Source organism: Triticum urartu, chromosome 1A, assembly GCF_056163025.1.
Source record: "Triticum urartu cultivar PI428250 chromosome 1A, HENAU_Tu73, whole genome shotgun sequence".
Taxonomy (NCBI): Eukaryota; Viridiplantae; Streptophyta; class Magnoliopsida; order Poales; family Poaceae; genus Triticum; species Triticum urartu.
Genome location: NC_141873.1, coordinates 558,362,584 through 558,432,293, shown reverse-complemented (window position 1 = coordinate 558,432,293; position 69,710 = coordinate 558,362,584). Strand labels below are relative to the sequence as shown.

Genomic DNA, 69,710 nt, shown 5'->3' with positions numbered 1-69,710 from the left:
AGGTAGTTATATTACTACATCTACTAGTTAGGAAAATTTGAAAACTTAAATTTGGATATGTTTTGCAAAAAGTGTAGGGAAAATATAAAAACGGCTATAACTTTTGCATACGATGTCGGGAAAAAACGTATAATATATCAAAAAATTCAGCACGAAAATCCGCATCCGATTTTGACGGCCTACGGCCTATTTGCAATTTTTTAGAATTCTCAACTTCCAAAAGGAAAAAAAATATATGCCCAAATTTCAGTTTTTTTTAAATTTTGGTTAAATCTGGTCAAACTATGGTCAAACTACTTATTCAAGAAGTATTAATGTTACTACATAATTAGTCAAGAATATTAGTGTTACTAAATAATTATTTCAATTTTTTGAATTTTGGTCAAATCTGGTCAAACTGTGGTCAAACTTATTTAAGAAATATTAGTGTTACTAAATAATTACTGTTTTTTAGAATAATAGTTTCAAACTCAAACGGTGAAACGTATGACCTAATGTTCAAGCTAAACTGCTGAGGGTTAATAGGTTTAACAGCTTACGTTTGTCAGGAAAACAATAAGTGCAGACTTGGAAAGTAGGGGGAACAGAACTCCGAAGTTAAGCGTGCTCAGGCTGGGGGAGTGAGAGGATGGATGACCGGTCAGGAAGTTAGACGATTTGAAATGAGTGATCCATACTTTGAGCAGTTAAGAGGGGTGGTTCGAGACTAAATCATCAAATAATTCAGAAAATCAAAAATTGAAAAAAAATCAATTTTTTTCTTCAAAAATTTCAAAAAAAAAAACCTTTAGTACCGGTTGGTAACACCAACCGGTACTAAAGGTCCCCCATACCACGACGCGAGCTCACGCCACGTGGTGGGCCTTTAGTAGCGGTTCGTGCTGAACCGGTACTAGAGGGGGGGGCCTTTAGTGCCCACACTTTAGTGCCGGTTACAGAACCGGCACTAAAGGCCCTTATAAACCGGTTTTAAAGCTCCGTTTTCTACTAGTGTGCTGCTCCCTTGATCAAGGTGCCACCATCTAACATAAGCGACCATCTCAACAATCTCTTAGTGACAAAGGTGGGCACCGACGTGACGTTCGAGGTCGGCCACGAGACATTCGCCGCCCACCGGTGTGTGCTCGCGTCCCGTTCTTCCATCTTCATGGCAGAGCTCTTTGGCCCCATGAAGGAAGGAACCACTTCAGGTGCCATACAGATACAAGACATGGAACCGAACGTGTTCAAGGCCTTGCTCAGTTTCGTCTACACCGATCTGATGCCCGAGATGGAGGTGGAAGGGGAAGCAGAAGTAGGAGAAGGTGGAGCCGATGAGGTTATGTGGCTGCACCACCTGCTTGCAGCGGCGGACAGATATGATCTCCAGCGCCTCAAGTCGATGTGCGAGGAGAGGCTATGGGGGCACATAGATATGAGCTCGGTGACGTCTATCCTTGGTCTAGCTGCTCGGCACCGTTGCCACGCGCTGAAGGAGACCTGCCTGGAGTTCCTCAAAGTTCAGTCTGCTGCAGACTTGGGACAGGTCATGGCGACAAGTGAATGGAAGCACATAGCTGCGACCGATCTCTCCATTGTGAACGAGCTCATCACCAAGCTCGCTCTGAAAGCGTAGTTGGTTGGTTGTAATGGTGTGCTTTCACCTAGAGTAAAATGCATTAGTAGCTGATCCTGTGCAAGGAATTCACTTTGGTCCGGTTGTGTGATGGTGTGTTTTCACTTAGACTAAAATGCATCGGTTGCTGAACTTGTGCGAGGAATTATGCACTTTGGTCATTATATTTTGGAAAGTGCAAACTATCATTATTGTGGTTCCTGAATATGTCTCACTGCACACTACAGTCATTGTGGTTGCTGAAATGTCTCCACTTTACGGGTACTGCATGCAAACTACACCCCTTGTTGTACTCTCGAAAAGCTGCCAAATCTCACTGCACAGATCGGTGTTGCATTTGCCTAAGCGAGCTCCTGTCGCAAAGCATGTTATGCAGCATCACAGCCACCTAGTTGTGGTTGTTGGTCCATGTTCATGCTGATTTCCTGGGAGCTTTTGCAAGAGCCAGACGAGGCCACTGTCAGAAACAAACACCCAGCATCAGGAAGCATCATCAGCGCCATCCGAAGAAGCCTGGAGCAATCGAGGCTGGCGGGTGCGCTGCATTTACAGAGCCCCCTAGGGGATTTCCGGGAAATTGTAACCTAAAGTAGTGTCTCGCCATCTCTGGCGAGTTTTTCCTCCTTTAGTTTTTTTGCCTCTGACCACCCACTGATCGCTTGATCAACACTGTTTCCCGCCTTCTTCCTCCTAAATCAATGATAAGCCAACATCATGCTGGATCTTTCAAAAAAAATTGTGGTTGTCGGCCGAGTACGACGGCTCCTCCTCCGTCTCTGTCTTGGACCATCGCCAGCAATGCATGAAGTGGTTCCTGGCGCCAGCGTCAGCAGCCAAGGTACCACAGGCTCATCTCCTTGACGCCCCTGAAGAAATTATTCAGACAACATGTTCAAGTGCCATAAGATCACGATATGGAGACGTCAGGATATATGTCCCTCAAAACCGGAAGTTTTCGACGAAATCTAACTGTCCCCATGGGGCATGATGGGCTGGTGCGGTTTATGTCATATTGTCATGTGTGGTCTATGTTAACCCCTGATATATTGTCATGATGGGCATGATGGGCTGGTGCTGCAGATATTGTGCAGTCAAGCTTGACAAGCTGAAAGCATACGATAAGGTGAGCGACATGATTTGGTAACAATGTTGTACAAGCTAGGTTCATTGATAGCTTTACGAGGCTGCTCATCAAGTGTGTCACGCCCGTCGGCTTCTTGGTAAAAGTGAATGGCAATCTACTATACAGTACCATTTTTTTACTAGTTTCTGGAACCAAAGATGCTTGATTGGCATGCTCCGAAGAGCTGGCACAAAACCTTGTTGGCTATGGCTTGATCTAAGAATCTCACGGTGAAAATGATATCCACAATGGATATCGGACGAGTGGTTTAGGTAATATCTGCTCTGCAGATGTGCTGGACATGTTTTCCACTGTTGAGCCAAAACGTGATGAGATATCCTGGAAGATTGACTCGGCCAACGGACCCAAATTAGCTTGAGAAGGTTTGGAACATGAAAGCGAAGAGATGAAAATCAAATTCTTCATCTGGACTCACCTCTAGAAGACTAGAACAGTCTTTGGAAGGCAGATAGACTGAGAATAAAGAACTTGGAGCACCATGATGTTTACTCTAACTATGACCAAACGATCGAGTCCGCCAAGCACCTTTCTCTTGATTGTCCTTTTGAGAAGGAAACTTGGTTCCTGGCCGGTGCTGTTTTCCGGCTGCTGCTCAGGCGCCCTGGCTGCCGTTTCAATCAATGATTGCTTGTGCAAGACTAGACGCCTGAGGAAAAGATGGGCATAAGTGGATGAATGCTCAGCGGCGGTTAATTTACATCACTTGAAGCATAAGGCCGCGGTGAACTCCAGTGCGATGGTCCTGTCTTTGGCTAGAGAAGCTATTGGCCTCCTCAAGGAGGCATGGGAGTGAGTGTGTTATACCTGTATGGTCGAACTGTTTGCACAGATTCAGATTTAGTTTCTGACTTCTTTTTTCTATTGTTTGTTCGGCTGTTTTGATTCAGTCTTGTACAATTTCTCCCCTACGTACTGAAATGAAAATGCAGAGCTCATGCTGTTCTGGTAAAAAGAAACAGAGGGAGATATGACAAGGGGATCCCATGTCACCATATTTACTTCTCATATGTGCTGAAGGCTCTACTTCCTTGTTAAACAACTTTAGAGGCGCGTATGTGGACAGATGTACCTGGGTAAGTATACGCTTACAATTTGAATTTTATAAATTCCAAAGTGCATGAGATTCTTCAGATATAGACGTGTTTGACCAATTCCAACTTACGTAAATGACAATTTGGATTTTATCAATTCCAACTTTAGAGCTCGGTGTTTTTAGTCCTGCCTCACAACCCTACGTAGTTGTTTGAATATCACGCACGGTCACACACGTGAAATGCCACGAATGCTCTCGGCGGGGCAGCGAAATTTCAAGCGGGGCCACTCGTCTTTGACCGCGGAAGGACAACACCGGGCACCCCTACAGCCAAGGTCGCTGACATGCACGGCCCATGAATGCCAGGCCCCACGGTTCAGTCAGATAAGACCAAAATCCCGAAGTGTATTTGTTTTTTACTATTCATTGCTTCGAACCCCATTTTTATCTGACGGCCAGGAATCACTGGAGGCCAAATCGAACGGTTAGAATCGCATCAAGCTCGAGATCTGACGTCCCACAGTTGCTGAGCTCTGAGAGAGCCCAATTTCATATGGGAATCTAACTATGGGATGTTGAACAGTTTTCGAGAAATGTCTAAAAAATCATGTTCTTTTTCCGACACTAGTTGTATTTTCCCCGGCATATGGATGTATGCCCAGATTCTCCAGCTCCAGTTTTCGGTTGATAAAGGTTGGATAACCATTGACCTCGTCGAAGTAGCGTGTGAGATTTGTGTTCCCTGACTCGGTCTGACTGGAATTGGGACATTCTGCAGGCCCTCTCTGGCATTTTCTTCTCCGAAGCGGCGACTAGTTTCGTAGATTGCGGTCACCGGCTTCTTCTAGTATACTTCGATAATTTTTCGGCCGCTGCTTCTACGAACTACTGGATTTAAGTTAGTTTGTTCCATTTAGACGGAAGCCTAGAGGTGGCAACGAGCTTTGCTCATGGCACGACGCTGCGGAACGAACAAGACTTCGAGACTCTAGATATTTAGATATTTTTTTTCAAATAGTGTAGTGGTCTTTTTTAAGGATTTCTTGCTACTTAATGTACGGCCTTCAGTCCTTTTCATCAAAAGAAAAAAAATACACGCAGCACCTATTTTGAGCGTAACAAACGCATTGCTTAAATCTGGGCCAATCCAATCCTAGTCTCAAGCCTCCTACACCGCCGCCGATCCCAATGCCTCCTCGCCGTCGATCACTTCCGAGCGCCGCCTCGCCGTAGACCACTCCCCTACGCAGCTCTCCCCAGGGCCGCCTGGCCGTCGACCATTCCCCTGCCCCGCTCTCCGCAGCGCCGACTCACCTGCCGAAACCGCTCCCCCAAGCCGCCTCTCCCGCCGCCCACTCTCTCCCTTACCGCCGGCTCGCCGCTCGCCCAGCGGCATCGCCAAAGTGCTAGTCCACATCACAAGATCGAAGGAATCATGTCGTTCGCCGGCGTATCCGTCGTTGCTGACGGCAGGCTGCTCCAGCCGTCGTCCACGGCGTCGGCCATCTACTCAAGCACGACCTGCTGCGGCAGCTGGTATCATCATCTGCTTGTGGTGGAGGGTTACTCCCGCATCAAAGATACACTCAACGGAGTGGTCATAAGGAGTCGCCCCTTCAAAGCTGGAGGCTATCAATGGGCTCTCAAGTTTTATCCCAATGGTGACCTCCTGGATGATGCTGGTTACATTTCTGTCTTTCTTACCCTTGATCAGAATGTTGCACAGCCCGTGAAGGCGCACCATCAGTTTACTTTCATTGGCGAGGTTCACAAACATGAACCTGCACGCGTCCGTGCAATCAAAGCATCCTCTTTCCATAAAAAAGGCTATGGTTTTGGTCTCCACCATTTCATAAAAAGAGAGACCCTTGAGAAGTCCAAGCGTCTCAAGGATGACTGCTTCACCATCCGGTGTGACTTCATCATCGCTGAAGCCGCTGCTGCCGTCACGGAGGTGCCCCCATCTAACATAAGCAAGCATCTGAACCACCTCTTTGTGACGAAGGTGGGCGCCGACGTGACGTTTGAGATCGGCCACGAGACGTTCGCCGCACACCGTTGTGTGCTCGCGTCCCGTTCAGCTGTCTTCATGGCAGAGCTCTTTGGCCCCATGAAGGAGGGGATTGCTACAGCCGATGCCATACAGATACAAGACATGGAACCGGATGTGTTCAAGGCATTGCTTAGTTTCATCTACACTGACTCGATGCCCAAGATGGAGGTGCAAGGGGAGGCAGGGGAAGCTGTCGCTAGGGTTACGTGGCTGCGACACTTGCTTGCCGCGGCGGATAGGCTTGATCTCCAGCGGCTCAAGTCAAATGTGCGAACACAGGCTGTGGAGGCACATAGATTTGAGCTCGGTGACGGAAATCCTTGGTCTGTCAGCGCAGCACCATTGCCATGGACTCAAGGAGGCCTGCCTGGAGTTTCTCAAAGTCCAGTCCGCTGAAGACTTGCAAGTAGTCATGGCGACCAGTGAGTGGGAGCACATAGCTGTGACCGATCTCTCCATTGTGAAAGAGCTCATTGCCAAGCTCGCTTCCAAAGCTTAGTTTTTCACTTAGACTAAAATGCCTCGACAGCTGAACAAGCTGCGAGGAATTCAGTTTGTTTGCTTGGTAATTGTATTTTGGAAATTGCAAACTATCATTGTGGTTCTTGACTGAATAGTTGTCTACTTGGCACATATAAGAAGTTAGTTTATGAAATAAATCTCTTGTTGATCATGCTCATGCAATCCGCGTGGTGTTGTAGTGTTGTATGTATCTACGCTTGAAAAGCTGTGCAATCTGCAGCTTCAGTCTGATCTTCCTCTTCTAACTATTTTAAGTCCAGCTCATGTTCACAAATAAACAAAGACTTAAATTCAATGTTTGTGACTGGAGATGCTCAAACAGAGGGATCGTTGTATGGTCGGCGCTCGCGGGAACGAAACGCTGGCGGGAAAACTATTCCACGCGCACCCTCTCCTCCCCTCCCGCCGGCGATGACACCTAGCGACCCCTGCTGCTCCACATCGCCAAAGTGCTAGCCCACAAGATCGCCATGCCGTTCGCCGGCGTATCCGTCGTTGCCGACGGCCGACTGGTGCAGCCATCTACCGCAGACTCGGCCACGATTTACTACGGCTCCAGCGCAGCCAGCAGAGGCAGCTGCTACTATCACCATCTGCTTGTGGTGGAAGGTTACTCCCGCATCAAGGACCTGCCCAATGGAGAGACAATCAGGACCGGCTCTTTCAAAGCTGGAGGATATCGATGGGCTCTCGGGCTCCATCCCAATGGTTGTCGCTCGGAGGATGTCGGTTTCATCTCGGTTTATCTAGTGCTTGACCAGGATGTTGCACGGCCTGTGAAGGTGCACCTCCAGTTTAGCTTCACTCATCAGGCTGACCTGCAAGATCATGCAGTCATCCGTGCAATCGAAGCATGTGGCTTCTCTGGAAGTGGCGCTACTTGGGGCCGTCGTCGTTTCACAAAGAAAGAGGACCTTGACACGTCCGAGCATCTCAAGGATGATTGTTTCACCATCCGGTGCGATTTCATCATCGTGGAAGCTGCTGCTGCTCCCTTGATCGAGGTGCCACCATCCAACATAAGCGAGCATCTGAACCATCTCTTTGTGACAAAGGTGGGCGCAGACGTGACGTTCGAGGTCGGACACAAGACGTTCGACGCCCACCGGTGCGTGCTCGCGTCCCGTTCTGCCGTCTTCATGGCAGAGCTCTTTGGTCCCATGAAGGAGGGGGTTGCTACAGCCAGTGCCATACAGATACAAGACATGGAGGCGGATGTGTTCAAGGCCTTGCTCAATTTCGTCTACACTGACTCAATGCCCAAGATGGAGGTGGCAGGGGAAGTCGGTGCTGAGGTTACTTGGCTGCGACACTTGCTTGCCGCCGCAGATAGGTTTGATCTCTAGAGGCTCAAGTTGATGTGTGAAGAGAGGTTGTCGGAGCACATTGGCTTGAGCTCGGTGACGGTCATCCTTGCTCTGGCAGCACAGCACCATTGTCGTGGACTCAAGGAGGTCTGCCTGGAGTTCCTCAAAGTCCAGTCCGCTGAAGACATGGGAGGAGTCATGGCGACTAGCGATTGGCAGCACATGACTGCAACTGACCCCTCTGTTCTGAACGAGCTCATTGCCAAGCTTGCCTCTAAACCATAGTTCGCAGGTTGTAATGGGCGTACTTTCACTTATTAGAGTAAAATGCCTGGGTCGCTGAACTTGTCCGCGGAATTCATTTTGGTCACTGTTGGTCAGTGTATTTGGGGAAGTGCAAACTATATATGGTCATTGTGGTTCCTGGAATGTCTCATCATATTGGTACTGCGTATAAATCTCCTGTTAATTGATCATGCACCAGCGAGAGTTATTTTCTATCTACTCTCACTGAAAAGCTGTTCAATCTGCAGCTTCAGCTAACAAGTTACCAAGACACATGAACTGTACAGAATCGGTGTTGCATTTTGCCCAAGCGAAGCTCCCATATATCTCCATGCTACGGCATCACGGCCACCTCCTTGTGGTCGTTGGCCGGGTACGACGGCTCCTCCGACGTCTCCGTCTCCGACCGCCGCTCCTCGCCAGTGGCCGCCTCTTCTTGCCGGACGATGTGGTTCCACCTGTCCTGGAGGAGGTAGGCGAGCGCCACGGCGGAGACCTCGGCGGTGAGGAGCGCCGTCCAGAGCCCGACGCTCCTCCCCGTCCTCTCCCGGTACGTGTGGAGACCGATGTAGACGTTGGCCACCCCGGCGACGCACACCACCACCCCCAGCAGCCAGTGCGCCAGGTACCACACGCTCCGAGCCTTCACGCCCCTGAAGAACAAGACATCACAAACCTTCATTCAGTCGGGAAACACACAAATTTCTGACAGAATCTATGCGTGACAATATGTTCGTACCTGTCGGGCCTGAGGAAGCCGATGAGCGGCTGGAGCCAGACGAGGCCGTAGAGGGCGACCCCGATCCGCTGGTGGGTGTTGTTGAACGCGTTCTCGAAGTTGGTGATCGACAGCGCCGCCGCGGCGGTGGCCAGGGCCACGCCGGCGACCTGCGCGGCGACGTGGCAGTAGAAGAGGACCCTGACGGCCTTGGCGCTCTTCACGTTGCTCGAGAACCTGATCAGCAGCACGCCGATCGGCATCAGGAAGCCGACGGACGACCAGAGGAGGAAGGCGTGGAGCTTGAGCTGCAGCGACAGTTTGGGCGTCAGCTGCAAAAAAACAGCAGTTCATCCCAGTGTAAGTTTTCTGTTAGTCAGTGATAGCAGTTGTGCAATGACACATTCAGATTCTTGCATCAAAAGTTTCATAGGAGCATGGAAAGAGTCTCTGAAACTTATTTACAGGGGAGAGAAAACTTGACAACTTTTTATTTACCTCCAATGGCTGAACGCTCTTGTAGCTTTGGTTCAGACCCTCCAGGCTATCTGAAGCGCCATGGATTGAGCTTGCAAGCAAGAGAATCACACAGCCTGACACTGCAGCAAGCAGACTTTTTCTTCCAAGCAGTAGCATTGATGCTTGTCTCTCAAATCTCCCCTCGGCAGGAACAGAGCAAGCACCTCCAAGAAGATAAAGAGCAAGCAACTGAACTGAACCTCTTGAGCAGCAAAAGATCAAACCGAAGCAAGATTGATCGACGCGCCTACGTATGCCGGCAATGGCAGAAGGAGAAGATGAATGGACAGGGCAAGCTTCTAGTCTCTGCTCTCTCTCCCACTACCACCTCATGCTACTAAACCCATCCAAGCCATTCCTTTCTTGCAAAGCTCCCCCTCACCTTAAATACCAGCATTCGAACAAGAGAAAAAGAAACCTGGCTGAGCTTAAACAATGCGCAGAGACCAATCAGCGCCGGCGAACCGCCAGCCCTCGGCGTGATGCGGCGACCGAAGAAGCTTGCGGAGGAATGCAAGAATCCGGCGAGCAAGTTGAGGAATGCAAGATTTAGCCGGGCCAAGAGGATAACTTGGGAGGGGCGTCCTATGCTAGCTACCACCTATCTCTCCTTTAGCCAGCCGGATGAAATGATTTGGGCATCAGAGGCAGCTTTTGCCGCTTAGCATGGTGCACTTCTGGGGAATGGGATGGAATAAGATGGGGTATGAGAAGGGCTGGGCGTGCTTTTGAGCACATTTTTGGCTCGGCTGTGCTTTTACAGCTCTGAGGGTATGATGGAGTGGAAGGGTGGCTTTTGTGGTGGTGGTGGTGGTGGTGGAGCTGCAGGAAGCACCCAAAATGCAAGATATTGTTGGATGCTGCATCGGCATCTAGCGAGGAATTTTTCTTTGCAGAAAGCAAATTTGGAAAAAGGCTGGGTCTTGTTCAACTGTGCCATTGAGTTTGTTTGGCAAAGTTGATCGTGTCTTTTGATCAGGATCAGCACAACTCGGAGCAAAGGTATCTGCTGCTCTTGTTTGTGTCATGGCATTTTTTTGCTTTAGTTTTGTGTTCATTTTAATTTTTCTGGATGGACGACGTATGGCTTTGCTTCTTGACACCATTCATACACACATGTCCACACATTGTACATCAACGGCTTGACAAAAAAAAACCTGTATCTCCTACTGTTTTGGTTGCTCCTAGAAAAACACAAAGTTCACTGATTGTGTTCAGATATGACCTTGCGGATGTAACCATTTCATCCTTGCGTTGATCGGATTAAGAGCGCACGCAATGAAGGTCGATCACCCTGATTGTATCGGAATTTGAACTAGAAGAGAACAAGTGCATTCAAGATCATTTGCAGCCCATTTGCTTCCGATGTCGCGACAATAAAAGGTTGGATCCCGATCTTGGCAGTGGAGCAGTTCTTCAGGTTGCTTAAACATCGGGCTAATGATCGATATAGACACCACCATCAGCGCCGCAAACCGAACCCTCTCTTTGGCAGGAGCTAGTGAGTTGTAGGTCCAGCCATCCCCTCCCTTTGTCGTGTCAGCTGGTCTCCCAACGACTCCATGCTAGCTAACCTACCTAGCTCCCTCTCCACATCCATCCTTCTGTCCATGGCGATCGATCCATCCATCCATCCGTGCAAGATGCCTGGCTGTCTGATGAAGAGGAGCCATCGTACGTACGTGGATCACCTTTGGCTTTAGGCAGGTCGATCATGTGACTGGTTTTGCATGGAGATTAGATTAAAGAAGGATTAAAGCAAAAGCTCTGATCAGGAGGGGTTGAAAAGGATTTGCTGACAATGGAAGCTGCTGCATGGCCAAAAGGTTCGTAGTAGTTGCTAATGGAAGGATCTGTTAGTGAGTCATTGTCCATGACAGAGGAACATATCTACTGGTCCTACTAAATGAGTGTGGTCAAGACGGAGAATTTCGCCGCGCTAACCGACGTACGTACTCTTGCACGTAGCATCCTATCGGTACCGGATATCAGGTCCACTGATAGCCGAATGATTTGGTTTACGTACACTTTGTGTGAGAGATAACAGGAGCACTCAGTTTTATATGTGCGTGTATGTGGGCATCTGCAATTGTACTGTGTTTAAAAAGGACCGCTCGATGTTTTATTAGTAACATAATGACACTGTGAGCAAATTAGTGGATTAAGATAGAATGATGGCATGTCTTGATCTCTTGTGTACTGATGAATAATGAGCAGCCGACCGACCATGCATCTTGGCCTTCTTTTCAGCCTTTTCTCCAAAGTAGAAGCGCATCATTACATTAGTCCTCTCAAAGCAAATGGTACCTTAGCTACATAGCTTAGGCTGCTAAGAATCCAGCAGGCAACCGACGGTGCACGTAACCTGCCACGGTTCGTTCAGGCTGATGACAAGAAAAATTCAGACAGGACAGGCACATGATGGAGAGGCCATGTACGAGTTCCATGTTTTTTTCTGCAAGTGCACTCATGAGACCATGGGCCAGCGCCCGCACACACACACAGTCCATGCCACACACACTGTTGTTGAAAAAAGCGTGGTGGCTTGGGCCCTGGGGAGCAGCCTTGCATCCTCCATGCCACTGAGCTTGCTAGAATTCTAGTAACAAATACTCGAGCTTCATCAGCTTACCATGCGTGATTTGAAGGCACTGTTCCACAGCCACGAGGCTGGTTATTTGGAAGAATTGGCCCCCACCAAAATGCAAAAAAAATTGCTTAGCTTCTTTTTCAGTATAGAGTTTGGAGGTTGGATCGACTCTAAAGAATTGATTGGCCAAATTGTGGTCATTGTCATCTACTTCCTTCGTCCCATAATGAAAGACAAAAAACATTTTTACATTATGGGATAGAGGGAGTATGTAGGAGGGAGCTAGAGGCCGCGCCCACATTCTCTTCAAGTGTTGCCTCTCCATCGGTCCATCCGTACATGGTCTATGATTTGAGATTGGCTAGGTCTCACAAGCTTGAGCATTCACACTTGGGCAAACCACAACTCTGTCTTGGGATGGTGGTTTTTCGTGACTTACCCCCTCGGCCACCAGGGCAAAGCCCTGGCATATTTAGTCATGCTGGTCTCTTGGAGATTTGGAACCAAAGATACGTCTAGGTGTTCCAGAATAGCTCTACAGATTCACCGCCTACTATTATTTGCCAAGATAAAAAAACAAAGCCAGAGAAACACCCCCCCCCCCCGGCACCCGAGTCATTCCGAGCAAGAGGCCCGGGGCGACCCATCGAGCCCTATTCCTCCCGTCGTCACCTTCCCCTCTACTGTGGCCGGCGGCCGAGCCCTTCCCTCCCAAAGTGTTGGGTGGCTCATTCTTTTCTTTCTCCCTAGGGGATGCGATATTCTAGCATTGGCGACGTGGTGTAGTGGCAGGCGAGCTCCACTCGCTTTTCTCCTACAATGCTCGACAACAAAGTTAGAGGTGACTAGTCGCCGACGCAGGTGGTTGACTATTTGGCATAGGCCGACATGGGTCTCGGCGCCTATTGCAGTGAGAGCTTCTTTGGTCGTCATCGATGGTGGAGTCAGAGTCGCGGACTCACAGAGGAGTGATTACGATGGCACCGAAAGACAATCTCGATGACACTTTTCTCCTACACTACGCGTGTATATTTGTGTGGTAGCTAGGTCAACCTGTCTTTGTGGGCCTGTTGTTACGGTTTTTGATTGGCTTTTCGCTAATTAACCTGACAACTCTCTTCTTCCTTTTTAATTGAATCAAGGCCCGCCATGAGCCCGGGGCCGACTTCATCAAAAGAGAAAATAAGGTCGGAGAGTGGTCCATTGTCGGGGCCAAGCACTTGAGTTACATCACGCCGTGGGAGTAAGCACTTGCTGTTTACACCGCCTTTGGGTGTTGTTACTTTCATTTCTAAACTTCTTTCTTCATCGATGAAAAAGGTGGCAAAGCTTTTGCCCTTGTTTTTTTAACTATCATCTGAATTTTTCATGTTTAAGACAGAGAGAACAAGTACATTTGCAGCCCAATTGCATGCGATGTCGGTTGCGACGAAAACCTACCTGAGATCCAGATCTTGGCAGTGGAGCAGCTCAGATTGCTTAAACAGCGGGCTAATGATGAAAAGACCACAGTCTCCGCCGCAAACCCTCGCCTGACAGCAGCTAGTGAATTCTAGGTCCAGCCTCACCTGAAGTTCTATTGTTGCAAGCAAATTTTGAAATCGAGAACAAGTACGTTTGCTTTCCATGTCGTCGTGACCAAAACCTGCCTGAGATCCAGATCTTGGCAGTGGAGCAGCTTGATCTTCAGGTTGCTTAAACAGCGGGCTAATGATCGATGCAGACACCACCACCATCTCCGTGGCAAACCGAACCGTTGGCTGTCAGGAGCTAGTGAGCTCTAGGTCCAGCCATCCTCTCTCGTCCCGGTCTCCCAACGACTCCATGCAGCCATGCTAGCCACAGGGTGCAGCGTGTCTGTCTGATCCATGGCGCTCACCACCCATGCAAGATGGTGATTGTGCCATCGTGGATCGCCTTTTAGGCAGGCCGATCATGTGACTGATTTTGCATGGAGATTAGATTAGGTCAAAAGAAGAATAAAGCAAAACCTCTCTTCAGCGGGGGTTGAAAGGGATTTGCTGACAGTAGAAGCTGCATGGTCCAAAGGAGGCTCGTAGTAGTTGGTAATGGAAGGATCTGTTAGCGAGTCCCTGTCAGACACAGACAAGCGTATATACGTAGTCCATTGCTGCTTAGTCAGTGTGGTCAAGGCAGAGAACTTCACCGTGCTAACCAAGCAGCGGAAAAGCGATCAGCATCCATGATGATGATGGCGTCTCACCTCACGCACACAGCACACTCTTGTAGCACCCTAGCTATCGTCTCTCGTACGTGCAGAATTATAGTATGCACGTTTGCCTGATATGTTGTCCTGATGTGGTGATGTGGATAGCCGATCCACCGATGGCCGAATGATGGGGTTTACGTACGCTTGAGGGGTAACGGGAGCACTAGATGTTTGATTAACATGACAGTGTATGATCATATGATCAAATTAATGATAGGTTAAAATAGGATGATGGCATCTATCTTGATCTCTTGTACTGATGACTAATGAGCAACCGACCGACCATGCACCTGGGCCTTCTTTTCAGCCTTTTGTCCAAAGTAGCAGCAAATCATTAGCCCTCTCTCAAAGCAATGGTACCTTAGCCAAGTCTAGTAACTAGGCTGCGAAGAATCCAGCAGGCAATGCTACAGTAACCTGCCGCGGTTACATGGGATGCGACGGCCAGCCACTATTCGTCCAGCCAGAGAAGAAGGCAAAAATTATAAAGGACGGGCACATGATGTAGAGGCTATGTACGAGTTGGATGGTTTTTCTGCAAGTGCACTCATGAGACCATGGGCCAGCGCCCGCACACACACAGTCCATGACACACAAACTGTTGCTGCAAAAAAGCGTGGTGGCTTGGGCCCTGGTGAGCAGCCTTGCATCCTCCCTGCATGCCACTATCATCACCATGGCCGCGATTGTACTACTATATTTCAATTAGAACAAACTTCGAATTAGAGAACAAGAGCATTAATCCAAGTAGATTTGCTTGCAATGTCGTCGTAACGAAACCTGGGATCCAGATCTTGACAATGGAGCAGTTCGTCAGCGTTGCTTAAACGGCGGGCTAATGATCGACGCAAAGGCCACCATCACAATCGGGCGCCGCAAACCTTCGTTTGGCAGGAGCTAGTGAGTTGTAAGGTCCAGCCTCATGCATGGTCTCTCAACAACTCAATGCCTGACTCAGATGCTATCTACCCTACCTCCCCCCTCTCTGCACCCATCCATGGCATTCTCCATGCAAGATGCCGGTACGATCAAGGGGAGCCATCGCGGATCATGTGAATTATTTTATTTATTTATTTATTTTTTGCGAGTAAGATCATGTGAATTAACTATGCCCTTTGTGAATAATAGCCATTTGAGAAGGAGGCTAATCCCCCCTTGCTGAATCAGCTGGAGAAGGCTCATGACATTGCGCTGTTGGTACTTCTACTTCGATCGCCGGCCTTTACTTTTAGGATTTAGGAAAGCTCAGCGCAGGGGTTGGAAAGTACTTCATTTGCTGACGCAGCTGCACGCATTGTTGTCAGACAAACAGAAGGTTTGCAGCAGCAGTAGTTGCCGCTAATGGAAGGGTCTGTTAGTGAGTCCCTGTCGATGATGACAGAGGAACATATCCACATGGTCCTGCTTGATCAGTGTGGACGTGTGATCAAGTCAGAGTTGCGAATTTCGCTTCGCTAAACAAGCAGAAAGCGATGAGCTCGATCGATCAGCAACCATGATGACAACTATCACTCTTGTAGCATCCTCCTGCTGTCCGTTTGCTACTGAATAAATTGTTGCTCGTGCAGGATTTTTATACACGTTTGTCTGAAGATACGTTGTCCCGAGTCCTGAGGGGTATCATTATCAAATGGATCCACTGATGGCCGGATGATGGGGGATTAGACCTGCGATATAACAGAAGCACTAGATCGTGTCTGGAATTTGTTATGCGCAGATTAGTTAACTACTCCTTCTGTCCCATAATATAAGAGTGTTTTTGTCACGAGAATAATTTTACAAAATTATCTCCATTGTATACATAATAATTAGCAGCCAACCGACCATGCGTCTGGACCTTCTTTTTACCATTTTCTCCAAAGGGAGAATAATCATTCCTCTCTTCTTTTTTGGCAAATCATTACATTAGTCCTCTCTCAAAGCAACGCTACCTTAGCTAAAAGAAAAAAGTCTATTTTACTACCCTGAACAAAGTTGGTGGTTCACATTACCCCCTGATCTTTATTTCGGTTCCCTTTACCCCCTGAACAATCCCAAACCGGACAAAAGAACCCCTTGGGTGGTTTGTCTCAACATGCAGCTGATGTGGCGCTGGTCAATGGAGGTTTTGACCTGCGGGTGGGGCCACGGGGATTAACTTAAGTGAAACAGGAAATTAGCCCATGGTTAATTAGGAAATGGGACCCGCTTGGCAGTGACTCAGGGGGCGCTCGGTGAGGAAATTAGCCCTCGAGGCGGCGCTTGATGTCGAGCAGGTCGCGGCGGAGGTTGTCGTCAGTGGGGAACCGCACGTCGATGGCCAGGAACTCATGGGCTGCGGTGGCGGCGGCCGCGAGGTCGTTGGCCGCCAGGGCGCGGTGCGCAGCGTCGAGCGCAGCCTCGACACGGGCCAGGGCGGACTCGGCGCGCGAGTGCGCCACATCGAGGTGGCGGATGCGGGAGGAGAGCACCTCGGTGAGCGCGGCGGTGGAGGAGGATGACTCCCTGAGCGCGGTGGCGTTGCAGGCGGCGAGCGGGAGGAACGGCGGGGCAGAGCGGAGCAGGGAGGCGGCCGCACGGTCGAGGTCAGGGCGGTGGGCGAGGAGCGCGTTGAGGCGGGCGTCGAGGACGCGCTGGTAGGCGACGCACTCGTGGAGCAGGCGGGTGGCGGCGCCGGCGTCGATGAGGTCGCGGAGGGCGGCGAGGGAGGCCGGGTCGCCGAAGTCCAGGGACGGGGCGGCGTCGGCGGACGCGTCGGCGGCTGCGGATGAGTCCGGGCGAGGGGAGCGTGGGGTGGGCGCGGCGGACGGCACGGCCATGGATGCCGGGGGGGCAGGGTGGATCTCAGTGAGTTCAGATGTGCGGGAAGGGAGATGGAAGAGAAGGGAGAAAGGAGAAGCAGGGCGTCAGGGCAGCAGCTTGAAACTCTGACGGTCGCCGGCGTCATCCAGATGCGGCAGGGTCGCGCGCGGTGCTCAGGATGGAGGCAGCTGCGATGGGAGGCTCGGGAGGAGCTCCTCTGTCTCAACCCAGCGTGACGAGGGAGACTCGCCTACAGGTCAAAACCGCCCATTGACCATTGCCACGTCAGCAATCAGTCAAGTCAAACCATCCAGGGATTGATTTTGTCCGGTATGAGATTGTTCAGGGGGTAAAAAGAACCGAAACAAAGATCAGGATTTTATGTGAAGCACCAACTTTGTTAAAGGTAGTAAAATGGACTTTTTTCTAGCTAAAAATAGGTAGGCTAGGCTGCGAAGGATCCAGCAGGCAAATGGCGCACCTAATCTGCCGCGGTCACATTCGAGATGCAACGCGATGCGATTGCCAGCCACGGTTCATTGAGGCAGATGAGAAGGAAAAATCAGAAAGGACAGGCACATGAGCTATTAGTTGAATTGTTTTTCTGCCAAAGGACAGGCAGATGACAATGGGGCTGCACTGTTTTTTCTGCCGCGAGCGCACTCATCGCGCCATGGGCCAGCACCGTCCCACGCACCTGCATCTTCCACGCCACTACCATCTGCTTCCCCCGCCCTGTCCTGCCCCTGCTCCTGCAGTGATGTGCGTGTGGTGCTGCTGATGACAAATGTGCAGTCCGCAAGCAAGTCTGGCTTTGGAGCAACTTGGTGTTGGGGAAGGCAAATCTGCACCGACCAGATTTTGTTCCATTCATGTGCGACTCTGGGGGTGCCGAGACCCCCAGCCCAATGCTTCACTGGGTGATGAAAAATCCTCTATGGAAGAAGCTGCGTGCCTGCAATTTTGATGGCGGGTGATGAGTGATTTTGTTGCTGCCCGTTGCTAACCTGTATCGTCGGCACGCAGAGCTTCAGGATACAGATCGATCGGGGCTTGGGGGCGGAAGGTGCACACTAAACTTCAATTCAATTCAATTCTGGTGTGGTAGCCAGGGATGGTCGTGCAGTGCAGAGCTCAAAGCAGCAAAACCATCTGGTGTGCAGATGTTTCTCTCTTCTTCTTTTTTCTAAGAAAACAGAGGCGAAAGATTTGCATCGTTGGTCTATTGTATTACAACACACCCACAGATTAAAAAGAGAGATGATTACTCTTTGGCACCCGTGGTCATCCAAAGGGCCTTCTTCTTCTGGATATTAAGTAGAAGAACCGACGGCGGGGCATGTTTGTGGCGGAAGAAACATGCATTTTTTTTTCACTCCATATATATGGTCCAAGAGGTTAGCATGGTGAACAATGCCATCGTCTCCCTGTTGGGGATGATGGTGTCGGATAGGCCATCGCCTTCTGGTGCTGTGACGGCGAGGCTTTTAGCTTGTCGAGATGGGTTGATGCTCCCATACCTTAACGGATGAAACTAAGGGCCAGTTCTTTTGGACGATTCTATCAGAATCGTCCCCCTCCCCAGCTTCTCCCAGAATCACCATTTCATATATTTTTTACAATCCTAGCTAATTAGACCTTAACTAGATAGGATTGTAAAAAAATATGGAGTGGCGATTCTGGGAGAAGCTGGGGAGGGGGGTGATTCTGGAAGAATCGCCGAAAAGAACTGGCCCTAAGCTTAGATTGAAACCCTAGCAAGTTTTAAAGAAAAACAGAGGCAAAAGCTTTGCCTCATCCATTTAATAAGAGAGAAATAGAGTTTGTTACTAGCAACCCGAATACACGACATGAGATTACTCTCGCAAAATTATGGACCCCAGTTTTTTTATCACTGGCAATGATCCAAAGGTTGGCCTCGATCGCGATGGAGGCAAGCAATATCGTCGGTGGTGCGCTCTTGTGCTTGAAGGCTCTTGCGTTTCACTCGTTCCAAATATTCCACCAAACAAGCATGATGAGGGATGCCTTGGTCTATCGGTTTGGCGTGTTGTTGTCGCAAGTACTTACCCACCAAGCCTCGACCGAGTCGAACAAGGGCCAAACGGTTATGTCAAGCTCGAGAACGTAGTATTTTTCATTGACCAAGGACCAAAGCCTTCGGGTGTAACGGCATTTGTAGAAGAGGTGAGTCCCACATTCTTGCACTCCCTCGCAAAGAGGGCAAAAAATCACAGTTGGGCCACCCATGCTTCGCCAATCTATCAGCGGTCCAGATTCTAACTTGTAGAGCCAACCACGCAAAGAACTTGACTTTTGGAGGAGCCCGAGACTTCCAAACCATTTTGTCCACGGGTGAGAGAATCATCCCTAAGAATCGCGCCTTGTATGCGTAAGCCACCGAGTAGAGCCCACTAGCCGTATGTTTCCATAGGATGTCGTCCTCGGTGAGCTCATAGAGTTAGACCTCATGCAAGAGTGCCCAAAGGGTGAAGAACTGTGTGACAGTGGCGGCGCCAGAAGTTCAAGTATGTGATGTCAATTTAAACTTGTGATGTCAAATACATGTGTATTTACAAATTTTCTACCATCTTCTGCATAATTTTTACTTGTAGTCAAGAGTTTCACCAAAATGTTGTGTGGTCAAGTGACCACACTGCTTGAACGTGGCTTCGCCACTGTTGTGTGATGTGCTCCGCAGAGACGTTGGCGGGAGGTTTGATCTTTAAAATCCAAGCATTGTGCTTGAGGGCCTCCTGAACCTTCCAATTCTTTCTCTTGGATGCTTCGTGAATGAGCGAGTGTAATGTCTTTTGGCTTGCACCCAAGAAGCCAAGGAGAGTCCCAGAAGGGGGTCTTCGCACCGTTACCAACGATGATAGTGGTGGAAGCATAGAAAAATGTAGGCACTCCTCTCACATGGGTTCACCATCCCTATCCACATCTTGGCAGGCTTCTTCCATTCATACCACGGCCATCGCAATTGGAGAGCACGCCTAAACTTGTTTGTGCTGAGAACCCCGAGTCCCCCATATTGGAGTGGCTGGGAGACAATCTCCCGATTTACCTTGCATTTTGCCCCCATCGTCTTGTTCGACCCGAACCATAGGAAAGCTCTCTAAAGCTTGTTTACATTAAGAAGGATGGTTGGCGGGATGACCAACAGTGTGGCGGGGCAGACCATCTGGGAGGTGATCACGGATTTGATAAGAGTCGTTCGTCTGATGGTGGTGATGCATTGGCCCTGATAAGTTGTTAGCTTGCTCACAACCATGTCCACTAAAAACTAAAGATCCAGCAACTTTAGTTGCCAAACTGAGAGAGGGAGCCCCAAGTATCGCAAAGGGAAGGAAGCCCTTGTAGCTGGCAATCGTTAGGTTAGGTGACCCAAATTGACGTGGTTGCAACGAATGGGCACAGACGAGCTCTTGTGAAAATTGGTGCATAGACCCGTGACCTCCCAGGAAGCCCCTCAAAATGTTTGCATGATGGTCCATATCTCTTTTGATCGGGGGCCAAGAAGACGACCGCGTCGTCCGCGTAGAGAGAGGTCCTCATCATGGCTCCCCTTCCCCTAACTTTATGGAGGAGCCCCTCTATCAGGGCAGCCTCAAGAATTCTTTGGAGCTGATCAATGGCAATGATAAAAAGTAAGAACAAGCAGGGGTGGGTCACCGAGCACGAAGCCAAAGAGAAGCTAATCCAAGATCATTTTTTCACTGTCATGAAGAGAGGCCCCAAAAGGCGCAAAGATTTGAACTGGGAGGAGCTAAATTTGGAATCAATCGGCCTACATGGCCCCTTGATTCCCCGATGACCGCGAGAGATGTCCTTGATGCGATCAACGACATTGCCAAGTGACAAGGCCCTGGGGTCGGATGGCTTCAAAGGCCTCTTTTTCAAGAACTGTTCAAACATTGTCAAAGTCGACCTCATGAGGGTCATTAGTCATTTTGACTCACTTCACACTGCAAACCTCCAGTGGCTCAATTCCGCAAATGTGGTACTTCTGTCTAAAAAGCAAGGGGCAGAATAGACCCATCAGCTCTCCTTAAGGCCTGGTCCTCACATGACAAGTCTCGTTTCCAACACCAAAACACTTTCATCAAAACAAGAAGTATTCATGACAACTTGTATGTTGGTCGCTCGGTGACTACACAAGAGCAAGACCCCTTCCCTCCTCTTCAAGCTTGATATCCGCAAGGCCTTCAACACCGTTAAGTGAGGGTATTTGCTCGACCTACTCCAAAGGCAAGGATTCCCAAGGAAACTTAAGGATTGGATAGTGGCCCTCCTTAGCTCCTCTTCCTCGATGATCATACTCAATGGCATTGCCGGCGAGCCAATTAAGCATGGGCAGGGCCTTCAACAGGGTGAACCATGGCGAGTTTCATTTCAATCGATATTTCCCAAATAAAGCAGCGGCATTTTAATCGTGCCGCTGACTTAACAACCAAAACAGGCTAGTATGGTAGGCATGTTCGGCCGTGCCTATTTATTCCTGAAATGAAGAAATTTATGTACCCACACATGGGATTTGGAGCTCTCAATGTCATTTCTTCACCAAACTTCACACGCGAGTAAATCTGGCACCCAGGTTTGATACCTCGAAATTCCAGTTTTTTTTAGCACTTCATTGTATGTTTTGAATTCAATATTCATATGGGGGTGGAGCAGGCAAGAGCTCATGTGTATTTTCCTTATTTCCTAATAACAACTGCTCCCTCTGAGCACAAATAAGATGCGTACACGTTCCTGAAACAGATGTAATGCGTGCGATAACAGATTTCAGTCTACATTCGCTAATAACCAGCCCCAAAAGGGTAGGCGCATGGAATATATTTTTTTCAATAAAGGGCGCACGGAATAATTTCAGGTATCAGACTTGTCGTCTGCATTTGAAAGCAGACCAAACCAAAACATAGCAGCTGAGGGCTAGCAGTTGACGCTACCAGGTGGCGAAACATACTGAAGCAACAATGGATCTGCAGTGCATTACTAATACCAAACAAAGTCAAGAGTTGCATCAAAGCAGCATCATCCTTAGAGACTGAAAACATCATCAAAGTGCTTAACCAAAACTTCCACATGCAAAAATCTTCAAACTCTTACACGCTAAAACACACAGACCAGTAGAGTAGAGTAGGGACCCGCTCACATGAACAGGTTGGGCCTCGTCGCCTTGTAGGTGGTCTTGAGCTTGCGGGTGGGGGGGCGCACCTTCTGGTACACCAGCGGGAACTTGATCTTGGAGTTGTGGAACTGCTTCGTGTTGTCCCTCTTGCACAGCTTGAAGTCCACCGTCGCAGTCTTGATGATCTGGATGCAGGGGGCACGCACGCGGTGCCGCGACGCCATCTCCGTGTACATCTGCTCCACGCCGCCATTCAGGGTCGTGTCGCGGTACTCCTTGTACATGTTGTGGTAACCAGTCCTGCTCTGGTACCTCAGCCAGATGCCGTAGTTCTTGATGGTGGTGGGGTTCTTCTCAAAGATCTGACAGAGATAGACATACACAAACATGTATACTTGTTAGAATAAGCAGACAGGACAATGAAGTACATCCATACATGAAGAATTACATGGATTGGATAATGCAGGTAACAAAACTAGATGAAAACTAAGGAACAAACAAAAATAAGTCAGCACCAGCCAGCTACAAGTTAGAATCAAAGCATAACAAACAACTGACAATCATTTACAATGCTAGAGTAAAATAACAGAAGTTCTGGGGTCCACATTTATATATGCATAGGAGATAACTGCGTAACCTCACTAACTTTAACATGACTCAAGGCAGGAAGACACTAAAGATTTCTCCCACCTATTAACAGTTAGTGAAACATGTAGGATATATGTTTAGGAATTACATCCCGAACCATTTTGATTTGATGCTACTACCAGCTCTATGAAGAAGCTAGATACATCTATTTTCTTTAAGCAAGAACATTAACCAGTCTATTCCTGGCCTTCTTAGCCATCCAAACCTTAATATACCCTAACTATGAGCCAAGCCATCCTGGTGATCTTCCTGACAGTACATACCCATCTTGAATTGTGGTCCACAGCAACTTGGTACCGGAGTTTACAATCTCTGTTGCACTTGACTCCACAAGAAAATATAATCAAATGGCATCAAGCATAACAGCCATTGTCAGCTTTGCTACCAAGTTGTCACAAACCTCAGTTCTCGATGGATAGATACTGCTGCAAAGATGACTGGGACAGCTTGAATTATAGTTACAGATTATATAAGGGTTAGCATGACAAGAAATTGAAAATCCAGAGTTTGTCCTAACTGATGGTTACACTTGCATATTTTCTAACTTTTTACATGTATTCAATGCTAGAAATAACATGTACTAGTATTTTCAAATCAGCATATTTGCACGTTTTGCAGTGCTATTTGTGTGCAATAGACAAAAAACATTTATGGAGTTAATCCAAAAACACTTGCAATAACATAACAAAAGCAGGGTGAATCTCAGAGTACTTGTAACATAACAAGAGCAAACTGAATAGAGCGTCACAAATTTGTTTCAGAGAATGGGCCATTCAATTTATATTTAGACAGAAATGCCCTACTTCAGCAATGTTGCAGAACAAACGAACTAAACCTACAGCATACAAGTGAGCCCGAGACCAATATACATGGACAACTAGATGAGGAACAAAGGACCTAAAGCAGAAACCACTCATCTTCGGCACAACCCACAGAAATGCTGTTAATATCGTTTGGTAAGCTAGAACACTGCAACGCTAGTTACATCTTCCCTATGCAGCAACTAAAATCGAGCAACTTCGCCGCATACAATACCAACATGGTACCAAATCTGATCTGATATATTACGGCAGTTAGCACCAGCCAGCACAGTTATTGAAGTTGCATTCACGGATCATGGTTACTAGAGGAGAGTGATATACCTCGTTGATGGCGAGCATCTGGCCGTTGGCCTTCTTCACCTTCTTGAGCTTCCTCAGGAAGTACCTGCGCGCAAACAAGCAAGCAATCACATAAGCCCCACGAAACCGGCAAAGAAGATCGAGGCCATGGCGCGGCGAGGTCGGTCGGGGAAGGAGACTGACCAGAACTTGGACTTGGCGCGGACCTCGTTGGTGGCCCAGAGCTTCATGCGGTAGATCTTGGGCTGCTCATCGCCGGGGGTCGGCAGCGCGCGACCCACCACCTGGTACTGGTGGAACTGCGCGAAAACAAACACAGAGAGGTCAGACACGAGCCCACGACGAAAAGATCGATTGCGCGGCGGATCGAGAGGCCAGGAGGAGGACGGCGGGGTAGGGAGGGGAAGAGGGGCTTACCCTGTGGGCGACCATTCTGGCGAGCTCTCGAGACCGGAGGCGGAGGAGAACTGAAACCTAAGGAGATGGCGGCCGTCGGGGGAGGGAGAGGAGGCGGACGAGTATTTATGTGTGGGAGGCGTGGAACCCTAGCGGGCCGTGGTTTATGGGCTCCGTGCCCCTCTGATTCAGTGGGCTGCTTTGGGCCGGACGAAATTGGCCGTCCCTGTTAGTTACTGGGCCGTAATTTGCCAACCTCTTTGCTGCTAGTTTCTGTTTTTCCTTTTACTACCTCTGTTTCTTTCCTAAAAACAAAAGCCTCTGTTTTTTTTTAAGAATAACAAAACCCTCTGTTTCTAGGTGACTTTGAGGTTTTTGCTTCACGCTACTGTAACGTCATCTGATAAGTTTCAAAAAAAAAAATCATCTGATAACGACGGTAATAGTTAGCGCTAAATCATGTTTTCTAGATTGATCTGCATTTGAATTTTGATAACCCCGTAACAGATCCCACCCTATTGAAAACAGATTTTGAAGATATTCGGCGTAATCGAAATATGATACGGCGTGTCTCTCTCCCTCGCATTGACCTTGTCGTCTTTTTCCCAACCATGTCACGATCTCCACCTCTGCCCACCACTCCTCCATGGTTCACAGTGGAGTTCAGTTGGAGCTATGTCACCCATGTTGGGGGGGGGGGGGGTATTTTTTCGTACAATTGTGTCACTTGAGGTTGAGGGAGCTTCGACCATGGTATGACAAGCTCGGGCATTACGTACTCCTCTACGCGTTGCACACTTCGCTTCGCTACAACAACTGCTTTACGTGACAGGTGAAGCAGGCCATTGTCAAATCCCTCACCGAAAGCGGTGGCCACTTGCGAACAAGAAGAGGTCCCTACGGATAATGGCGTCCACGATCAACTCTCTTGGGCGTGCTACAATGGCACATGGACTCACAATGTATTGGTCTGTATGTTGCACGGGGAAAGGGAAGTACAACATACAACCAATGGCGGTAGACGCGGCCGCCTAGGTAGCCCCCGACTTGTTGCACTTCTGTGTGTACCTCCTCACCTTCGCACTGAACCTCCTCTTGGCCAGGCCATCGACGAGATGTGCAGGCTCCTCTAAGGTGTCAAGATGACTGAGAGGAAATGTGAGAAGCTCATGAGGATGGTACGTCAGGTTGGGCATTCAGCTCGGGAGGTAGCTGAGCAGGAAATGCACGACCAAGCGTTGTTGTACCGATATAGTTAGTAACCAAACATTTTGATTTTTGTACGATAGTTTTTACAGAAACGGTGTCATTTGCTTTCGTTTACATTTCCTTTCCATTTCCCGAACCAAACACGGCCCGAGTTTTAATATGGAACTTGTTGTTTAAGTAAGTTGAAAAGAATGTTGATAGTATGGTTGTGTTTATCCCTGGCTCGGAGGCAACTACCTTTTCATTCTTAGTGGCAATAACACAATGCAAACCTTTCCACTGACTGCAGTAGATTACTTGCAAGGTTAAATCCAACTAACATACAAAACTCCCCCTTGGAGATCATTAATCTAAGCATGGCCAGTGCAAGACTAATATATCCGAGAGTATATACGTCTAAAGAGTGAACCGGCCTACCAAATCAACTATCACCATCGAGCACCACTGATCGATTCTATCTACATCATTACTTTCAGTTATTATGTAATGTTTTCTGTTTTGTGTTGTTCATCTGCATGGTTGAGTGCAATAGTTTGTGTACTTTGATAGGTTTGTATTTGTATTCCAACTAGTTGTGCTTAAGGTGATTTGTTTCTATGTTCGTCTATTCTATATTTAATGCTACTTAGTTATCCTTCTTAGCAGTGTTGTGTTTGATATCTTGTAGTAGATATGTTGTAGTTTTCCTTCCATAGTTGATTTCTTTCGTAGAATTGCCTATGTTTAGTTTATTTTTCACCTTGTTGTGTTGAGAGTATTCAAAGTTTGAACCTCCCATTTAACCCTCCCCCTCTATATATACTCTCGATCCTACACTTTGTATGGCAATGGTAGCAAGCTACTACAACAAAAAACCAGGAAAAAAACATATGTTAGTGTTGGTAAATTTGTATTTCTTATTAAATATAGGTTAGTGTTGGTCGGACCATCCTGACCAGTCTACAGCTACGCCATTGTGAACATATAGTTGTGAACAAATGGAGTTAGTGATGAGTAACTTAATTTATTTTTTGGCAAATGGGTGGGCGTTTCGGTGACAGTTGTGTGTTGTGGTCACACATTGGAAAGTACTCCACACTTTGTGGTGAATGATAGCTAATCCACCCCGCTGGTGTTGTTTAGCCTTGGGCTTGGATGGAGGGCTATGGCATGTGGTGTGTATTTCGAGCCTGTTTGGCAATCATCCAGCTCCGCAAAATACGGGAGCGCATGGAGCGCCTCTTTGACGACTCCAAAAAAAATAGGCCATGGGCCGCTCTGTTTCGGACGCTCTAGAGCGGAGCTGTGGGGTGGAGAGCAGCCGAACAGGGCCTTCGTCTAGTCAGTGTCATGCATATAGCAGTACTTTTACACGTCACACATGATGTGGGACACTTTTTTTTTCCGTCGGGTGATTGTTTAAAACATACATCACACACGAAATGCAGACGATACACTTCTTTTGTTGGGAAAGAGTTTTGACAAGGACTTATGTACGATGAAAGATGAAAAATATGTTTCTTAATGATGTGATGTGCGTATAATTTGTCATGTAGTGGAAATGTATACGGTGAACCAGGGTAATTGATGCGACGGGTGCACCGGTCCCCCCGTAGCACATCTAAAAACGTTTGAAAAAAATCCGAAAAATATTTGTCAAATTTGTCATTTTTGTATCTCGAGCAATGTTTCAAATTTTGAGTTGAATTTTTATCACAACATACATTGATGTTATGCCAATGCACTAAAAAAATTCCGGATTTTTTCGAACATTTTTTAATGTGCAATTAGGTCCGATGCACCGATGACACCAATTGCATCGATGCAGTAGATATATTCCCTACTGAGTAATGCATAGTGAGATGGCGCAATTTTTTTAAATAAATGCAATGACACGCACCTTTTTTTTTCGAGAAACTAATGACACGCACTTGACGTTCCCTGGATGCTATTGCACGTGGACGGTGGATCTGCCTACATGGCGCACACCTCACTCGTCTTCGTCCCTGCTCCCCGCCCCTCCCTGGCAGCACCTCCACGTGGACATGGCGTCGGCTTCTCGGGCCACGCTGGTGCCCGTTCCGCCGGCGCCGGCAGGCCAAGCCCCCGCCTTTCAGTCACCAACAGCCAGCGCCGTCTTCCACCACCACCATCCCCTGTCGCACCTGCGAAACCGCCACAGGCCGCCGTGCCCAAAGCCAGTCGTGTCAGCGGCCACTGCTCCTCGGCCCGAAAACCCGAGCACCGGTGGCCCTGTGCCAGCGGCCGAAGCACCACGGGCGGTTGCGCCTTTGCCACCGGCAGCCGCCATGGCCCGCCCGCCTGCCCGCCCGCCAGGTGCTCGAGGAAATGTCCACGACGCAATTGTGACTGTAACGGCAAATGCCTTCATCAATAGCCATTAAGCCTGCATGAAGTGCCCGCTGGAGTCGACAACCCCTGTCCCCTGGGCTGCAATTCCCTTCATAAATAGCTGTGCTTCATGGCTGTCCGTTGCCGTTCCAGTTCAACCCCTTGAGTACGTGCAGCACCACAGACGCAGTAAGCTTCCTCATCTTCTTCTTCCAAGCCCCTTCCATCCAGCGTTGATTCTTGCCTCCATTTGTTTACGTGGACGATCTGGCAGATCTTGGTGCAGGGTTGGTTAGTTAGTGACTTTTGTCTGATGCTTTTCTTGTTCCTAGACAAAGAAAATCTAATTGATATGTACGTCCATACCATCAAGAGATCTTAGAGGGTCGCCAGTAACCTTCAGTTTTTTAGGATCACACGGATTAGTTATGCAAGCGAAAATCTGAAGGCATGATCTATATACGGTCCATCTTGCAGGAAGGCTCCGGTCGCGATGAGCAATCCTTGTGAGTGCAGCAGGAGAAGGGCCAAGTTCATCATGCAGATGCGTGGTAACTTTAAAGACAGCATGGTATGTTGACTTTTAATTTCCTTAGTTCTTTGTTCAGGGTGCTGCCTCAGTTCCCTGGATTTTGTATGTTTTGTTTTGACCCTTGGTTCCACTTCCACCACTGCTGCTTGCTGCAGGTCATACCGGCGCGTCTTGTTGACCATTTCGGAGGAAAGATCTCTGGGACCATCCGACTAGAAGCACCTAACGGACAGATGTATGTCGTTGGAGTTGCCAAGAAGATGAACAGATCGGTCCTGCAGTCTGGATGGGAGGCGTTTGTTCGTGCAAATCAGATACAAGACAACTGTTACTTGATGTTTCGTAACCTTGGAATCTCCTGCTTCAAGGTCACCATCTTTGATTCCAATGGCGAGGAGAGGATCTCGTGTCGTGCCGGGGCGAAAATTTCTGCTCATGTTAAAAAAGCGAGCACTTATGGTGCTGATATTTCGAGCAGTTCCTTTGATGGCGCGTCAGATTCAGAAGGTAGAAAATCAGGAAAGACGCCTGCGGTAAATTCTTCTTCAGATGAATCATCAGGTTCGGCTGTGTACAGTGTACTCATATATTTGGTGAGTAGCGTTTAATTACTACATGTTGATCTCTCTTGACTCTCTTTTACAGCAGAAGATAGTCTGTCCGAAGGCGAGTCTATGGAGTCAGATGATCTTCAGGGGCTCTCAAAGGATTATGTCTTAGCAGGGCGATGCCATCTTACAGAAGAACAGGAGGATGAAATCAAGGAGTTTGTCGCGAAAATTCGACCTGAAACCCCTGTGCTTGTGGTGATGATGAAGAAGACCAATGTGAACCACTATCCTAATCTGGTACGTTTGGTTTGAATTCTGTATGTATTGTTAAATGCTTGTAGCTACATACACCTCTCTAAATATCTTTATTTCCGATATTGTTAATTGTAACAAACCTCTGAAGGATATTTATGAAACAATTGAATGGCATTATATTCATATCTCGCTTTACGACTGTCATCATGTTTATATTACTATATTATGAAAATAGTGTCGCTGTCAGTCCAAGGATTACACAACACAGCACCATACCAATCATCCCTTTTTTAATCAGGTAATATCTAAGGATTATGCACATGCATACTTTCCACACAAAACTCAAGTTGTCACACTCAAACTGCCTGGGAAGAGCAAGGCTTGGCCATGCAAATTCCGCATCAGACCTGATGGAAGGGGACGCAACCTTTCTTTGCGTGAATTTGTCCATGACAATCGTGTTAAGAAGGGCGATCTCTGCCTCTTTCAACCAATGACAGAGGTTCAGTCAACAAGGTTCACCTTTATGGTTCATTTGCTTCGCAAAGTTGGAAGAACTGATATATGTTCAAACCAAGGTAAGTTTCACCAGCTCTCTCTCTCTCTCTCTCTCTCTCTCTCTCTCTCTCTCTTTCGATGATACTACATTATTAACTCTCAGCTGCTAAATTTTGCTATTACAAATGCCGCACTGCAATTACTTCTTGGCAATACTATCTTACCATTGAAACTATTGACAGGAGAAGACAGTCCATCTGAATATGAATCTATCCAGTCAGATCATCAGGAAACTTCCTCCGAGGTTCGCTATATATTGTCAAGAAGGTGCCGACTTGATGAAGAAGACGAGGTAGGAATTGATGCTCTTATTGCTGAAATTCAGCCTGAAATTCCGTTGCTAGTGGTTCAAATAATGAAGAGCAATGTCAATGGACCACAACCCGCTCTGGTAATTCCTATTCTGCACTGGGGACTTTACTGTTTGTTTATTCTGGATATGTATGACGCATCACATATTTAATTGTTCCACCAATAATTTTTCTATTCCATTAACAGATTTGAATTAGTCCACTAGCATGTTCGGTTTCTTCAACTTTTTTTAGAAAGCTTTTATTACCTGCGGCCTCTGAAGCAATGATGCATATAGCCAAATCCTTATTGTAACTCTTATCACAGTTCTAAAACTGGAACCAAATCAAAATATTTTTATTTGTCCAACTAAAAGTTTTGATTCGTTCTCCCAAAATAATTTTTATTTGTGGACTAATAAACCGTCAGTTGTTCCACAAAGATTCTTTAGTTTCCTCCAAGAGCATTCTCTATTTGCTCGGTACACTTAATTTTTCCCACCAATTATATACCTTGTTCCATGTACAGTTTGCATCTGGGTTTAAAGATAAGGATGATTCAAACTGATTGTCACTAGCATATAGAAAGAGGTTGTTACGCAATGAAAGTCATGCAACAGTCCTCCAGAAAACATTAGTGGCCTGCACTGTGGCAGTGGCACAATGTGGATGTGGTTTTCGTGTAGCACGTACACAACAGACGAAAATATGCATAGCTATCACCAAAACCTGGACTACGTGGCCGTATGATCAATAATACATGTTTCCCTGCTTTATATCTGAAACCAGGAATAGTTGGCTCAGTTGTTTTAATTCATTGCGATTTTTGTCTTTTATCTCGTCTGCACAACCAGATCATCCCGAAGCGTTATGCAGCTGCGCACTTTCCCACTGAAAGCCAAAACATCATACTTACCCTCCCAGGAGTGAAGAAGAAGTGGCATCCCCTTTTTCACGTCAGGCGGGGCAACATTGGGTACGTCCTCTATGGGCGGTGGTTAGAGTTCGTCCGCGACAACCGTCTACGCGAGGGGGACATCTGCCTGCTCCAGCCGATTAACAGGGGTGAGGGGAGAAGGTTCATGCTGACGGTCCATCTGCTTCCCAAAGCAAGACGCGCCGGCAAATCCAAGGGTGGAGACGTCGTTCGTGGCTCGAAAATTGGCGGAACGAGCATGAAAGCCGCCTCGACGGAATGTGTCAAGGACGAACCAGTCGACGGTATACATGTTCAACTTATCACTGTTAAGATCAACATGTGGTCTTAAATGATGTGAAACATCATCTTATCTGCAGGAGCATCAGATGGTTGTGACAGACCAGGATATGTGGTGCTAGGCTGCAGCGCCCGTTTAACCCAGGCGCAGGAGAGGGTGCTTGCAGAGAAGGTGAAGGCAGTCCGATCTGAAGCGCCTATTTATGTGGCAGCCATGGACAAGAGCAATCTGAGGTCTGCCCTAGTAAGTTCTAAAACCTTGACCTCCGATCGCTGCTTAGTTATTGCACAAAGATCATGTAGCTCTTAACCTGTGTACATTTTTTGTAGATGGCACATTCCGCGATCCTCTGATCTAAAATTTCACAGTTCATCCATGCATTGATTAGCTCTTAACTTCTTGAACTTGTATTTTCACCACTATTGATTGATTGGTTCCCATCTCTGTTGCAACTGAACTGTTTTTATAGGACTTGGGCACCACGGGACATGCTGCTGCCGCCGACGGACGCCTTCCAGACGGGAAGCAGACGCTGACACTCCATCAGGCCGGGTGGAGCAAGGCATGGCGCGTGGAGATGCGCCACAGGCGGATGGTCCCGGCGGGAGGGTGGCGCGAGTTCGCCGCGGACAACCGCCTGCAGGCCGGAGACCTCTGCCTGCTGGAACCGGTGGTGGACAAGAGGCTTGCCATGGCGGTCCACATCATACGCAGCGAGCAGTGCCGTTAGCTCCGGCCGGAAGTGCTGCAGACTGGTGAGCTGATGATGATTTTAGGTGATGGTTTTGTGATTTTTGGCGATCTGTAAGAAATAAGCACAGGGATGTTATATTGTTTTCTAGATAAGGAGAGAGCATCCCCCCCCCCCCCCCCCCCCCCCCCCCCACACACGAATTAAGAGGTTTGTTGGCATTGAACTTGTCAACGGTATAAATAAAATGTGGTTGGAACTTATGATGCAAAGCTGAGTGGGACTTGCCCGCACTCAAATTTTACAAGATCATTTTGAACTGTTAATCATACCATTAGCACAGTTGCGAGGGCATCGTCTCTACTGTCCCAGAAATGCGTGAAAATAAATTTATGTTTCATACGGGATTGAAAATTAATTGTGACCGTAGCCACTACCAAATATATGATTTCGTAAGCAAGAGAATGTATTTCCCCTGCAAAAAGGAGAAGAAAATAAAAGATGCTCAGGGCCTCTTTGGTCCGCAGGATCATACATAAAACACGTAAGAATTTTATCCCGTAAGAGCCAGCAGAAGGTGCTCTGCTCGCGCGCTCACTGAATGGATTTTTGGAGAGGAAACAACGCAGTTTCTTCACTAGTGCCGCTCAATCATGCTACATTGAGCAAAGAAGCCGGAGCAGAGACACCACCGGCCGTCCGGCGTGCGGGCGGGGCCTACGCGCTGCCTGCCCTCCATAGATCCCTCGGGAACCCCGCCCGGCCAACTCTACACTCTACACTCTACCAGAGAAGAGAGGAGCGCAATGGAGGCGCACTTTTGGGACTGGCTCCACCACGGCGGCGCCATGCTCCCGCAGCCCAGCCATCCCCTAGTCCACCCGGTCCCGGAGGCTGCTGCTGCTGCTGCGGCGCCGACGGAGCAGGGGCAGGGCCCGGCTCCGGCTGCAGCGGCTCAGGGGCAGCTGGGGTGGCTCAGGGACAGCCGGCTGCTGCGGCGGCTCAGGGGCAGAACGGGGACGCACCGCCGCCCGGGGTGCTGATGGTGGACCTGCTGGGGGCTCGGCACCCGCCTCGCGCAGGCCGTCTTCGCCGCCGCCGCCGTCGCCTTCATGGCCTCCACCGACGACTTCCACATCGTCAGCGCCTTCCGGTGCGTGCGCGCTCCCTCCTTCTTTCTACCGTCTCGATCCACTGCCACGGCACCATTCGGCTGCCATTCCTCTTTTGCTCCCAGAGCAGAGCGATTTCTCCTTGGAAATTTCGGGACGGGGTGTTCCTGTTTTCAGTACAATACTCCTTCAGGGATTCATTCATTGTGCTGTGTGTGCCTCAGGGAGGGATGACTGCATATTTGTTAGCCAAATTTCTAGAGCCTGTCTGTTCACCTGTTAGCATCTCCGTACATGCTTCAAATGGGGATGCCTTTTATGCTCCCTTGAATGCATTCTCATCTTTTAGTACTACTTACCACACAGTAACAAAATAAGCAGCAGCCTGGGCTTTCAGGTTCAGGGTTTCTGTTGACACATACCACTATCAAGCATGAACATGAAGGTGCAATTTTCAGATGGGTGCTTTCCTGATCCTCCAAAGACAGATGCTCATCTTTGTTAGCGCATTTCACTACTTTTACGCCTTTTTAACTGGTTTGGCATCCTGAAAGAGGCAATGCAATTAGATCGGATGGTGACATGGTCATGTTCATAGTTGTGTCCTTTGGATATAACAATGTTTAGCTTGAGCCCTTGTTTGCTGATCATAACCATTTATTTGTGTGGAAAATTAGCAGATTGATTTACCTGTGCATAGTTCCCCTAGGCATTCGACAAAAGCATCTCATTGCTGCGTACGCTGATAATAAGTTTGGCTGCTTGTCGGAATGCAGAACAGTTTGATTGTTGTAATGGACATTCCTCGTATGCATCACATTGCCGTCTTTGGGGAAACATTTGAAGATATCTACGTTCAGTCAGTGTTCGGGGATAGCATCGACAACTAGAAGAAACAATGTAGCATGCTAGCGTATCTTACCTTATTTCTGTGGGGGCGATTAGATTGTGTTTTCCACTACAGATTGATTTTACAACTTGGAACACGGGATTGATTTCCTCCTGTAGATGAGATGAACTCACTGTTGTTCTTCTGAGCAGCCTCCTCGTCGCAGCAGCAAGCTTGCAATGCCTGTGGAGCCTCGCTCTGGGCGCCGTGGACATCTACGCACTTCTTGTCAAGCGTTCCTTCCGGTCTCCTCGAGCTACCACCATCTATTCCATTGGGGACTGGGTAAGTCACACATTTTCTCAGGCACCTCAGAACAGACAGCCCTCTGTCGCTCTTTTTTTTTTTTGCGAAAAAAGCCCTCTGTCGCTCATTCCTTGTGATCTCTTACACTAGAAAAGCTTTACATTACATACATGAAACAAGCAAAGAATCATTTAACGATCAGGTGCATTTCTCTTTCTCCTAAAACAAACACAATCCGGTTTTGACCCCCCGACGTTTTGTCTGCAGGTCACAGGCGCGCTGACGTTCGCTGCAGCAAGTGGGTCGGCAGGCATCACCATCCTCCTCGACGACGACCTGATGATGTGCTCGGACAACCACTGCCCAGGCTTCATGGCCGCCACCGCCATGGCCTTCTTTAGCTGGTTTGCGATCGCGCCGTCCTGCCTCTTTAACCTCATGATGGCGGTCTATAGAGTGCAGAGAGCTTATTAGTTCGTGGGGCAAGCACCAGGCTGTTTGACCAACTAGGTGGCGCATCTGATACAGTTATACAATGGCACCGTATTATCGACATTTCTGTAGTAACTAGGGAGTACGTAACTTTGATGTTCAGAAGGGTGGCTGTGAAGCTCTGCATTCTGTTTTCAGCAGCGTGTGGATGCATGCCTTCTTATTATGTGAGGCTTGGCTGGTGGTTGTGATCTGGAGATGAACTAATTAACTGATGGGCTACTTGTGTAGAGCTCAAGGTTGCTGATATAATATTATATCTGATTCTACTTTGTTTTTTTATTGATATCCGGATTTTGGGCCCTAAGATTACTTGCGTAGCGCCGTTGTCGTTTACGAGTGCCAAATTATCAGTTCATTGAGTTGGCCCTTGATTGTTCTTCCAAGTAAAAATCCCAATGTATGTTAGCGTGCATTGGTCAGAGTTTTTTCTCAGGGTGATAGTGCCAATAGATGTTGATGCCAGTAGATAGCGTGGAGTTTTGGCTGAAAACCATTTTGCATGGCCTTTGCACCTTAAGAGTACACAAGTAGCCTTTATGTTTTATAAGTGGAGAAATAGAAGTCTCAATATTTGAAAGTAATTTAGACTGATATGCACCATACTGCACATCAGTCTAAATTTCATGCCCCAGAAACCCACTGCCACAAACTGAAAAAAGGTCTGTGTCTTCTTTCTTATGTTACGTGTGAGATAAGAGCCCAGTTTTGAAAAAAAGAAAGAACGCTTGCACAAGATTCTCGCTTTCTCGACAATTTTTGCAGGACCTTTCACAGTACAAGACATTTTAGCAGAAGAGTATGCTTTAGAAATTCTCTGTAATTACAGAAGCTATCTTTTAGAAAAATCTCCAAGTAAGTCAAGCTATGTGGCCATCAGATACTGGATAAACCATGGTTCAGAAAAAAAGGTACGCTGTTACGCGTTCATCAAGCTTAATCAAACTGAATCATGACCACTACTGTAAGTCCAAGAAAAGCTAAGTTTAATCTAACTGTCTGACCACTTTTCAGGTCACATGTTTCCAGTTCCAAGCAATATTCAAAAAAGGCTACACGGATTTAGAAATGGGGATTCTGACCAGTAAAGACTATATGTATTTTCTTTTGAGGGAAGTAAAGACTATATGTAATATAGTAGTAGGAGATAACATAGTTCTTTCAGGTACTCTGTCTCAAGCTGCAATACCAATTTCTTGTTATTCATCGAACAACAACCAACCAAAGTCAGACTATTTTGGGAGTTATAGAAATGAACTGCTAATGTAAATGGAAACACGATACTATGCCATGAATGTTTGGAATTTAGACAATACACACGCGCCACTATAAACATTACGACAGAAAAATAGCCAGTGCTTCTTTCTGGCTATAGAAGGTTCAATTTCCATTTCCAGTAGGATAATTTGGCTTCTATAGCACTAAGCTAGCAGTAGCCCACTTCGAGTTCGAGGTCATTCGCTGATCCACAACATGGAGATGCGAGGCAGAGAAACCGCTGTGGCAACTTACAACATGAAACTTAACATGGCACAAAAGATCTGTATTCCCCCTGAGTCCCTGACCCGACAAAATGCCGCCGTTCGTCTCTAAATCATACTCCCTCTGTCCCAGAATATAAAAACAGTTTTTGACACTATGCTAGTGTTAAAATCGTTCTTATATTTTGGGGCGGAGGGAGTACTTCCTACTCCCTCCGTAAACAAATATAAGTGTGTTTAGATCACTAAAGTAGTGATCTAAATGCTCTTATATTTCTTTACGGAGGGAGTACTTTTTAGTTTGTCCAGCCTTTACAACTCGAATGATAATCTGTGACGCTCCCGATTTAACCGTACACTAATCATGCATGCAAATGTGTACGATCAAGATCAAGGACTCACGGGTAGATATCACAACATAACTCTACAAATAAAATAAGTCATACAAGCATCATATTACAAGCCAGGGGCCTCGAGGACTCGAATACAAGAGCTCGATCATAGACGAGTCAGCGGAAGCAACAATATCTGAGTACAGACATAAGTTAAACAAGTTTGCCTTAATAAGGCTAGCACAAACTGGGTTGCAGATCGAAAGAGGCGCAGGCCTCCTGCCTGGGATCCTCCTAAACTACACCTGGTCGCCGTCAGCGGGCTGCACGTAGTAGTAGGCACCCCCCGAGTAGTAGGAGTCGTCATCAACGGTGGCGTCTGGATCCTGGGCTCCAACATCTGGTTGCGATAACCAGGTAGAAGGGATAGGGGGAAAAGAGGGAGAAAGCAACCGTGAGTATTCATCCAAAGTACTCGCAAGCAAGGAGCTACACTACATATGTATGCATTGGTATCAACTGGAATAAGGCTATTATATGTGGACTGAACTGCCGAAAGCCGGAATAAGAGGGGGATAGCTAGTCCTTTCGAAGACTACGCTTCTGGTAACCTCCATCTTGCAGCATGTAGAAGAGAGTAGACGGAAGTCCTCCAAGTAGCATCGCATAGCATAAACCTAACCGATGATCCTCCCCTCGTCGCCCTGTGAGAGAGCGATCACCGGTTGTATCTGGCACTTGGAAGGGTGTGTTTTTATTAAGTATCCAGTTCTAGTTGTCATAAGGTCAAGGTACAACTCCAAGTCGTCTTATTACCGAAGATCACGGCTATTCGAATAGATTAACTTCCCTGCAGGGGTGCACCACATAACCCAACACGCTCGATCCCATTTGGCCGGACACACTTTCCTGGGTCATGCCCGGCCTCGGAAGATCAACACGTCACAGCCCTACCTAGGCACAACAGAGAGGTCAGCACGCCGGTCTAAATCCTATGGCGCAGGGGTCTGGGCCCATCGCCCATTGCACACCTGCACGTTGCGAACGCGGCCGGAAGCAGACCTAGCCTAGTAGGCGTTCCAGTCCAATCCGGCGCGCGCCGCTCAGTCGCTGACGTCACGAAGGCTTCGGCTGATACCACGACGTCGAGTGCCCATAACTGTCCCCGCGTAGATGGTTAGTGCGTATAGGCCAGTAGCCAGACTTAGATCAAATACCAAGATCTCGTTAAACGTGTTAAGTATCTGCGAACACCGACCAGGGCCAGGCCCACCTCTCTCCTAGGTGGTCTCAACCTGCCCTGTCGCTTCGCCTCAAAGTAACAGTCGGGGGCCGTCGGGAACTCAGGCCCACCACTACCTGGATGGAGCCACCTGCCCCTTCAGCCCCCATCTCCAAACAGTATCACCAGTAATGTAACAGTGTAAAGTATATAGTATATGCCCATGATCACCTCCCGAGGTGATCACGGCCCAGTAGTATAGCATGGCAGACGGACAAGAGTGTAGGGCCACTGATGATAATCTAGCATCCTATACTAAGCATTTAGGATTGCAGGTAAGGTATCAATAGTTGTAGCAACAATGACAGGCTATGCATCAGGATAGGATTAACGGAAAGCGGTAACATGCTACACTACTCTAATACAAGCAGTATAGAGAAGAGTAGGCGATATCTGGTGATCAAAGGGGGGGCTTGCCTGGTTGCTCTGGCAAGAGAAGGGTTCGTCGTCGATGTAGTTGTACTCGGTGGCATCAGCGCCGGTCGCGGGGTCTACCGGGGAAGAAGAGGGGGGAAGAAACAGTAAATATGGAGCAAACAAAGCATCACAAAACATAATGACGCAATACACGGTGCTAGGTATGCCCTAACGTAGTAGGAAGTGATACCGACGAAGGGGGAAGACATCCGGGAAAGGATTCCCGGTGTTTTGTGTTTTCAGACAGGTGAACCGGAGGGGGAAAGTTGCGAGTTCCATAGGTTAGGGATGTGTAGCGGATGAACGGGCTGCGTATCCGGATTCGTCTCGTCGTCCTAAGCAACTTTCATGTACAAATTATTTTCATCCGACTTACAGTTTATTTTCTATGAATTATTAAAGTTTTTAAATCATTTCGGAAAAGCAGAATTAATTTAAATAGAAAACAGGGTTATGACATCATCATGACATCAGCATGATGTCAGCAGTCAACAGGGCTGTTGACTGGGTCAAACTTACATGTGGGGTCATTCTGTCATAGACCTAACTAAACTACCAGTTTTAATTAACTAAATTAGGTAGTTAGGCTAATTTAAACAGAATTAATTAAGTTAATTTATTGATTTGCTAATTAATTAATTGATTAATTTTATTTGTTATTAAAAATCGTTCTAAACAGGGGGTGGGCCCCTGTGGTCAGTGGCACAAGGCCACGCCCTGGCTATGGCACACACACAGGGGGCCATCTATGGCCATGGTGTGGCCAGGGGAGGCACTGGCCGCGCCGGAGAGGCCGGCGAGCGAGGGCGGAGGCGAGCGGCGCCTGGCAGCGGCGGCCGTGGCGGATGCGGCGCAGGCGGGCGGCGTCGTGCGCGTGTGGAGGAGGACGCGGTCGCCGTGGCGATGGTTGTGGCGAGCGCGAGCGAGGTGCCAGTGCAGGCCGCAGAGCACGGCGAGGTCGACGGGTGGGGAAGAGGGCGGCAGCGCGGTGGGGTAGAGCAGCAGCAGAGGGTCGGCCACGGCGCGGGTGCAGCGCGTGCAGGCTGTAGTGGTGGAGGGCGAGTGCGGCCTGGAGCGGCGGGCACGACGTCGGGCGAGGCGGACGGTGTTCGACAGGGGGAGAGGGGAAGAGGAGGCCGAGGGCCTCACCGTAGTTGTAGGGCTCATGGCAATGGGGAGCGGGGAGGAGGTCGGGGAAGACGGCGACGGTGGCGGGGAGGCGGTCCGGCGAGGGAAGAACTCCGAGCGGCAGCGTCAGGGACCGGCTCGGGCGTCGATCCAGATCGAGACGAGAGGAATCCGGCAGAGAGGCTCGGTGCGGCGACCCTGGAGGAGCGGGCGGGCGGAGGTGGCGGTCCTCAGGCGTGGCGTGCCGGGTGGAGGCGTCAGGCGACGACGCGGTCGTGGGGGAGGGAAGGGGGTCGCTCCCCCGATCCAGAAACGGGGCGGAGTGGGGGAGCGAGCGAGTGGGGGGAGTGGGGGCGATAGGCTAGGGTTTCTGTCGGTGGGGAGGTTATGGAGGGGTTAGGTGGGCCGGCCGGTTGGATGGCCAGCTGGGCTGAGGCCCAGCACGGGGGGGGGGGGGGGGGTTCCCTTACTTTTGTTATTTTTTTGTTTTACCTTTTGATCATTTCTCTTTTAGTCTTTAATGTATTTTAGTTTAATTAAAGGATAAAATAAACTTCTAAATTAGTATTATCATTTAACCCACGGCTACAAAAAGTTTGACCCCTAAATAAAATGTTTTAATATTTTATAATTTAGAAAGGGCATTTAATTAATGTTTTAGTTACTGTTTTAATTATCATAGTGCATTTAATTATTTTATAGAAATGTTGTTTCTCTACCAATATTACCTATGATTTAATTTCCACAAACCGAACATTTTTTTTATTGTTTGAAAACTTTTGTTGTATGCCATATTTGGAATTTGAATTTTAAATCGGTTTTTTGAACTAACGAGGGATTAGCAACAGTAACGGAGGTGACATGACATCCTTAGCAGAGTTTTTCTGTAACCTAATTATACGTGCGTAACATAATCATCTGGAGGTTCTTCATGCCAACACATGGCCAGGACCTAAAGTGTAACAGATTTCATGGGCAGCAGGGTTTGATTCATTTAAACTAACAACATCACTGCTTTCGACAAACAAATTGTCAAGCTGGAACATAAACTAACAAATTGATGTGGGCAATATAGGTTCTGATTCAGATGGTAAATATCGCCTATACTCCTTATGATAATGAGAAATGAAACTTGCTTGAGATACCATATGAAAGTGCTGAACTTGACAGTTGACACAGATGTAACCTCATATAAAATATGTGTTGAAAACACTTGAGCTTTATTACAAAGAAGAAACCCGAAATCTTGATACAAGGGACATCGCATCATCGATGCAGTATGTATCAAATATAGGTACAAGAGGACATCGACCGTCGATGCAGGAACTGAAATAACCACCACTTATATTCATCAACATAACCACTGCCAAGACCTGGTTGCAGTTCACCACGAGTCTGTTCCCTTTATGTTACTCCAAGGAGGGGTAACAATTGTCGAGTGATACATCAAATTTCAACATTAAGTTACTGCAGGTATTGCAAAGGAATCCATTGTAGAATGCTGCAGCGTGTACCTTGTAGTACTGAATTTGAACGAGAGGTAACCTCGAGCTTTTATTACACACTATAAGTATCAAGTATCGATACAAGAGAACATCGAAGATGCAGCCCCACTCTTTTTACTGTACATATATGTATACAAGACACACTCATACATGAAATACAACCAGCAGACTTTGTAATAACCTATCATGTAATTAGTCCGGAAATAACGATGTTTATATTCAGCAACAGAACCGCCTGCCAAGAGCTGGTGGTGGCTCACCATGAGTCTGTTCCTTTTGTTACTCCAAGGGGTATAACAATGGCCGCAATTATAGCCTGTTTGTGCAATGCAGTGAATTCCAATGCAAAGTTAGGCCAAGTATTACAGAAAATAATTTACTGTGACAGGTTATACCTTGTAATTTGTGATTCTAATGATTTCCATGTTGCTTGCAATTGCTAAATTTGTACGGTAAAAATCTACTTCTATTTTGATAAGAGTTTTTTTTTCAATTCGGCCATACCAATATTTTAGTTGCTGCTATCACAAGAAAAATTAACTGTAAGCAGCACCTGAGTATATTCTTTTGAGCTAATTTATTTCAGTTAATGTAACAAAACTGGTTGAACGGACCATAAAGCTCACAGTCTCGAATTCCTAAGTGAAATCTTAACAGCAGCATAGTATTGCGGTCTTATCAGAAAGGTAACTTACAGCAATAGTGCAGGCAACATATCCTGGTTTCTCTCTGTGGTCATGTACCCGGACACAGATTAGGATGAAAGCACCAATATACCATGGAATGGCAGCCAAGAAGAAGCCGGCAATGAACCTTTGTTTGAGCAAGAGAACAGAACTTTATGAGGGACTGGTTTAACTTCAGAAAGTAAGGAAAAATAGCAAGCGTATTGGGAGGCACTCACAGAAGCCAGCCCATGCCGAGCCCACAGCATGGAAGGCGCCGCATTCTCACGGGTCTTCCTTCAACAGGCCTACCTTGAACAACAGGACCATAACCTGAGGCACCAGAAACAGGACTATTATATAACATGGATGTATATTTTTCAGTGTTGTGACAATCTTCGGATTTAGGAAAAGAGGCCTAGCCAAACCTCTGGAGTGTATTCACTGTACTGAGACTGAATCAGTATATCACCTGTTTTTTGAGTGCATCATTGCTAGAGCTATATGAAGTGATGTTAAACAAATTTTCAAAGGTTGATATTGTTGATTTTAAGTCACTTGCTGCTCTTGTCTATGGAACAAAAAGTTCATGCTCTTAAACATGGTTTCTTCTGCAGTTCCGTGTGGACTTTGGATTTGCAGAAATGCCTTAGTATTTAACAGAAAAAACTGGATTTCTGTGAAACAGGCTGGGCATTTGATAGTGGGTTATCTAGTAGACTGGGCAAAACCTCTCAAGGAGATTCTTGGGGGGATGCAGCCCTGTCCAGGGATCTGCTACTCAGGAAACTGAGGTCGCCACGGGAGCTGGAGCAAGACTGATCTGCGCAGAGAGTATGATCGACTCTTCCTGGGCAGCTGCAGTGGGTGATGCAGATCATTGGGGAGCTACTACGCTGGAGTACCTGATGAAGAACCGTTGATGCAGCGATGGAATCCATGTGTTGAGAGTATAACTAGAGCGAAATGGAGTATTTCTGTTCTTGCTGTAAGGTCCTTTGGCAATTGCTCTAGGTTTGCCCTTTGCCGTGTTGGTGAGGGGTAGGAGTTGTCTTTGCATTTGTGAGCTTAGCTCGTCTGTGAACCTTAAAACCTGACGCTGTATGTTGGTTTCGTTTTTCTATGAAAGATGGAACCAGGAGCGAGGCTCGTGTTGAACGGGAAAAAAAATCAGTCTTGGGGGTCCATTTGTTTTTTCTTGTGCGAGTCTATGCACCTATCTGTTTTCCCCAGAAATTGATGCGAAATAGGATCTGAAGTTATTTATCTTGATTGTTTCTAGAAGTATAAGGTGACCGGCAGAAGAACTGCAATAAACTTCCAAACATTATATCTGGCTAGTGAATTCAGCACACTAAGAATTTGTTGAATTATATGTCTTTATCGATGTGACAATCCGGTCCGCAATTGTTGCCGCAAATACTAATCAAGACTTGCTAGCCTAAAGGAGCATGGATTACGGAACTATGTAGTGTTCTGTTCCAGTTTAAACAACAGTAGCCCGTCGAATCCATGTGGTGAGTTGATGTATTATAGTTAAGCTGAAGCCTAGGGTCTATTCACAACTAGAATTCGTCGCTGGAGTACCCGACAAAGTAAAAGGTGAGTGCTGGGATTTGGATCATGCGCACGAATTTTGGATCAAAGAATTCCGAGTTCTGATCGTGCACAGGCAACCGTGAGATTGTGCATCATCAGGGACCATATCACTGGCACGGCCTTGTGCCCCACAGAAACCTCAATTTACACGAGCTTATCGTATCCCGGACCAAACATAAGCATCGGAGGTAAGCAAGAGGATGTGGGGAATTGTACCTGGGGCGGCTTGGTACCCCTGCGCGTAGTACGGATCGGCGGGCGCGTAGGGCTGCTTCTGCTGCTGGTAGCCTCCGGCGGAGAAGCCGGGGGGCGGGGCGGGCTGGGGGAAGCCGACGGGCGGGTGGGGGCGGACATCGGGGTGGGGGGCAGGGGGGTGGAAGGTGCCGTACTGGTACTGGGCGGGGTCCTGGCCCCGCAGGTGCGGCGGCTCCGACGGCGGGAGCGGGCCCGAGGAGGAGGAGGAGTGGGCCATCTTCTTCTCGCCGCCGTCGCCGTAGCCGGCCTCCAGGTCCTGGCCGGCTCCCATGGTGGACGGACGGAGATCGGTGGGTGGGTGGGTGGGTTGACCCTTGACTCGGGGGGCGGTGTTCCGTGCCGACGAGGTGCGTGGAAGCTGGCGGTGACACAGAGGGAAGGGGCCAACGGCACGGCACGGCAGTGTGATGTGATGTAGGTCGGTCGGTGGTGGACTGGTGGTTGTGCGCGGGCTGGTAGAATTGCTGGCCCGTTGTTAAGGGCCTGGGCCTGGCGGATGTCTGGGTATGGTTCATGAGCTTTTCTCTTCATGGACAGATGCAGCCCATCTCAGCTACTTCTCACCAATTCTCAAAAAAAAAAAAGCTACTTCTCACCAACTATAAAACTGTTGAGCACCTCAATTTGAAAAACCGTAGAAAACTGTTGTCCCTCAAAAAAGAACCTTGAAAACTGTTGTTCTGATTAAAAAAAGGAAATCTGCTGTTCTAATAGAACCTAGAAAATTGTTATCACATTTCAATTTTTTTTTAGAAAATTGTTATCACCGATGAGTCTAGAGTCAACCTTCGGTATAAGCAATACTACGAAGCCGTCACTGGTAAAAACACACACAACACTAGTGCCGTTATGAGTGACGAGAGCTCAAATGTTACCACCGATGAGCTGCTCGGGGGTGTTTTCTACCCCTAGGATGTGTAAATGCCCTTCCATCTCGGTTAGCTCTAGGATTAAGGTTGTTTCATTCTGTTCCGAGGGAGAAGATTGTGCATGGGCGGGGTGCCGTCATGGAAGGTTCCTGAGACCAGCTGTCTTAAGATTAATACGGGCTGCTCTTTTGCTCGAGTCAATGGCTTGACTCGTAGTGGTATGATCCTTCGAGACCATGTGGGAGAGATAATATTTTCTTTATGCAGATGCCTCCATCATTGTTCTGATGCTTTGGAAGCAGAGGTCTCATCTAGGTTTGTCGTTGGCATTGCAATGGAGTAATCTCCCCATTCAGGTTGAGTCTAGATGTATAGAAGCAATTAATCTTGTGAAGAAAGAAGGCATGGACATATCCCACTTCGGCTTTATGGTGTGTGAGATTAGATCACTCATGACACCTCGAAATACTTGTAGTAGTTATGTTCAACGGAACCATAATTTTGTTAGTCATTCTTTAGCTTACTGTGGTAGAACTAGTGGACGTACTGCCGTTTGGCTTGGCTCTGGTCCGGATGGTATTGTCAAACTTGGCAATTCCGAGTGTAGCGTCTACGTGCGTCATACAAGTCATTTACCGCAAAAAATCTCTCGGCTTATGGTAAGGGTGTGATGGGAACTTGTCCCCCTTCCTAGAATAATCGACACCATCTGCCCTCCTTTCATCTCGATCTCTTCCTCCCTCGATGCCCTCATCTCCATCCTCACGCCGCCTTCAATCTCTTCCTCCTAATACTTGTGCCATCTATTTCGCGATCCAACCATTAATCCTCTACCTATTTTTTCAGGTGGGTATCTCATGTGGCTCTTACAACTCAACCTTCTGTTATTTTGATCTTCTTCTAGGTTGATTTAGCAGCAGAACAGTAACATGCCAATGTTACTTGGTGTGTCCCATGACATGTTCAATGGTTATAGGTTTCACTTATTTAGGCGAATTTCTCCTCAAATCTTATGAGTCAGAAGTTAGTTTCAGCTTGTGCAGCATCGGTGTTCTAGAAGATGCACCGGTCCAGAGACGTTGACCTCATTGATGAAGATTTCAATATCATCAAGACTCTTCCATTGTTGACGTTCATTTTAGTTGTTCCATTTGCTAGAACTTTATAGCATATAATATTTTGAAAAGGTCGAACACAATGTTTGAAACCTTCTAAAAAATTGCGTGAATACTTATACATGTTCACTGCAGATCTATAAATTTTCGTTAAAAAATATGGTGACTTGTAAGGTACACAAAAGAGACAAATTCCTGAAATTAAAAAAAGCATATCTTGATATACATATTTGTCTTTTTGTATACACCACGTATGAATACACATTATTATGTAAATTCTCACGTATCTAGGATACATGTATTTGAGCATGCATACTTCATTTCTGATTTCCTTTTTGCGCTTGAAATATAGTTTTTTTAGGAGAGAAAAAAATGGCCTGTCCGTTGTGTGACTTTTCGGCTCTCGGGCTCTATGGACTATAAAAAAAATATACTTGAAAGTAAAACAAACAAATCAAATTCCCCATGTGAAACTTATTTAATGTTTTCTACGTATCTGTAAGTTTTCATCAAATAATATGATAATTTTTAAGCTACACAAAGCAAACACAAATTTCCGGCCCAAAACCAAAGACAAACATAAGCCCATTTTTATATACATATTTTTGTGTGTGTGCCACGTATGAAATATCTGTAAGTTTTCATCAAATAATATGATAATTTTTAAGCTACACAAAGAAAACACAAATTTCCGGCCCAAAACCAAAGACAAACATAAGCCCATTTTTATATACATATTTTTGTGTGTGTGCCACGTATGAACATTTTTTTTGCGAAAAGATCAGATCTATTATAAAAATTCATTGGAAGTACAAAACACCTCAAAGATAATAAAAATTACATCGAGGTCCATAGACCATCGAACGACCATTGCCGCCGCCAGAACGAGCCGCCGACGCGTCGCTATCGCTGTTCCCATACTGAAACTTTCTATGTACATACATAAGTATATGTGTACTGTGTACGTGTGCTTTTCAGATTCTTTTGAGATGTGAAAGTGTGGTTTTCAGAGAGAGAGAGGGGGCTCAAAGGCATTTTCTTTTTTTTGAACACCACCTTACATTAATTAACCAATGTGAAACTTACAATGGTTCGATACAAAATTCACCACACAGGGCGGTACATCATTAACAAGAATACCATCAGATCTATTGTCAAAACTAAATTTTGCAATTAGATGAGCCACCATATTGGCAGATCGACTAATCTTAGCCATTTGAAAGTTGTTTATCAGCTTAGATAAGCTCAGTGCTTCCTTCTTCAAATCGGCCAACGGTGACCTATCAAGGTTCTGTTGGAAATATGCCCTAGAGGCAATAATAAAATGGTTATTATTATATTTCTTTGTTCATGATAATTGTCTATTGTTCATGCTATAATTGTGTTATCCGGAAATCGTAATACATGTGTGAATACATAGACCACAACACGTCCCTAGTGAGCCTCTAGTTGACTAGCTCGTTGATCAAAAGATAGTCATGGTTTCCTGACTATGGACATTGGATGCCATTGATAACGGGACATCATTATGAGAATGATGTGATGGACAAGACCCAATCCTAAGCATAGCTCAAAGATCGTGTAGTTCGTTTGCTGTAGCTTTTCCGAATGTCAAGTATCATTTCCTTAGACCATGAGATTGTGCAACTCCCGGATACCGTAGGAGTGCCTTGGGTGTGCCAAATGTCACAACGTAACTGGGTGACTATAAAGGTACACTACAGGTACCTCCGAAAGTGTCTGTTGGGTTGGCACGAATCAAGACTGGGATTTGTCACTCCGTATGACGGAGAGGTATCTCTGGGCCCACTCGGTAATGCATCATCATAATGAGCTCAATGTGACCAAGTGGTTGATCACGGGATCATGCATTACGACACGAGTAAAGTGACTTGCCGGTAACGAGATTGAACGAGGTATTGGGATACCGACGATCGAGTCTCGGGCAAGTAACGTACCGATTGACAAAGGGAATTGTATATGGATTGATTGAATCCTCGACATCGTGGTTCATCCGATGAGATCATCGTGGAGCATGTGGGAGCCAACATGGGTATCCAGATCCCGCTGTTGGTTATTGACCGGAGGGGCGTCTCGGTCATGTCTGCATGTCTCCCGAACCCGTAGGGTCTACACACTTAAGGTTCAGTGACGCTAGGGTTGTAGAGATATTAGTATGTAGTAACCCGAAAGTTGTTCGGAGTCCCGGATGAGATCCCGGATGTCATGAGGAGTTCCGGAATGGTCCGGAGGTAAAGATTTATATATAGGAAGTCCAGTTTCGGCCATCGGGAAAGTTTTGGGGGTCGCCGGTATTGTACCGGGACCATCGGAAGGGTCCCGGGGGTCCACCGGGTGGGGCCACCTATCCCGGAGGGCCCCATGGGCTGAATTGGGAGGGGAACCAGCCCCTAGCGGGCTGGTGCGCCCCCCCTTGGGCCTCCCCTGCGCCTAGGGTTGGGAAACCCTAGGGGTGGGGGCGCCCCCCACTTGGCTTGGGGGGGGGGGGGGAAGCCACCCCTTGGCTGCCGCCCCCCTTGGAGATCCATCTCCTAGGGCCGGCGCCCCCAAGGCCCCTATATAAAGAAGGGGGGAGGGAGGGCAGCAGCACCCCTTGCTCTTGGCGCCTCCCTCTCCCTCCGTAACACCTCTCCTCCCCGCTTGCGCTTGGCGAAGCCCTGCCGGGATCCTGCTGCATCCACCACCACGCCGTCGTGCTGCTAGATCTTCATAAACCTCTCCTTTCTCCTTGCTGGATCAAGTTGGAGGAGACGTCTTCCCAATCGTACGTGTGTTGAACGCGGAGGTGCCGTCCGTTTGGCACTAGGTCATCGGTGATTTGGATCACGTCGAGTACGACTCCATCAACCCCGTTCTCTTGAACGCTTCCGTGCGCGATCTACAAGGGTATGTAGATGCACTCATCTCTCCCTCGTTGCTAGATGACTCCATAGATTGATCTTGGTGATGCGTAGAAAATTTTAAAATTCTGCTACGTTCCCCAACAGTGCATCATGAGCTAGGTCTATGCGTAGTTTCTATGCACGAGTAGAACACAAAGCAGTTGTGGGCGTGGATATTGTCAATTTGCTTGCCGTTACTAGTCTTATCTTGATTCAGCGGCATCGTGGGATGAAGCGGCCCGGACCGACCTTACACATATGCTTATGTGAGACTGGTTCCACCGATTGACATGCACTAGTTGCATAAGGTGGCTGGCGGGTGTCTGTCTCTCCCACTTTAGTCGGATCGGATTCGATGAAAAGGGTCCTTATGAAGGGTAAATAGAAATTGGCATATCACGTTGTGGTTTTGGCGTAGGAAAGAAATGTTCTTGCTAGAATCCTATAGCAGCCACGTAAAAACTTGCAACAACAAGTAGAGGACGTCTAACTTGTTTTTGCAGCAAGTGTTTTGTGATGTGATATGGCCAAAGGATGTGATGAATGATATATGTGATGTATGAGATGATCATGTTCTTGTAATGGGAATCACGACTTGCATGTCGATGAGTATGACAACCGGCAGGAGCCATAGGAGTTGTCTTAATTTATTTGTGACCTGCGTGTCAACACATAACGTCATGTAATTACTTTACTTTATTGCTAAACCGTTAGCCATAGTAGTAGAAGTAATAGATGACGAGACAACTTCAAGAAGACACGATGATGGAGATCATGGTGTCATGCCGGTGACAACGATGATCATGGAGCCCCGAAGATGGAGATCAAAAGGAGCAAATGATATTGGCCATATCATGTCACTATTTGATTGCATGTGATGTTTATCATGTTTTACATCTTATTTGCTTAGAACGACGGTAGCTTAAATAAGATGATCCCTCGTAATAATTTCAAGAAAGTGTTCCCCCTAACTGTGCACCGTTGCGAAGGTTCGTTGTTTCAAAGCACCACGTGATGATCGGGTGTGATAGATTCTAACGTTCGAATACAACGGGTGTAAGCCAGATTTACACACGCAATACACTTAGGTTGACTTGACGAGCCTAGCATGTACAGACATGGCCTCGGAACACGGAAGGCCGAAAGGTCGAGCATGAGTCGTATAGAAGATACGATCAACATGAAGATGTTCATCGATGTTGGCTAGTCCGTCTCACGTGATGATCGGACACGGCCTAGTTAACTCGGATCATGTTTCACTTAGATGACTGGAGGGATGTGTTGGGGAACGTAGTAATTTCAAAAAATTTCCTACGCACACGCAAGATCATGGTGATGCATAGCAACGGGAGGGGAGAGTATGATCTACGTACCCTTGTAGATCGACAACGGAAGCGTTTGGTTGATGTAGTCATACGTCTCCACGGCCCGACCGATCAAGCACCGAAACTACGGCACCTCCGAGTTCTAGCACACGTTCATCTCGATGACGATCCCCGGACTCTGATCCAGCAAAGTGTCGGGGAAGAGTTCCATCAGCACGACGGCGTGGTGACGATCTTGATGTACTACCGTCGCAGGGCTTCGCCTAAGCACCGCTACAATATTATTGAGGACTATGGTGGAAGGGGGCACCGCACACGGCTAAGAATATGATCACGTGGATCAACTTGTGTCTCTATGGGGTGCCCCTGCCTCCGTATATAAAGGTTCAAGAGGGGGAGGCCGGCCGACCATCATAGGGCGCGCCAGGAGGAGTCCTACTCCCTCCGGGAGTAGGACTCCCCCCCTTTTCCTAGTTGGAATAGGATTCGTGAGGTGGGAAAAGAGAGAGAGAGAAGGAGGGGGGCGCCGGCCCCCTCTCTCCTTGTCCTATTCGGACTAGGGGTGGAGGGGCGCGCGACCCAGCCCTGGCCGCCTCTACTCTTCTTCCACTAAGGCCCACTAAGGTCCATATACCTCCCGGGGGGTTCCGGTAACCTCCCGGTACTCCGGTAAAATCCCGATTTCACCCGGAACACTTCCGATATCCAAATATAGGCTTCCAATATATCAATCTTTATGTCTCGACCATTTCGAGACTCCTCGTCATGTCCGTGATCACATCCGGGACTCCGAACAAACTTTGGTACATCAAAATGCATAAACTCATAATATAACTGTCATCGTAACCTTAAGCGTGCGGACCCTACGGGTTCGAGAACAATGTAGACATGACCGAGACACGTCTCCGGTCAATAACCAATAGCGGAACCTGGATGTTCATATTGGCTCCTACATATTCTACGAAGATCTTTTATCGGTCAGACCGCATAACAACATACGTTGTTCCCTTTGTCATCGGTATGTTACTTGCCCGAGATTCGATCGTCGGTATCCTATACCTAGTTCAATCTCGTTACCAGCAAGTCTCTTTACTTGTTCCGTAATCCATCATCCCGCAACTAACTCATTAGTCGCAATGCTTGCAAGGCTTATGTGATGTGCATTACCAAGAGGGCCCAGAGATACCTCTCCGACAATCGGAGTGACAAATCCTAATCTCGAAATACGCCAACCCAACATGTACCTTTGGAGACACCTGTAGAGCTCCTTTATAATCACCCAGTTACGTTGTGACATTTGGTAGCACACAAAGTGTTCCTCCGGCAAACGGGAGTTGCATAATCTCATAGTCATAGGAACATGTATAAGTCATGAAGAAAGCAATAGCAACATACTAAACGATTGGGTGCTAAGCTAATGGAATGGGTCATGTCAATCAGATCATTCAACTAATGATGTGATCCTGTTAATCAAACGACAACTCTTTGTCCATGGTTAGGAAACATAACCATCTTTGATTAACAAGCTAGTCTAGTAGAGGCATACTAGTGACACTCTGTTTGTCTATGTATTCACACATGTATTATGTTTCCGGTTAATACAATTCTAGCATGAATAATAAACTTTTATCATGATATATAAGGAAATAAATAATAACTTTATTATTGCCTCTAGGGCATATTTCCTTCAGGATGTCTATATGAGTGGGAGTTCATTGAATAATTTGATTAGATGAACTTAATTATCATGAACTTAGTCTAAAATCTTTACAATATGTCTTGTAGATCAAATGGCCCACGTTGTCCTCAACTTCAACGCATTCCTAGAGAAAACCAAGCTGAAAGACGATGGCAGCAACTATACGGACTGGGTCCGGAACCTGAGGATCATCCTCATAGCTGCCAAGAAAGATTATGTCCTAGAAGCACTGCTAGGTGATGCACCTGTCGTAGAGAACCAAGACGTTATGAACGCTTGGCAGTCACGTGCTGATGATTACTCCCTCGTTCAGTGCGGCATGCTTTACAGCTTAGAACCGGGGCTCCAAAAGCGTTTTGAGAGACACGGAGCATATGAGATGTTCGAAGAGCTGAAAATGGTTTTTCAAGCTCATCTCCGACAAGTTCTTCAGCTGTAAGATGGAGGAAAATAGTTCTGTCAGTGAGCACATACTCAAAATGTCTGGGTTGCATAACCGCTTGACTCAGCTGAGAGTTAATCTCCCGGATGACGCGGTCATTGACAGAATCCTTCAGTCGCTTCCACCGAGCTACAAGAGCTTTGTGATGAACTTCAATATGCAGGGGATGGAAAAGACCATTCCTGAGGTATATTCAATGCTGAAATCAGCGGAGGTGGAAATAAAAAAGGAACATCAAGTGTTGATGGTGAATAAAACCACTAAGTTCAAGAAAGGCAAGGGTAAAAAGAACTTCAAGAAGGACGGCAAGGGAGTTGCCGCGCCCGGTAAGCAAGCTGCCGGGAAGAAGCCAAAGAATGGACCCAAGCCCGACACTGAGTGTTTTTATTGCAAGAGAAGTGGTCACTAGAAGCGGAACTGCCCCAAATACTTAGCGGACAAGAAGGCCGGCAACACTAAAGGTATATGTGATATACATGTAATTGATGTGTACCTTACCAGTACTCGTAGTAGCTCCTGGGTATTTGATACCGGTGCGGTTGCTCACATTTGTAACTCAAAGCAGGAGCTGTGGAATAAACGGAGACTGGCGAAGGACGAGGTGACGATGCGCGTCGGGAATGGTTCCAAGGTCGATGTGATCGCCGTCGGCACGCTGCCTCTACATTTACCTACGAGATTAGTTTTAAACCTCAATAATTGTTATTTAGTGCCAGCTTTGAGCATGAACATTGTATCAGGATCTCGTTTGATTCGAGATGGCTACTCATTTAAATCCAAGAATAATGGTTGTTCTATTTATATGAGAGATATGTTTTATGGTCATGCTCCGTTGGTGAATGGTTTATTCTTAATGAATCTCGAGCGTAATATTACACATATTCATAGTGTGAATACCAAAAGATGTAAGGTTGATAATGATAGTCCCACATACTTGTGGCACTGCCGCCTTGGTCACATAGGTGTCAAACACATGAAGAAGCTCCATGCAGATGGACTTTTAGAGTCTCTTGATTACGAATCATTTGACACGTGCAAACCATGCCTCATGGCTAAAATGACCAAGACTCCGTTCTCAGGAACAATGGAGCGAGCAACCAACTTATTGGAAATCATACATACTGATGTGTGCGGTCCAATGAGTGTTGAGGCTCGTGGTGGCTATCGTTATGTTCTCATCCTCACTGATGACTTGAGTAGATATGGGTATGTCTACTTAATGAAACACAAGTCTGAGACCTTTGAAAAGTTCAAGGAATTTCAGAGTGAGGTTGAGAATCAACGTGACAGGAAAATCAAGTTCTTGCGATCAGATCGTGGGCGAGAATACTTGAGTCACGAATTTGGCACACACTTAAGGAAATGTGGAATAGTTTCACAACTCACGCCGCCTGGAACACCTCAGCGTAATGGTGTGTCCGAATGTCGTAATCACACTCTATTGGATATGGTGCGATCTATGATGTCTCTTACCGATTTACCACTGTCATTTTGGGGCTATGCTTTAGAGACTGCCGCATTCACTTTAAATAGGGCTCCGTAGAAATTCGTTGAGACGACACCGTATGAATTATGGTTTGGGAAGAAACCTAAGCTGTCGTTTCTAAAAGTTTGGGGATGCGATGCTTATGTCAAGAAACTTCAACCTGAAAAGCTCGAACCCAAATCGGAAAAATGTGTCTTCATAGGATACCCTAAAGAAACTATTGGGTATACCTTCTACCTCAGATCCGAAGGCAAGATCTTTGCTGCCAAGAATGGGTCCTTTCTAGAGAAAGAGTTTCTCTCGAAAGAAATAAGTGGGAGGAAAGTAGAACTTGATGAAGTATTACCTCTTGAACCGGTTAGTGGCGCAGCTCAAGAAAATGTTCCTGAGGTGCCTGCACCGACTAGAGAGGTAGTTGATGATGATGATCATGAAACTTCAGATCAAGTTGCTACTGAACTTCGTAGGTCCACAAGGACACGTTCCGCACCAGAGTGGTACGGCAACCCTGTCTTGTAAATCATGTTGTTAGACAACGGTGAACCTTCGAACTATGAAGAAGCGATGGCGGGCCCGGATTTTGACAAATGGCTGGAAGCCATGAAATCCGAGATAGGATCCATGTATGAAAACGAAGTATGGATTTTGACTGACTTGCACAATGATTGGCGAGCCATAGAAAATAAATGGATCTTTAATAAGAAGACAGACGTGGATGGTAACGTAACCATCTATAAAGCTCGGCTTGTCGCTAAGGGTTATCGACAAGTTCAAGGGGTTGACTATGATGAGACTTTCTCACCCATAGCGAAGCTGAAGTCCGTCCGAATCATGTTAGCAATTGCCGCATTCTAGGATTATGAGATATGGCAAATGGACATCAAAACGGCATTCCTTAATGGTTTCCTTAAGGAAGAATTGTATATGATGCAGCCGGAAGGTTTTGTCGATCCTAAGAATACTGACAAGGTGTGCAAGCTCCAACGCTTGATTTATGGGCTGGTGCAAGCATCTCGGAGTTGGAACATTCGTTTTGATGAGATGATCAAAGCGTTTGGGTTTACGCAGACTTTTGGAGAAGCCTGCATTTACAAGAAAGTGAGTGGGAGCTCTGTAGCATTTCTCATATTGTATGTGGATGACATACTGTTGATGGGAAATGATATAGAATTCTTGGAAAGCATAAAGGCCTACTTGCACAAGTGTTTTTCAATGAAGGATCTTGGAGAAGCTGCTTATATATTAGGCATCAAGATCTATAGAGATAGATCGAGACGCCTCATTGGTCTTTCATAGAGTACGTACCTTGACAAGATATTGAAGAAGTTCAAAATGGATCAGTCAAAGAAGGGGTTCTTGCCTGTATTGCAAGGTACGAGATTGAGCACGGCTCAATGCCCGACCACGGCAGAAGATAGAGAAAAGATGAGTGTCGTCCCCTATGCCTCGGCCATAGGGTCTATCATGTATGCTATGCTGTGTACCAGACCTGATGTAAACCTTACCGTAAGTTTGGTAGGAAGGTACCAAAGTAATCCCGGCATGGAACACTAGACAGCGGTCAAGAATATCCTGAAGTACCTGAAAAGGACTAAGGATATGTTTCTCGTTTATGGAGGTGACGAAGAGCTCGTTGTAAAGGGTTACATCGATGCTAGCTTCGACACAGATCTGGATGACTCTAAGTCACAAACCGGATACGTGTATATTTTGAATGGTGGGGCAGTAAGCTGCTGCAGTTGCAAGCAAAGCGTTGTGGCGGGATCTACATGTGAAGCGGAGTACATGGCAGCCTCGGAGGCAGCACACGAAGTAGTCTGGGTGAAGGAGTTCATTACCGACCTAGGAGTCGTACCCAATGCGTCGGGCCCGATGACTCTCTTCTGTGACAACACTGGAGCTATTGCCCTTGCCAAGGAGCCCAGGTTTCACAGGAAGACCAGGCATATCAAGCGTCGCTTCAACTCCATTCGTGAAAGTGTTCAAAATGGAGACATAGAGATTTGTAAAGTACATACGGACCTGAATGTGGCAGATCCGTTGACTAAACCTCTCCCTAGAGCAAAACATGATCAACACCAGAACTGCATGGGTGTTCGATTCATCACAATGTAACTAGACTATTGACTCTAGTGCAAGTGGGAGACTGTTGGAAATATGCCCTAGAGGCAATAATAAAATGGTTATTATTATATTTCTTTGTTCATGATAATTGTCTATTGTTCATGCTATAATTGTGTTATCCGGAAATCGTAATACATGTGTGAATACATAGACCACAACACGTCCCTAGTGGGCCTCTAGTTGACTAGCTTGTTGATCAAAAGATAGTCATGGTTTCTTGACTATGGACATTGGATGCCATTGATAACGGGATCACATCATTAGGAGAATGATGTGATGGACAAGACCCAATCCTAAGCATAGCTCAAAGATCGTGTAGTTCGTTTGCTGTAGCTTTTTCGAATGTCAAGTATCATTTCCTTAGACCATGAGATTGTGCAACTCCCAGATACCGTAGGAGTGCCTTGGGTGTGCCAAACGTCACAACGTAACTAGGTGACTATAAAGGTACACTACAGGTATCTCCGAAAGTGTCTGTTGGGTTGGCACGAATCAAGACTGGGATTTGTCACTCCGTATGACGGAGAGGTATCTCTGGGCCCACTCGGTAATGCATCACCATAATGAGCTCAATGTTACCAAGTGGTTGATCACGGGATCATGCATTACGGCACGAGTAAAGTGACTTGCCGGTAACGAGATTGAACGAGGTATTGGGATACCGACGATCGAGTCTCGGGCAAGTAACGTACCGATTGACAAAGGGAATTGTATATGGATTGATTGAATCCTCGACATCATGGTTCATCCGATGAGATCATCTGGAGCATGTGGGAGCCAACATGGGTATCCAGATCCCGCTGTTGGTTATTGACCGGAGAGGCGTCTCGGTCATGTCTGCATGTCTCCCGAACCCGTAGGGTCTACACACTTAAGGTTTGGTGACGCTAGGGTTGTAGAGATATTAGTATGCAGTAACCCGAAAGTTGTTCGGAGTCCCAGATGAGATCCCGGACGTCACGAGGAGTTCTGGAATGGTCCGGAGGTAAATATTTATATATAGGAAGTCCAGTTTCAGCCATCGGGAAAGTTTCGGGGGTCGCCGGTATTGTACCGGGACCACGGGAAGGGTCCCGGGGGTCCACCGGGTGGGGCCACCTATCCCGGAGGGCCCCATGGGCTGAATTGGGAGGGGAACCAGCCCCTAGCGGGCTGGTGCGCCCCCCCTTGGGCCTCCCCTGCGCCTAGGGTTGGGAAACCCTAGGGGTGGGGGTGCCCCCCACTTGGCTTGGGGGGGGGGGGGGAAGCCACCCCTTGGCCGCCGCCCCCTTGGAGATCCATCTCCTAGGGCCGGCGCCCCCAAGGCCCCTATATAAAGAGGGGGGGGGGAGGGAGGGCAGCCGCACCCCTTGCTCTTGGCGCCTCCCTCTCCCTCCGTAACACCTCTCCTCCCCGCTTGCGCTTGGCGAAGCCCTGCCGGGATCCTGCTGCATCCACCACCACGCCATCGTGCTGCTGGATCTTCATCAACCTCTCCTTTCCCCTTGCTGGATCAAGTTGGAGGAGACGTCTTCCCAACCGTACGTGTGTTGAACGCGGAGGTGCCGTCTGTTCGGCACTAGGTCATCGGTGATTTGGATCACGTCGAGTACGACTCCATCAACCCCGTTCTTTTGAACGCTTCCGCGCGCGATCTACAAGGGTATGTAGATGCACTCCTCTCTCCCTCGTTGCTAGATGACTCCATAGATTGATCTTGGTGATGCGTAGAAAATTTTAAAATTCTGCTATGTTCCCCAACAGGTTCTCTGTTGCAAGAGTCGCCACAACAAACGCACAATCAGTCTCTAAAATAATAGGATTGTGGAGAGGTATACCTATGTATAGACCAGCAATGCATGCCCTTAGCTCTGCTTCATCCACACTTTGACACAATCCAATGAAGTCCCAAGAAGAGACAATGACTTCCCCAGCCGCATTCCTAACCACCACACCGACACTTGCTTCTCTGATGCTCTCTACAAAGCTTGCGTCAACATTAATCTTTAAAAAACTAGTTGGTGGGGGAGTCCAATCCGCCTTAGCTCCCACATTATCAGGTGCCCATCTTAATCCATCCATTGGACCTTTTCCTTTATTTTTCAAATCTCCTGGAGGCAATGAGTGATATGCGGCATAAGACGCCCAATAATTCTCCACAAAGCTAGCAGAAACTGTTATTGATTCTGTTGGGAATATTACTATTGGGCGTAAACCGGCCTATGTGGGCCGGGTTAACTTCATCAGTAACTCAAGAGTGTTAAAGCCCAAGAAGATAGATGAGGGCCCGAGGCCCGTAGTCGGTTTAAGACTTGTAGCCGTAAACCGACATCTGTATGTAAACTTGTATTGTAAGATAGGAATAAGGAGAGACCAACCCGGATACGAATATGAACCGGTGTTAGGACTCTGTGAACCGACGGGCGTCACCCGTGTATATAAGGGGACGACCCGGCGGCGGTTCAGGAGGACAGACAACAACTCGAGACTTAGGCGAAGCTTGTTTGCTCCCTAGTCATCGAAACCCCATCAATTCCATCACAACTAGACGTAGGCTTTTACCTTCATCGAAGGGGCCGAACTAGTATAAACTCTCTTGCGTCCCTGTGTCCGCTTTAACCCCTTCAAGCTAACCCGTTGCGATGGCTCCACGACTAAGTCCTTTCACGAGGACATCTTCCGTGACAAAACCATGACAGTTGGCGCCCACCGTGGGGCTATCACACGATGGTTTCAAGTTCTTGGAGGGCCGCTTTGAAGGACTCGAGGGCTACGCTGTGGGCCGGATGACTAAAGAGTCGTCGCGGCAAGCTCTACATCGACGATGCAGGCTGGGGCCCTGAGGCCGGCTCAGTTGAGTACGGGTACCGGGTCCCCTTTGGTGGCATACACGTTTTCATCGGCAAGATCGGTGAACCGGGCCCTGAGCCGGACATCTGCACCGACCCTGTCGAAACGGCTCAGCGTGCGCGATCCGCCCGGGTTAAACCAGCTGTGAAGCGTGCCTTCATGGGAGTCATCCACGGAGGAAGTTATGAGGATGGATCGGAATCTCGCGGCGAGACCGTCGTTTATTCTGGCGATGAGTCATCAGCCGGAGAAACCGAATCTATATATCAGCTACAAGATGGCCGGATTGGGGGCTGTTCCGATGGCGACAGTATTCTGAACCCCTCTGATCTACCCAACCGAGTTGGAATATTCATGGCCGGCACACAAGCATCGCTTCATTCTTCGACCGCTGCGCCAATAACCTCTGATTCAGTAGCGGCGACGGCTGCCGGGGCAGGAGGCTCTGTACGCCCGCCGGCTCAAGTCCTATCAGATCTATTTGATGCATTGGCTCTGCTTATGGCATAAGCTAACCCGACGGATCAGGACATCCACAACGCGGAGATTGCAAAGGTGAAGGAACAGATCACCCAGGCCAAGGCGGACGTGGCAGCTGAGAATGCCAAGATGACCGCTGAACGGGCCGCTTTAGAGGCACAAGCCTACAGGCTCATGTTGGACCAGAACGCGTCGCATGAAGTCATGAAGAGGAAGTACCGATCCCGTTTGCCTTCGGTTTTTGAGGCCAGAGACCTTTTCAACACCCCAGGAGCAGGAACCAGTAATCCGCTGGAGGTAAACCGGGCGGAAGCTCCTGGGACCGGTACGCCGGTTCAGCCCCGTCTGATGGATCTGCCTCGTCAAAACACTGTTATACCTCAGGCTGTTTCAACACCTCTGGGTCACTACGCCAACCCGATGGACAATCTCGTTGCCGCTGCTGCACGGCTGGAGGCCATTCCAATTGAAGGTGACTCGCCACAGGCGGTAGAGACGCGACGGGTCAAGGAGCTTCTTAGGACAGCTTTGGTCCAACAGGAAGCATACTCGTACAGCCGCGACCGGATCCACTCGATCCCTCGTCCAAGCCGGAGCTATAGCAGGCATATGGATGAACCGGCAGTGTCAAGTAATGAACGACGTGGAGCACCCCGCGGAAACAACCCGGCGGGTGGTGCTGATAACGCTCAGGAAGTGGTAGACCGGGCCCGAGTGCGCAGGGAGGCCGAGTTAGCCGCACAGTATCAGGCTCGGCAGCTTACGCCGGTTCGTCCAACTATCTCGGTCGAGCCTGGTGTTACTTCTAGTTCTTTGGGGTGCCTTGCCTTGTCCCAGCTTTACGCAATGTGCGCCCGCCCAAGGATTTCAAAGGCCCGCGCAAGGTACCAAATTACACGGCGGATCAACCTCCAGAGACATGGGTGGAGAGCTATGAGATGGCCATGGAGATGCTCGATGTGGATGATGCGGCATGTGCGAAATACTTCACCATGATGCTTGAAGGAACGGCCCGTACTTGGTTAAAAAGCTTACCGGGCAGTTCTATCAGTTCATGGGACCAATTACGAGCCCGGTTTATCAGTAATTTCAAGGATACATGTAAGCAGCCTATGTTGATAGTGGACTTAGCTGCCTGCGTCCAGGAGGAAGGAGAATCGACGACTCATTGGGTGCGCCGGGTCTCACAAGTGTTGCATTCATCAGACCGCATCAACGCTGACACTGCAGTCATAACCCTAGAAGGCAACTGCCGGTTTGGCCCCCTAAAGCTGAAGTTGGGACGGATGAAGCGCCATTGCACTGACATGGGGACCCTCATGGCTACTTTGGTAAAGTATGCTGATTCTGATAGTACCAAGGACCCCGAGTCTGATGATGACAAGGCAGGGAAGGGAAAGAGGAACGTCAACTCCAAAGGTCAGCAACATCACTCGGCAGGCAATGGTAGCGGAGGCAAGCGTAAAGCGGATGGTAACATGGACTTTGTGGCTAATACCAACGCATAGGACAAGGACCAGCGACGCAAGGGTAAACCGCCAAATCGCAGTGGGGCGCCCAACCCTAACCCGGACCGCCTAAATTACCTACTGAACCAGCCCTGTCCAAGACATGGGACGAAGGAGGTGCCAGCAAACCACCTTTGGAAGGATTGCTACATTATGCAAGAGTTCAAGAATTCTAACGCTTTCCGGTATGATCACGGCTCCGGCGGTGGCTCAGGATCTGGGCCGGATTACGGTGGAGGAAATTCCGGTTCAAGATTTAATGGTAATCCGGGCGGACATAACAATCAAAATAATCAAAATAACCAGGGTGGTTACAACCAGCAGCAGCAACAGTCGGGTTACCGGAGCAACCCAAAACAGTTGAATAGTGGGCAGTACCATGTCTTCACCACTAGCTTGGACAAGCGAGACCAGAAGGTTCAGAAGCGGGCAGTCAACTTTGTTGAACCGGCCGTGCCCGTTACTTACGCTGGTCTGAGCAGCCAATCATATGGAGCAGAGAGGATCACCCACCTCGGGTTGATAACCCGGGTCAGCTAGCATTGGTGGTGGCGCCTCAGGTGGGAGGTTATAAGTTCACCAAGGTACTCATGGATGGAGGGAGCAGCATTAATATCTTGTACTATGAGACCTTCCGTCGTATGGGACTAACAGATAAAAATCTCAAACCGTCCAATACGGTGTTCCATGGTGTGGTACCTGGCAAGTCAGCATATCCTGTTGGTAAGATAGCTCTGGAAGTGGCCTTTGACGTTTGAAGTGGTGAAAATCCGAAGTCCATATCACGCCCTGTTTGGGCGACCGGCCTACGCCAAGTTTATGGCACGACCCTGTTATGTGTATTTGCAGCTCAAGATGCCGGGTCACAAGGGGACAATAACGGTTCACGGAAGCCGTAAAATCGCTTTGGAGTGCGAGGAAGGAGATGCGGCCTACGCAGAGTCGGTTTGTGCCACCGAGGAGCTGAAGTATTATACGGACAATGTTGATCCGGCGGACATGACTCCATTAAAGAAGCCAACTACGGAGCATGATCCGGCCCTGAAGTTCAAATCGGCAGCTGAAACTAAGCTTGTTGACTTCGTGCCTGGCGATTCATCCAAGCAGTTCAGCATCAGTGCCAACTTGGATCCGAAATAGGAAAGCGCGCTCATCGAGTTCATCCGTGAGAATCGGGACATTTTTGCATGGAAGCCCTCTGACATGCCAGGTGTACCGAGGCAACTCACTGAGCACACCCTTAATGTGGATCCTAAATACAAACCGGTGAAATAGTTCCTCCGCCAGTTTAACAAAGAAAGACGCAAGGCGATTGGAGAAGAGGTAGCCAGGCTCTTAGTAGCTGGCTTTATTATTGAAGTTTTCCACCCTGAGTGGCTTGCCAATCCGGTGCTGGTCCTTAAGAAAAACGGCACCTTTTGCCGTGGATTACACAGATCTTAATAAGGCTTGTCCAGCAGATCCTTTTGCCCTCCCCCGTATTGATCAAATTATTAATGCTACGGCGGGTTGTGAGCATTTGAGTTTTTTGGATGCATATTCTGGCTATCATCAGATCAAAATGGCAGTTAAGGACCAGGAGAAGACGACATTCATAACTCCCTTTGGAGCCTTCTGCTATGTGTCTATGCCCTTTGGGCTCAAGAGTGCCCAGGCAACTTATCAACGGTGTGTACAAAATTGTCTTCACAAGCAGATTGGCCGTAATGTACATGCTTACGTGGATGATATCGTGGTTAAGTCAAGGGAGAAGGAGACTCTGGTTGACGACTTGAAGGAAACCTTTGATAACCTAAGGACGTACAAGATGATGCTTAATCCGGCCAAGTGTGTCGTTGGTGTACCGGCAGGCAAGTTATTGGGTTTTCTGGTGTCCAACAGGGGAATTGAGGCTAATCCAGAGAAGATCACAGCCATCACCTCCCTGGCTAAACCGAACTGTATCAATGATGTTCAACGCCTGGCAGGCCGGATTGCCGCGTTAAGCCGGTTTATCAGCCGCCTTGGTGAGAAGGCAATCCCTTTGTATCAGATGTTGAAGAAGACGGATCAATTCGTCTGGAGTTCTGCTGCTGATAAAGCATTTGAGGACTTAAAGCGGCAATTGGCCAATCCGCCTGTGCTCGCCGCTCCCATTGACAAGGAGTCGTTGCTGCTATATGTTGTTGCTAATGCTCGTGCGGTCAGTGTGGCTATTGTGGTGGAGCGAAAAGAGGCAGGCAAGGAGCATCCGGTTCAACGTCCGGTCTATTATATCAGCGAGGTACTCATTGAGTCCAAGCAAAGGTATCCGCATTGGCAGAAGCTGGTATATGGAGTTTTTATGGCAAGCCGGAAGCTTAAGCAATACTTGCAAGGGCACCCCATTACGGTGGTCAGTTCTGCTCCCTTGGGGGATATCATCCAGAACCGGGAAGCGACTGGCCGGATGCCAAGTGGGCTATAGAGCTTGGGCCGCACGGGTTGAAGTATGTGCCTCGGACGGCGGTTAAGTCTCAAGCACTTGTTGATTTCATCAATGATTGGACGGAACTGTAAGCACCTGAAGAAAAGCCGGATCACACATATTGGACCATCCATTTTGACGGATCCAGGCAATTGGAAGGCTCGGGGGCTGGAGTCGTATTAACTTCCCCATGAGGTGATAAGTTTTGTTACGTTCTCCGCTTAATGTTCCCTTGTACTAACAATGCAGCTAAGTATGAAGCCTTGCTCCATGGTCTCCGGATGGCTAAGGAGATGAATCTAAGTCGAGTTAAGTGCTTCGGTGACTCGGACCTCGTGGCTCAACAAGTGTCTGGCACTTGGGATTCCAAGGACCCACTCATGGCAGCATATCGTCATGAGGTGGATACTGTTCCAGGTCACTTTAAAGGCTATCAGGTGGACCACGTGGACCGACGGAAGAATGAAGCGGCGGACACTTTAAGCCGGCTGGGCTCTCAGCGCAAACCGGTCCCGCCCAATGTTTTTCTGGATGTGCTGCACAACCTGTCGGTCAAGCTCCCTGGTGAAGCGGATTTGGCTATTCCTGATCCGGAGGCTCAATTGGTGGCAGCTCTTCATGTCATTCCGGATTGGATGCTTCCTTACCTGGCGCACATGAACCAGGGCGAGTTACCAGAGGATGAGACTCTGGCCCGACAGATAATCCGGCGGTCCAAGTCCATGACTATTGTCAATGGCGAGTTGCATCATTGCAGTGTATCAGGGGCGTTTCAACGCTGTGTGTCTCCTGAAGAAGGCTGTGAAATTTTGTGTGAGATCCACGAAGGAGATTGTGGTCACCACGCCGGTTCAAAATCTTTGGTGGCTAAAGCGTTCCGCCATGGCTTCTATTGGTTAACTGCTCATGTTGATGCGGAGGATCTGGTCAAACGATGTGATGGTTGCCAAAAGTTTTCAAGACGTGCTCATGTGCCGACTCAAGAACTGAGAATGATTCCAATTACTTGGCCGTTTGCGACTTGGGGGATGGATATGGTTGGGCCTTTCAAAAGGTCCAAAGATAAGAAGACCCACCTCCTCGTGGCGGTTGACAAGTTTACAAAGTGGGTGGAGGCAGAACCTGTTAGCAAGTGTGATGCGGCCACGGCGGTTCAGTTCATCAAAAAAGTGATTTTCCGGTTTGGCTTTCCACACAGTATCATCACAGATAATGGTACCAGTTTGTCCAAGGGTGCCATGAAGGAGTTCTGCGAACGGGAGCACATTCGGCTTGACGTTTCATCAGTGGCACACCCACAGTCCAATGGTCAAGCAGAAAGGGCTAATCAAGAGATCTTGAGAGGCATCAAGCCCCGGCTTATGGTTCCTTTGCAGAGAACACCGGGTTGTTGGGTAGAAGAGTTACCATCTGTGTTATGGAGCATCAATACTACACCCAATAGATCAACATGATACACACCGTTCTTCATGGTCTACAGAGCAGAGGCGGTTCTCCCCAGTGATATCCGTCATGACTCACCTCGTGTGGCGGCTTATGTTGAAGCGGACAACGAGACAGCACGGCAAGACGCTTTGGACCTGTTGGATGAAGAACGTGACATAGCAGCCGTCCGCTCGGTGATTTACCAACAGGATCTTCGTCGTTATCACAGTCGCCGAGTCAGAACCAGAACCTTTCAGGAAGGAGATTTGGTGCTTCGGCTCATCCAAGATCAGACTGATATGCATAAGCTATCCCCACCTTGGGAGGGACCTTTCGTGGTCAGCAAGAATCTGCACAACGGGTCATACTATCTGATCGATATTCGAGAGCATAAAGACTCACGTACATCAGAGGAGGAGACCAACAGGCCGTGGAACATAGCTCATCTTCGGCCTTACTATACCGGAGCCATTGGCTCTACTTATGTACATATTATGACAATGTATATATTATGATTCATACAGTAAACCGGAACCTCAGCTAAAGCGGGGTATCTATTATTTTACATCATGTGTGGTTACACAGAGTGATTCTGTCTTAAAGCGGCCTCCGGTTTACCCCTTGAATTTGCTTTGTAAAAAAAACAAAGCTTTATAATATCACCTGGGGGCTTGGTCGTATCCGAACCAATGCAACACCTTTTGATAGGCGAAAGCCACCAGATCACTTGGGGACATGGTCAAGTCTGAACCAGTCACGCCTCTTGATCGGCCTAAGGCCACAGAATCACTTGGGGGCTTGGTCGAACCCGAACCATTGCCACGCCTCTTGATCGGCATAAATGCCATAGTTTCATTTGGGGACCTGGCTGACTTGAACCATAGCTACACCTATCGGGAGCTTGGTCGTGTCCGACCATGGTAACGCCATCTGATCGGCTCAAATAAGCCTCTTTTTGCAAACGGTTTTATCATTGCCTTTGCTTCACAATTTTCTTTGATAGATATTTCTTTCTTTTTGTTGCATTTTTTAAACCGGCAAAGTTTTAAACCGGTTCAAACTGTCAATTGACGGAACACGGTCCATTTTTAATCCGGAGACTATTTGCTCGGTTTGCTTTCTATTCACATCTCGAAATAACACGGTGTTTATCATAACCCGGCACGGTTTACATGGTAAACCGGCATTACATACACAGGAGCTACTTTCTCCTTCGACGGTATAGGTTTATATACCTCCGTTTCAAGATTGGCAACACCAGCTTCATGCCCAACGATGGCAGGTAGTTTGTATCACAAGATTTGATCATATACCTAAATTTCATTGCATATATATACAAAGATCATAATCCGGCTGGCGGTACAACCGCCTTGGCAGTTTAAGATTTTGTGATTGCAGGAAAAATAGATTGAAGGTTTTGATCATTCAAAAGAGGTGTAAGTACCAGTACCTATGCACGAAGGCATCTCAAAAGCAAGAGTATTGGCTATCCTATTACAAGGCAACATGGTGCCCAAATAAGATCATTGTTTCTTTTCGGCGGAATATAAAAGACAAGCAATTTAAACCGGCCTCTGGTTCAAACTTCATCGCCGACCTGGTCTGATGGTTGCGGGTCATCTTGCGCTGCTTCAGCTTCTGCTTCCCTACCTAGTGGCTGGAAATCAACAGTTGTCCAGTCGATTCCCATTAAGGCTTGAAAGACAGCTTCATCATGGATCAGCAACGACGGTTCAATATCAGGAGCATAAGTATGCTTACGGATTGGAGGGATCAGATTCTCCGCTTCAGGAGTTGGTGCAGCCACTCGTTTGTTCTGGTTGTCATATTGGGCTTGATAATAAGACAAGTCTGCCTCTTCCACCAATTGACAAGCTAGAGGGCGCACCTCCCGGTTTATCGCTCTTAGGTCCTCCTCATTGAATTCTGAGCCATCTTCCTTCAAGTGGGGGTAGCCTTGAGCCGCTTCAACAGGATCAAAATCCAGCACCCACGCTTTTGCCCGGATTAAGGCATTGATAGCACCGGTTCGAGCAGCAGATTTTTTCAGCTCTTCAACCCGGGCAGGAAGCATAGACAGTCTTTTCAGGGTGTCTTGAATCAAGGTGGGCGCCGGGTTGTTGTGGGACGCAGTTGAGATGATCCGCTGCACGCCAGTATACAATTGCTCTATCAATGTGTAGGCAGCCTTCAACTTCTTCTGCACATCTGACCCCAAGTGACCAATGCGTGTCCCTACCACATTACAAAGGATTCACAAACCGGACACATCATAAGAAGGCCAAGTTACTACAGAAGTCAAGAAAGCTTACCAAAGATGGCGGCAGTCATGGCATGCACTTGATGCTTTACGCTGGTCAGTTCATCTACCACCGGTTTAAGTGCGGCTTCAGCATTTTCAACTCGCTTAGTCAAAGCGGCCTTCTCAATAGCCCAGTCCGCTCGCTCTTTCTTGAAGTCTTTCTTAAGCTGTTCCATGACGCTTAAGGCGCTGGTCAACTCCTCTTTTGCTTTTAAGGTTTCAGTCTGTTGGGACTTCAGATTTTCTTGGAGATCGGCGACTTGATTTTCTTTTGTCTTCAGCTCAGCCTGCATACAGACAGTTATATGATTCAGCAATCAGTGCAATAATTGAAGTACCAACCACATAACAAGTTATGCACTTGGCCCTTCGGGGCTAATGCCTATTTGATCTTCATCTTTCACTTGATTATAAAGTCCCAAGATCAATACAAGTATTCAACTTGGCACTTGGGGGCTAATGGCTATTTGCTCGAATAAATTCTGATGCTGCAATCTCAATTACTTAAAGTCCCGGTTTAACTACACTAAGTTGAACCGGCCCTTGGGGGCTACATCAGTGAATTCCGAAGCATTGGGATTTATATTAGCAAGTCCCGGTTTGAATGAAGATTCTAAACCGGCCCTTGGGGGCTAGGAGAGTTAACAAGATTGAAATATCCAAAAGCACATGAAAGTTACCTCAAATTTTTCTTTCATCATATTCACTAGACCAGCTTCATAATCACGGCTGGTATACAGCCGGCTCAGGTAGACGGAATGAAGATCTTGGGCATTCAGAGCAGCATAGGTCGCCAAGTCAATGTTCCACTTGCCTTTGCCCATGGCAGCAAATTCTTCTTTGGCGGTATGCTTGGATAAAACAACAGGATTGCTGGGCTCTGTACGGCCATGTTCCAAGGTGATGTACCAGAAATATTATGATAAGTATAGCTTACCCGAGCACCGTTTTAAGCGGTGGCAACTGAGTAGCCGATGACTCGCCAGAGGATGAGTGGGAAGTAACCTGATAATCGGAGTCAGATGGATTAAGAGGTTGAAAAAAACAGCCCGCTTTAGGACAAGCACTGACAAGCAAATTAGAGACCTCTGAACGGCGTTTCCGAACCGGACTGTTCGGTAAACCGGCGGAGGTAACTACCTGGCCGCTGTGCCGGGTTGTGCGGCGAGCTTCGTGCTGTTGGGTCTTCATAAGAAATTTGGGATCCAAGTAAGCAAGAGGATGAGAAAATTTAACCTTCCGGTTTGCCTGACGGATTTTTAGTGAAGGCAAAGGGTTTGAATCGGAAGAGAGAGTAATTACCTCTACAGCATCAGCATGGCTGGCTTCGGCATCATCCTGAAAAATATCATCATCAATAAGTCGTGTGGAAAATAAGCCAAGTGAGTCAAGCTCTACCTCAAGGTCTGGATTACCCACATCATCATCAGCGGCCGGATCAGAAGAGGCAGTGGTTTTCTTCTTATGAGCAGGCCGTTTCACGACTTTAGTCTTTGGCCGGGTTGGTCTTTCCGGTTTGTTTGTTTTTTCTGGCTTCTCCTGTGTAAGTTTCTTGCTCCAAAACGGATCATTGCCCTGTTTAAACAGACATTGATATTAAACAATGACCAGATATATCAATAACAGGTTCAGTAAAAAGAAAAATCAAACTCTTATAGCTGGCGGTTTGTTGGTGGCACAGAAGGGAAGCAGGCCGGTTCGAGCACAGATGTGTTCCGGTTCATTCAGCATTTTATTCACAGCCTCTGTGATTTCTTCGTCGGTGAGCTGGATGTTAGCATGTCGCAGTGGGTCATCAACACTGCCAGTATACTCGCACATCAAACCGGAGCGCTGACTAAGGGGCAGTATGCTCCATGATATCCAACAACGAGCGAGATCAACCCTTGTTAAACCGTTGGCCATGAAGGCTCTGAGCTTGGACAGTTGAGGAGCGTATTTGCTTCTCTCCTGGGCAGTCAACCTTTGCGGAAAGGGGTGTGTATTGCTAAGCCGCTCCGGACGAAAGCCAGGCAAAGGATTTTCATCAGCAGGGGAGGTGTCTTTGCAATAGAACCATGTTTGATTCCACTCTTTGGGGTGGCTGTGCAGTTTGGCGTGAGGGTATGTGACCTCTTTTCTTTTCTGAATTGCCACACCACCCAATTCCGTATTAGAACCGTCAGTAAACTCAGTGCGGCGGTTTAGATGGAAACAGTCTTTGAACAACTCAACTGCGGGCTCCTCTTGAAAGAACACCTCACAGAGCACTTGGAAGTGACACATGTTTGTAACAGAGTTGGGGCCAGTGTCTTGTGGGCGGAGTTGAAAATTGGCTAAAACGTTCCGGTAAAATTTAGAACCGGGCGGCTTAAAGCCCCAGGCTAAGTGATCTACGAAAACGACGACCTCTCCTTCTTGAGGTGTGGGAGGGCATTCTTTGCCAGTGACCCTCCAATGGATGGTGTTTTTGCTGCCTAAAGCACCGATCAGGACTAAATTGTTCAGTTGAGTCTCTGTGACGCGAGAAGGAACCCAGTTGCACTCATATACTTGCTTGGCCATGATGAAATCTACAAGATAGGTGATTTCGGTTCAAGAATGCATTGATTAAAGTACACTGGTATGTACAATGTTAAACCGGAGACAACTCTATCTAAACCAGAGTTTTATGAAGCAACAACATCTGGCGGTTCAACAAGGGGACTAATGGTATATACCGGTTTGTTAATTTTTTCTACACCAAGTTAAACCGCCGGATCTAAGCATTGAAACAGTTGAGATTGTGGATGGGTAAGTGTACAGAAACAGATTTCACAAGATTTGTCTACAGCGATGGATCTGAAGCAAGTTCAGAAAAGAAGGAAAATATTCAAAAGCTCAAAGCAGAACAGTATTGAATCAATGGGCGGAAATATATGTGAGATCTATGGTTTTAGGCATGAAACTAAAGGCGGATACTAAAAGTTATCACTACACAGAGAAGGGATTCACAGATGCATCCAGGAGCTAGCATATGAACATGAACAGGTGATGAACGCAGAAAGAACATGAAACCCTAGAACAGATCTATGTTGAGAAGAGCAGAAGACCTGCCAGAGCTGAGGAAGATGCGAAAGGTCGCCGCAGTTTTCTGGTACGCTCAGGTTGATGCAGCGGCCAAAGTCAATGCAGAAGACGACGACGGCGGCGGAGCTCTGAGACTGGCGACACGAGGAAGACGAAGAGGAAAGGCACGAAGGGGAGAAAAGAAATGACCCTTCGGCCCTATTTATAAGGCAAAAAGACATGTGTCAGGCGCGTGAATCCAGGAACCGAAAATTTCGGAAGCGGAGCTGTCGCCTCGGTTGTTGTGAGTTTATTAAACAAGGAGATATCATGGATATTTTCTTTATGACAGATGACGTCACCTCGGCTTACAGCAGCTGGAAAGGATGACATCATGGTGGTTCAGCAACTACGAGAAGATGTTGAAGATGAAGATTTTGCTAAGGATTGACATGAACCCGTTCAAATCATTATGGGGCCTAATGTTGGGAATATTACTATTGGGCGTAAACCGGCCTATGTGGGCCGGGTTAACTTCATCAGTAACTCAAGAGTGTTAAAGCCCAAGAAGATAGATGAGGGCCTGAGGCCCGTAGT

The 69,710-nt window shown here is 47.6% G+C and overlaps 5 protein-coding genes, 1 long non-coding RNA gene and 3 pseudogenes across 10 annotated transcripts in view; 5 read left to right on the top strand and 4 right to left on the bottom strand.

Annotated features, from left to right (window-relative positions):
• The window catches only part of LOC147992697 (BTB/POZ and MATH domain-containing protein 3-like), a 2,539-nt gene extending 924 nt beyond the window's left edge, over window positions 1-1,615 (top strand). The window contains exon 2 of one of the 2 annotated variants that reach the window (XM_087541085.1): window positions 992-1,615. In XM_087541085.1, the coding sequence (XP_087397211.1) occupies window positions 992-1,615 (624 nt within the window). The remainder of the gene's footprint in view (window positions 1-991) is intronic. The other variant, XM_087541088.1, reaches the window with a different exon arrangement.
• A 3,612-nt stretch (window positions 1,616-5,227) lies between these two features.
• LOC147992696 (BTB/POZ and MATH domain-containing protein 3-like) lies at window positions 5,228-6,344 on the top strand (annotated as a pseudogene).
• A 487-nt stretch (window positions 6,345-6,831) lies between these two features.
• Window positions 6,832-8,005, top strand: LOC147992695 (BTB/POZ and MATH domain-containing protein 3-like; annotated as a pseudogene).
• An 89-nt stretch (window positions 8,006-8,094) lies between these two features.
• LOC125539001 (cytochrome b561 domain-containing protein At2g30890) lies at window positions 8,095-9,979 on the bottom strand. Its single transcript, XM_048702357.2, has 3 exons — window positions 9,176-9,979; window positions 8,699-9,009; window positions 8,095-8,612 (listed from the first exon to the last, which is right to left on the bottom strand). The coding sequence occupies exons 1-3, from the start codon at window positions 9,311-9,313 to the stop codon at window positions 8,294-8,296; spliced, it is 768 nt and encodes a 255-aa protein (XP_048558314.1). The 5' UTR covers window positions 9,314-9,979; the 3' UTR covers window positions 8,095-8,293.
• Window positions 9,980-21,766: 11,787 nt separating this feature from the next.
• On the bottom strand, window positions 21,767-24,262 carry LOC125529184 (large ribosomal subunit protein eL20). Its single transcript, XM_048693598.2, has 4 exons — window positions 24,118-24,262; window positions 23,884-23,999; window positions 23,722-23,785; window positions 21,767-22,293 (listed from the first exon to the last, which is right to left on the bottom strand). The coding sequence occupies exons 1-4, from the start codon at window positions 24,130-24,132 to the stop codon at window positions 21,952-21,954; spliced, it is 537 nt and encodes a 178-aa protein (XP_048549555.1). The 5' UTR covers window positions 24,133-24,262; the 3' UTR covers window positions 21,767-21,951.
• Window positions 24,263-27,682: 3,420 nt separating this feature from the next.
• On the top strand, window positions 27,683-31,898 carry LOC125529193 (B3 domain-containing protein Os03g0619600-like). 3 transcript variants are annotated; one of them, XM_087531376.1, is made up of 9 exons: window positions 27,683-27,825; window positions 28,114-28,207; window positions 28,324-28,729; window positions 28,817-29,016; window positions 29,273-29,552; window positions 29,715-29,923; window positions 30,677-31,043; window positions 31,119-31,282; window positions 31,509-31,898. In XM_087531376.1, the coding sequence occupies exons 2-9, from the start codon at window positions 28,130-28,132 to the stop codon at window positions 31,767-31,769; spliced, it is 1,965 nt and encodes a 654-aa protein (XP_087387502.1). In that variant the 5' UTR covers window positions 27,683-27,825; window positions 28,114-28,129; the 3' UTR covers window positions 31,770-31,898. The 3 variants fall into 3 exon arrangements, with proteins under 3 accessions (XP_087387502.1, XP_087387504.1, XP_087387500.1); XM_087531378.1 differs by having other exon boundaries at window positions 28,814-29,016; window positions 31,128-31,282; XM_087531374.1 differs by having other exon boundaries at window positions 28,814-29,016.
• Window positions 31,899-32,316: 418 nt separating this feature from the next.
• On the top strand, window positions 32,317-35,537 carry LOC125529167 (uncharacterized; annotated as a pseudogene). Its single transcript, XR_015609623.1, has 3 exons — window positions 32,317-32,883; window positions 33,884-34,016; window positions 34,245-35,537. The product of XR_015609623.1 is annotated as an uncharacterized LOC125529167 (transcript).
• An 822-nt stretch (window positions 35,538-36,359) lies between these two features.
• Window positions 36,360-39,453, bottom strand: LOC147992694 (uncharacterized). Its single transcript, XR_015615387.1, has 3 exons — window positions 39,131-39,453; window positions 37,982-38,055; window positions 36,360-36,682 (listed from the first exon to the last, which is right to left on the bottom strand). It is a non-coding gene; the product is annotated as an uncharacterized LOC147992694 (long non-coding RNA).
• Window positions 39,454-40,633: 1,180 nt separating this feature from the next.
• LOC125529175 (large ribosomal subunit protein eL20z) lies at window positions 40,634-43,471 on the bottom strand. The gene is made up of 4 exons (XM_048693590.2): window positions 43,095-43,471; window positions 41,519-41,612; window positions 41,310-41,427; window positions 40,634-40,930 (listed from the first exon to the last, which is right to left on the bottom strand). The coding sequence occupies exons 1-4, from the start codon at window positions 43,402-43,404 to the stop codon at window positions 40,871-40,873; spliced, it is 582 nt and encodes a 193-aa protein (XP_048549547.1). The 5' UTR covers window positions 43,405-43,471; the 3' UTR covers window positions 40,634-40,870.
• Between the last annotated feature and the right edge of the window lie 26,239 nt (window positions 43,472-69,710).

Coding starts and splice junctions, on each gene's coding strand:
- LOC125539001 (XM_048702357.2), bottom strand. CDS start 9,313: ATGCTACTGCTTGGAAGAAAAAGTCTGCTTGCTGCAGTGTCAGGCTGT. Junction 9,010..9,175: donor AGAGCGTTCAGCCATTGGAG/GTAAATAAAAAG, acceptor GTTTTTTTGCAG/CTGACGCCCAAACTGTCGCT. Junction 8,613..8,698: donor GGCTTCCTCAGGCCCGACAG/GTACGAACATAT, acceptor CTTGTTCTTCAG/GGGCGTGAAGGCTCGGAGCG.
- LOC125529184 (XM_048693598.2), bottom strand. Junction 23,786..23,883: donor CGCGCCAAGTCCAAGTTCTG/GTCAGTCTCCTT, acceptor GTTTGCGCGCAG/GTACTTCCTGAGGAAGCTCA. Junction 22,294..23,721: donor AGATGCTCGCCATCAACGAG/GTATATCACTCT, acceptor TATCTCTGTCAG/ATCTTTGAGAAGAACCCCAC.
- LOC125529193 (XM_087531374.1), top strand. CDS start 28,130: ATGAGCAATCCTTGTGAGTGCAGCAGGAGAAGGGCCAAGTTCATCATG. Junction 29,924..30,676: donor ATGGACCACAACCCGCTCTG/GTAATTCCTATT, acceptor CTGCACAACCAG/ATCATCCCGAAGCGTTATGC. Junction 31,283..31,508: donor GCAATCTGAGGTCTGCCCTA/GTAAGTTCTAAA, acceptor CTGTTTTTATAG/GACTTGGGCACCACGGGACA.
- LOC125529175 (XM_048693590.2), bottom strand. CDS start 43,404: ATGGGAGCCGGCCAGGACCTGGAGGCCGGCTACGGCGACGGCGGCGAG. Junction 41,613..43,094: donor GGGGTACCAAGCCGCCCCAG/GTACAATTCCCC, acceptor CTGGTGCCTCAG/GTTATGGTCCTGTTGTTCAA. Junction 40,931..41,309: donor ATGTTGCCTGCACTATTGCT/GTAAGTTACCTT, acceptor TTGCACAAACAG/GCTATAATTGCGGCCATTGT.